Source organism: Neoarius graeffei, chromosome 8 (genome assembly GCF_027579695.1).
Source record: "Neoarius graeffei isolate fNeoGra1 chromosome 8, fNeoGra1.pri, whole genome shotgun sequence".
Lineage (NCBI taxonomy): Eukaryota > Metazoa > Chordata > Actinopteri > Siluriformes > Ariidae > Neoarius > Neoarius graeffei.
The window spans coordinates 67,605,544-67,677,632 of NC_083576.1; the positions used below are offsets into that span (position 1 = coordinate 67,605,544).

General features: G+C 42.0%; 3 protein-coding genes across 3 annotated transcripts; 1 reads left to right on the forward strand and 2 right to left on the reverse strand.

Moving 5' to 3' along the window:
- The first annotated feature begins 4,023 nt into the window (after window positions 1-4,023).
- si:dkey-160o24.3 (N-acetyllactosaminide beta-1,3-N-acetylglucosaminyltransferase 2) lies at window positions 4,024-5,382 on the forward strand. Its single transcript, XM_060926734.1, has one exon. It carries the CDS (start codon window positions 4,024-4,026, stop codon window positions 5,380-5,382), a length of 1,359 nt encoding a protein of 452 aa, XP_060782717.1.
- A 729-nt stretch (window positions 5,383-6,111) lies between these two features.
- Window positions 6,112-22,372, reverse strand: eif1ad (eukaryotic translation initiation factor 1A domain containing). The gene is made up of 5 exons (XM_060928069.1): window positions 22,254-22,372; window positions 14,935-15,049; window positions 7,998-8,106; window positions 7,803-7,911; window positions 6,112-6,651 (listed from the first exon to the last, which is right to left on the reverse strand). The coding sequence occupies exons 2-5, from the start codon at window positions 15,019-15,021 to the stop codon at window positions 6,417-6,419; spliced, it is 540 nt and encodes a 179-aa protein (XP_060784052.1). The 5' UTR covers window positions 15,022-15,049; window positions 22,254-22,372; the 3' UTR covers window positions 6,112-6,416.
- A 3,011-nt stretch (window positions 22,373-25,383) lies between these two features.
- On the reverse strand, window positions 25,384-58,345 carry ctsf (cathepsin F). Its single transcript, XM_060928068.1, has 14 exons — window positions 57,991-58,345; window positions 53,850-53,969; window positions 52,041-52,122; window positions 48,111-48,169; window positions 47,253-47,325; window positions 46,902-47,015; window positions 45,547-45,695; window positions 45,195-45,291; window positions 40,199-40,279; window positions 39,915-40,034; window positions 36,291-36,355; window positions 32,502-32,592; window positions 28,134-28,192; window positions 25,384-26,246 (listed from the first exon to the last, which is right to left on the reverse strand). Exons 1-14 carry the CDS (start codon window positions 58,225-58,227, stop codon window positions 26,172-26,174), a joined length of 1,422 nt encoding a protein of 473 aa, XP_060784051.1. The 5' UTR covers window positions 58,228-58,345; the 3' UTR covers window positions 25,384-26,171.
- Between the last annotated feature and the right edge of the window lie 13,744 nt (window positions 58,346-72,089).

Genomic DNA, 72,089 nt, shown 5'->3' on the forward strand with positions numbered 1-72,089 from the left:
AGGGCTTATCTAATCTCATTATCTGTAGCCGCTTTATCCTGTTCTACAGGGTCGCAGGGAAGCTGGAGCCTATCCCAGCTGACTACAGGCGAAAGGCGGGGTACACCCTGGACAAGTCGCCAGGTCATCACAGGGCTGACACATAGACACAGACAACCATTCACACTCACATTCACACCTACGCTCAATTTAGAGTCACCAGTTAACCTAACCTGCATGTCTTTGGACTGTGGGGGAAACCGGAGCACCCGGAGGAAACCCACGCGGACACGGGGAGAACATGCAAACTCCACACAGAAAGGCCCTCGCCGGCCACGGGGCTCGAACCCGGACCTTCTTGCTGTGAGGCGACAGCGCTAAACACTACACCACCGTGCCACCCCGCCCACAGGGCTATTTTACTGTATTTTTATTCTTTACTCTTTACTGGTTGATGGTGTCAAATGCATTAAGAAGGCAAGAAGTTCCATTTTTGACAAGACACACCTGTTAATTGAGAAGCATTCCAGGTGACTACCTCATGAAGCTGGTTCAGATGATGCCAATAGTGTGCAAAGCTGTTATCAAGGTAAATAGTGATGACTTTGAAGAATCTAAAAGATGAAACATGTTGTTTTTTAACACTTTTTTGTTTACCATATAATTCCATATGTTATTTCATAGTTTTGATGAGTTCAGTATTGTTCTACAATGTAGGGAAAAAAAAAAAACATCGAATTTGAAGGTGTTTCCAAACTTTTGACTGGTACTGTATATATATATATATATATATATATATATATATATATATATATATATGTATATGTGTGTGTGTGTGTGTGTGTTTAAATAATTTTATAGTTAAAGTTTTTAATTAAAGAGGGGTTTTAAAGCAATTTTTAAAGTGTTTTTTTTTTTTTTTTAATGAAGTTTTGATGTTTTATTGGTCTTCAGGGAAGCAGGTCCGGGTGTTTTACGACACTCAAAGCGTCTTTTCCGGTTTTAACTGGTCAGGATTTTCGGCCGCGCGCGTTTCATTCTTCACAGGTGTGCACACGGGAGGGTCGCGCGCTGATTGTTGACGTCATCATCATAAAGGGCGTATAAAATTCACTTGGGTATTATTTAATTTATTTTCATTATTTGTTTCATTTTCGAAATATAGTAATTTTTTTTAATAATTATTATTATTTAAATTTAATGACAATGCTGGCAAGGAATTTATAACCCGAGACGACGTGAGTTTTGCCAGAGGACTGTTTGTGGTGAAGCAGATTAACACTCGGTATGTATCTGTTTACTTACTAGTCAGCGTTTAGGGATTGTAATATTTTACTTGTAAATTTAAAGGAATTACAAAACATTGGGAGGAAAAAAAAAGTTTATCAGCCTATAATATTCATTGTGATTCTCAAACATTTTGGAGGCAGGGATCTCTAACTGTATAACTGCAATATGGCAAAGAAATTATTCAGTAAACATGACAAACGTGGGTTTTTTTCCCTACAAAAAATACAAATAAAAAAGCAAATTACTTACATGGTTTTAAGTTCTGTACTACATTAAATTTATATAAATATGTGGCTAAAATCCAAATTGTAGTATATTTTATACTTGGTTAAATTTAGTATTATTTTTGCAAATGCTCAAAAAAAAAAAAAAACCCACCCCAGAAACATTAGGTTCTGTTTGACATTGGTTGTTGACAGACCTGCTTGTTGAGTTGAGGTTTGGATTAAACCAATTCAGTTCATGTAATCAGTCACGGGTTAATTACTATAGCAACTCAATAATGTACACACACGCAGCAGCACAATCCATAATCAGAATCATATTTATTGGCCAAGTATGTTCACACACACAAGGAATTTGGTTCCAGCTCTTTGTGCTGATACAGCACAAGAGCTTCACTTAATGTTTCTATTGGACCATCAGAATTCAGATAACCTGTGCTGATCATCTGTGACATGGATGCACAAGTTAGTAGAATTTACACAGCATGATTTTTTAAAAACAGAAATCCAGTAAGTTGCAGTTCTGCCCTGTTGATGAGAGCAGACAGGAAGTCTACGGTAAATCCAACAACCGTGATGAGCCGAAAAGCCTCTCAGAATGCACAACACACACAAATGGGCACAGGATCTCCAAAATAGGGCAGTTGAAGATGGAGAAAACATTGCCTGGTCTTTTTCCTATAGCGACTGTTGTGTATGGAAATTCCAGGAGATCAGCATTTTCTGGAATACTCAAACCAACCCGTCTGGTACCAATAACCATGCCACAAAGTCGGCGAGATCAGAAATTTTCCCCATTCTGACGTTTGGTGTGAGCAATAACGGAATCTCTTGATTTGCATGATTTTATGCATTGTGCTGCTGCATAATTGGCTGTGATTGGATAATTGCATGAATCAGCAGGTCTACAAGTGTTCCTATTATTGTGAATGAGTGTATAATAACCTTGATAATGGTGACTTGTAGTTCCACTATTGGAACAACATGAAAAAGAATAACAGTCCGCCTGGCTATGCTTCATAGATCCCTGGGGGTTCACAGTCCCCGTTTTGAGAACTATTATGTTTCTGTTGATAGTGTGAGCTATGTTGTCTCCCAGGGGCGCCGCTAGAAATTTTGGGCCCTTTGAAAGAATATATTGTTATCCCTCCCTTTTATGTTTCTGGTAACCCGACTTCATGATGTTAATCTACTGATGGTTCACCATCAATTCTGCTTCTACTGTGCACAGCTAACATTAGTGCTGGATTGGAAAGCAACAAACCTAACACGGTGTCACGCTCTGGCTCTGCCTATGCAAGATTGTGCCATGAGAGGGGTGAAATATAAAGACTATGTATTCTAATAATTTTGCAGAAAATGGAAAACCAAATCAGAAGGTTGTTGTATTTGCGCATTCTAAGAGACAAAATTATACAAAATTTTTTAATTAATTTAACTTACACATGGGGGCGGCACGGTGGTGTAGTGGTTAGCGCTGTCGCCTCACAGCAAGGTCCTGGGTTCGAGCCCCGGGGCCAGCGAGGGCCTTTCTGTGTGGAGTTTGCATGTTCTCCCCGTGTCCGCGTGGGTTTCCTCCGGGTGCTCCGGTTTCCCCCACACTCCAAAGACATGCAGGTTAGGTTAACTGGTGACTCTAAATTGACCGTAGGTGTGAATGTGAATGGTTGTCTGTGTCTATGTGTCAGCCCTGCGATGACCTGGCGACTTGTCCAGGGTGTACCCCGCCTTTCGCCCGTAGTCAGCTGGGATAGGCTCCAGCTTGCCTGCGACCCTGTAGAAGGATAAAGCGGCTAGAGAGATAATGAACTTACACATGGTAATAATGTTAGTATTGTCCTCTGAGGACCCTCTGTCAATGCTGGGCCCTTAGAATTGTCCTAACTTCCCCTCCTCTAACAGCACCCCTGTTGTGTCCTCATGCTAGATTATTATGCCATGCTAGATTTAAATCTGTTTTCTGATTCTAATAAACAGAACCAAATCATTAATTTGCCCATATTTTGCCCACTTTCTCTGTGATGAGCTTTAACCTAGTGTTTCTACACATGGGCTCCCCAAGTAACCACACTTTGTTTTGGGGACACTGTGGTCTAAAGGTTAGAGAAGCAGCTTTGGGACTAAAAGATCACTGGTTCAATTCCCTGGACCAGCAGGAATGGCTGAAGTGCTCTTGAGCAAGGCACCTAACCCCCACTTGCTCCCTGGGTACTGTAGTATAGCTGCCCCCTGCTCTGGGTATGTGTGCGCGCTCACATGTTCATGTATTCACTGCTTCAGAGGAGTTAAATGCAAATGAGGAATTTCGCTGTGCTTGAGTGTACATGTGACAAAAATAAAGGCTTCCTCCTTCTTTTTTCCCAATCAAGAACAATGTTTTGGGGGCTGGGAGTGAGTGAAACTGTGAAGCAGCCTTGGCATTGTTTCCCAAACCAGTTCCTCGAGGACTGGTTTCAGAAACAATGCCTTAATCTTTACATTGAAAAGGAACAGTTTGTAATTATTTCTTTCTTTCATGTTGCTCAAGGCGATGGCCAGTTGTCTGTGGAGATATCGCCGCCGGATCCTACTGTGCATATGTACGCCATGTATACTCCTTGGATGCCTTTTCCTCTACATAACATTGGCTTTATGTTTAGCCATGGCTCCCACCTACCCATCTGATGGGCAAATTATCACCTCTAACCTGCTAGACAGACACTTTGTAGCCACAGGGACCACTAATTCCAGTATACTGGCCTCCTATCCAGCTCAGCCCTTTTGGAGACAGGACCTGAACAAAACAGCATTTTGGAATCTGATCCAACATGTCATGGACCGCCAGCATAACCCCATCCTTCAAGCCTCAGGAAACGGTTCCCGTAAAGATAACATCACATCACTGAACCAAAATGGATCTTTTCCAAACTATAAAAGGATGTGGAGAATGTCAGATTATGTCACTCTGCCAATTCATATACAGAGGTTTATCAATTCTATGCACTGTAGAGACTACCCACTGCTCATTGACCAGCCAGGATTGTGTGCCAAAATGGCAGAGGCTCCAAAGTTGCTGCTGGCTATTAAGTCACAGGTGCCTAACTTTAGGAACCGCCAAGCCATCAGGATGACATGGGGGTATTCAGGCCTGCTGAAGGGGCAGGTGGGGAAAGGAGGACGAGTGCACAGGGTTTTTCTCTTGGGCAAGATTGATGAAGCCCTTAGTAAAGATATTGAAAAAGAGAGTGAAATGTATAATGACATTATAATGTGGGACTTCATGGACACTTTCTTTAACCTGACGCTGAAGGACATACTGTTCTGGGATTGGTTCTCCAAGCACTGCCAGAATGCCCGCTTTGTGTTAAAGGGTGATGACGATGTCTTTGTGAGGACGCCCGCTCTCCTGGACTACTTGGAGAATCAGGAAAAGCTTCACTTAAAAAGACATGGGTATGCCAAGAAAATGGATGACTTTGTTATTGGGGACATTATCACCTCTGCGATCCCTCGGCGCTCAGAAACCAACAAGTATTTCATCCCTGAAAGTTTCTATGAGGGCATGTATCCAACATATCCAGGTGGAGGAGGGGTAGTCTACTCTGGTGCTCTGGTTCCCAGGCTTCTCCAGGTATCCAGGAGAGTTCATCTGTTTCCTATTGATGATGTTTACCTGGGGATGTGCCTTCAAAGGCTGGGGGTCACCCCCATTGACCACCCAGCCTTCCTTACTTTTGATTTTAAAGCTGCAGACGCAAAGGAGCCCTGTGCCCACCATACCATTCTGCTGGTCCACAAACGCAGTCCCAAAGAAATGTTAAACTTGTGGATGGAGACCTTGGTGCCAAGCGCCGAATGTCGAAACGCAACCCTTAGAGAGAAACGCAGTAAGAGATGGCTTTCTGAATGAACCTGCTTGTGTCAGACAAGAATAACCTGACTGACCTGGGAAAAGACCACTGACTGTTGGCGAAACCCTGCAAAGTCATTTGTGGTTTAACAGGTTTTGAAAAGAGAAATTTGTCCCATGCCTATGTTCCTGAGTGCTGCAAACACACCTCGCTACAAATATTAATGAATCTGTAGCACGAGCTTGAATATCAAGAAATCTGAACTCCAACTCCAGAAACTTAAAATAGTGTACACTCGAGTATAAGTATTCATAAAGTATAACAAGAACGCTTTTTCATACGTAATTGATATCAGTGCATAGTCAGTGACACCAAGACAATGCTCTGTAGAGAGGTCTAAAGACTGGGTGTGCATGTTATGAAGGGAAAACTATCTGATAATGACACTTATATTAACTTCCTTTGTGTATCTTTGTAAATGTCTCCATTTGACTGAATGCTTTTCATGTATACTTTGAAAAATGTTGGCTTAAATAAGCTATGTACTTTATTAGAATTCCATGATCAGAATTATACCTGTGGTCCCATTTATGTATTAAAAAAAAAAAGTATGTTTTTATAGCATTTCATTAAAATAAATAAATTGTGATTACTGTTAGTGTTCTGACAGCTTGCTTTCAAAGCCAGGACATTTTTTTTCCCAAATAAATACCTGAAGCAAATGCAAATTGGATTTTTATGCAAGAGGGAAACACAGGTTTAAAATAAGTTTATTGCCATATGTACATAAATTATGATACAAAAAAAACCACTGGATCATCTTGAAATATACAATCGTATGCATAGAAGGAAATCTTTTTTGTTTGTTTTTTACATGGATTACAAGTAAACCTCGTTCAAATTTCAAAATCAGCTGATGGTCTACGACTGATAATTTTTAATCTGCATCTAACATGTTTAATGCATTTCCATACCTTGTGGTTCAATTCATTATGGTAGTTCTATAGATACCAGTGACTTCAAAAACAGAAGAAGGAACTAAACTCTTGCAATTTCTGTAAAAGTCATCACAGGATCCGACATGCAGGCTTCACTAAAAGTTCTCTGCACCTTCCTCATCTTCGTTCTCCTCCTCTTCATCTGAGTCTTCATCACTCTCGCTGTACTGCACAGTGGCTCGGTTTGTGTTTACAAAAAGGTCCCTTTCATCCTCAGAGTCACTGTTGTCGCACTCGTCCTCTTCATCTTGTTCTTTACTTTTAGTATCATGTTTCTGTGCTTCTTCCTGCACCTGCTCTCTTACACCATCTGTCTCGAATCCTTTAGGCCTGTGTGAAAGTTCCCTATTGAATACATTGCTAAAACACTTTATGGCAAATAACGTATACATAAACCCCAATGTTAATTCTACAATCCCATTTATTTATAGATATACACTGATCAGCCATAACATTATGACCACTGACGGGTGATGTGAATAACATTGATTCTCATTACAATGGCACCTGTCAAGGGGTGGGATAGATTAGGCAGCAAGACAACAGTCAGTTCTTGAAGTTGTGTTGGAAGCAGGAAAAATGGGCGTAAGGATATGAGTGATTTTGACAAGGGCCAGATTGTGAGGGCTGGATGACTGGGTCTGAGCATCTCCAAAATGGTGTGTGTGTGTGGTTTGTTATATATAAATAAAATCAGGGCTTTCCCCGGGGGGGGGGGGGGGGGGGACCAAAGCGGTGCTACTGTTGCAGAGCCTGGCGTGGAGGCGGCATGTTCCCCAGAAAATTTTTGAAACTGGAGACTTCAAATCGTGCATTCTGGTGGCATCTAGGGCTGATTTAGGCACAATTCAACATTATTGCATTTGCTGTTTTTTTTTTTTTTTTTTTTACCTTGTCAAGTATGCAAGGGGCAAAATTAGATTTGAGATGAAAACACTGAAGTGTCAATTCAAAGAAATAATTTTATTGCACAACAAAAAATGCATAATATTGAATAAGACAGCAGCTGAAATTAGAATATTAGCAATATACCTGTCAACTACAGACCCACCAGGCAAAAGGGGCACACAGAAGCCTGCAGTATATTGCCAGAAACAGAATCAAGGTCAAATCATGCAACAATGCCACCTAGCGACCAGCGCCTAGAATGTGGTTTTATGTATGGTTATCAATAGGAGTCAGTGCACGCAGCAAAACCTGTACTGGGATAGTCTAGACCTATATATTACAATATCTTCCTATTTTCTATAGTTATTACTCATTTTCAGAGGGGAATAGGAGATATTTAAGTGCAGAAAACACTCAAATTGAACAATGCAATGGTATTGATTTTTCTTTTTTGGTGTGCAAGTGACCGCGTGGTGCCGATGTTGCACGGCAGTGCACTGCATATCCGCACTTTGGGGAAAGCCCTGTGTATTTTTATATACAATATAATAGTGTGTGTGTGTGTGTGTGTGTTTGTGTGTATTTGTTCTCACCAGATGCCAAGTTTCCTCAAGTAGTGAATATGGTCCCTATACAGAATGAAGCTGATCTCTCCTTTCACCTTGTCACCTTCATCAATAGGATCTATGATCACAAAATCACCTGCCAAAAAGCAAATAACAGTGGTGAAGTAACGATCGAGGGTATTCCAAATCTAGAAACCATTATAAAGCCAGGTTTAAGCAAACCTCTTTTGATCCAGATGTTCTTGCGGAACTTTCTGGGCATGCTGAGCAGAAATCTCTCCCCGTTCTCAGTCACGGCCTCATGGAGGTTATTGCCATTGGTTCCTATAATCTGGAAAATACAGAAACATTCACTAGTCCAGGATAACTCTCACCTTTACAGCGCGCCTGATATTATATGCCATTATAATACAAAATTCAAGCATCCAACTATAATGGAGCTGACAACAAAAGTATGGCATGATATATAGTTTATCCCATGGTGCTGCTGAATTTTTTTTAAAACTGATTGGTCAAAAGGTATTGATCAATTTCCTAAAACAGCAACTCTGACAGTAGTGGTGACTAATTTAAATAACAGGTTTATATTGATGTGCTCATTCTAATACGTCTTGTCTCAAAAGAAAACTCAACTCGATCTAAACCTTGTAATAAACTAATAATGTTTAAGCATTGTTATGCTGAAGCTTTGTGTAAGGAGACATTTATTGCAAATGTTATGAAAGGACTCTCCAGTGTTAATCCTTTGTCAAATTGTCAAAGGTTAAGCTGCTCCTTTATGTTGTCTATCATGCCAATGTCTATGGACTTCTGGGCAAAAAACTGGATTTTTATCTTTTTTTTTAAATAAGAACCGAAGTCAATTTTAAACTTGCTTTATTTCTTAATTAACGTGTTATTCAATTACGTTTTCGGTTTTAGTAACCTTATATTGTGACTCGTATTGGCAACTAATTGCAATTAAATATGATACTTATCGGCCTATTCGGTTTTTAGCCATGTTGAATTTAGTTCGTTTGGTCCACGGCAGGCATCGCTTATCCGCATGATCTTCACGAGACTTGTGCAAGACTTTCAAACATCAAGTGTCAGCGCCGCCATTTTGAAAACTGTTTTTCAAACGAAATATTGCACAAAAACGAGTTTAAATGACGATTACTGCCTACATTTTTCAAACTTTCCTGATTGCTGTCAAAACAAAACTTTTGGCTTGATTACATCAGCAATCAAAAGAGGGCTTGCGCGTCTTTTGACAACGTTCGCAGATGTTGGTCACTTTGATTGCCGCGGTACGTTTTACTTCCGTCTTACGATGTCTCGCACAGGTCTCAATGAATCTCGTTTACGGCCATTGCTTTGACATATGGACATATTACATAGCATATTTCAAAACATTCAAAACTTGCTAGAGCAGTGACAAAAATCGCTATCAAAAATGCATTCCTATATTTAATAAAATGAGAAATAGAATTTTGATAAATTTGCCTTCAGTTCCCCTTTAATATAAAAGCTTTCTTGCCAATGGGTGCAGGTGGTTATATAAGGGCAATTCTTCAGCAGAGAAGCCAAAATTATGAAATTATTAAGATGGCCTTAACTTGTCAGCTCTGCGATCTCACTAAAGTATGGAATCCAAGGCAAAATGTACCGAAAACCATCACCCCAATTATAGCGATTGTCGCTTCAGAGAAATCTTGGTTTGAATTTTAAGAAATAAAAGTTCAGTTTATTTCTGATATAATTCTGTTACTGAATTTTTACTAATCGTAAAAGATTTTACATTCAGAGTTAAACAGCCAATTTTTCTATGCTTTTTTTAGGGTCCAAAGATGCCCCATACAGTGTTAAATTTTTATTTAAATACCACTATCTTGAGGTACTGCAACTAAAAAAAGTTACTACATTTTGCTGTGAATGTAATTCCGCTACCGAAGAACGACCCATAAAGCTGCCGGACAAGAAAAAGCCACATTCATGAACATGGGAGAGCCTTGTATGCTGCAGGTTGCTTACAGTGGTGCTTGAAAGTTTGTGAACCCTTTAGAATTTTCTATATTTCTGCATAAATATGACCTGAAACATCAGATTTGCACACAAGTCCTAAAAGTAGATAAAGAGAACCCAGTTACACAAATGAAACAAAAATATTATACTTGGTAATTTATGTATTGAGGAAAATGATCCAATATTACATATCTGTGAGTGGCAAAAGTATGTGAACCTTTGCTTTCAGTATCTGGTGTGACCCCCTTGTGCAGCAATAACTGCAACTAAACGTTTGCGGTAACTGTTGATCAGTCCTGCACACCGGCTTGGAGGAATTTTAGCCCATTCCTCCGTACAGAACAGCTTCAACTCTGGGATGTTGGTGGGTTTCCTCACATGAACTGTTCGCTTCAGGTCCTTCCACATTATTTCCATTGGATTAAGGTCAGGACTTTGACTTGGCCATTCCAAAACATTAACTTTATTCTTCTTTAACCATTCTTTGGTAGAACCACTTGTGTGCTTAGGGTCGTTGTCTTGCTGCATGACCCACCTTCTCTTGAGATTCAGTTCATGGACAGATGTCCTGGCATTTTCCTTTAGAATTCGCTGGTATAATTCAGAATTCATTGTTCCATCAATGATGGCAAGCTGTCCTGGCCCAGATGCAGCAAAACAGGCCCAAACCATGACACTACCACCACCATGTTTCACAGATGGGATAAGGTTCTTATGCTGGAATGCAGTGTTTTCCTTTCTCCGAACATAACGCTTCTCATTTAAACCAAAAAGTTCTATATTGGTCTTATCTGTCCACAAAACATTTTTCCAATAGCCTTCTGGCTTGTCCATGTGATCTTTAGCAAACTGCAGATGAGCAACAATGTTCTTTTTGGAGAGCAGTGGCTTTCTCCTTGCAACCCTGCCATGCACACCATTGTTGTTCAGTGTTCTCCTGATGGTGGACTCATGAACATTAGCCAATGTGAGAGAGGCCTTCAGTTGCTTAGAAGTTACCCTGGGGTCCTTTGTGACCTCGCCGACTATTACACGCCTTGCTCTTGGAGTGATCTTTGTTGGTCGACCACTCCTGGGGAGGGTAACAATGGTCTTGAATTTCCTCCATTTGTACACAATCTGTCTGACTGTGGATTGGTGGAGTCCAAACTCTTTAGAGATGGTTTTGTAACCTTTTCCAGCCTGATGAGCATCAACAACGCTTTTTCTGAGGTCCTCAGAAATCTCCTTTGTTTGTGCCATGATACACTTCCACAAACATGTGTTGTGAAGATCAGACTTTGATAGATCCCTGTTCTTTAAATAAAACAGGGTGCCCACTCACACCTGATTGAAAACATCTGACTCTAATTTCACCTTCAAATTAACTGCTAATCCTCGAGGTTCACATACTTTTGCCACTCATACATATGTAATATTGGATCTCATTCTCATCTCTAGCCACTTTATCCTTCTACAGGGTCGCAGGCAAGCTGGAGCCTATCCCAGCTGACTACGGGCGAAAGGCGGGGTACACCCTGGACAAGTCGCCAGGTCATCACAGGGCTGACACATAGACACAGACAACCATTCACACTCACATTCACACCTACGGTCAATTTAGAGTCACCAGTTAACCTAACCTGCATGTCTTTGGACTGTGGGGGAAATCGGAGCACCCGGAGGAAACACATGCGGACACGGGGAGAACATGCAAACTCCGCACAGAAAGGCCCTCGCCGGCCACGGGGCTCGAACCCGGACCTTCTTGCTGTGAGGCAACAGCGCTAACCACTACACCACCGTGCCGCCTTAATATTGGATCATTTCCTCAATAAATAAATGACCAAGTATAATATTTTTGTCTCATTTGTTTAACTGGGTTCTCTTTATCTACTTTTAGGACTTGTGTGACAATCTGATGTTTTAGGTCATATTTATGCAGAAATATAGAAAACTCTAAAGGGTTCACAAACATTCAAGCACCACTGTATGTTGTGCTAAACAACCTGTTTATTCATTTTAAGATACTATTTTTTATTGCCTTTGCACAGGCAATTCAATTTAGTAATACATTCTATAGTACAAAAAAGTGTGTAAGTATAGTCTTATTGGAGTGGTATGAGAATGAGGTAGTGCAATTATAGTGATGTCTGTAATACAGTACTGATATCTGTAATACTGTATTTGCATGTTGTGTACAATGCAAGTGTGTAGGAGGATGTGTCAGTACAAATTAACAGCATCCCATAGAGTACACTGTGCAAGATGATGGATTAATGCAAATACTGTTGTGCACAAGATGCTACATCACTGTCAAATGTCGTGTGAAGTAAAGAATGAGAATGGGACCAGGGTATCAGGTTCTCCGAGTCCTACTGCATGGATGATTAGCAGTATTTTTCAGGGGGGGGGTTGGTGTGACAGCAGAACCAGATAAACCTGTCTGGTGATTGAGATTTTTTTTTTTGCTCTTGACTACCTGTTACCAGGCTTGTAGTACTCAACTCCAAGACTCACACTCGAGTCCGACTCGTGCATTAACAGCATCTGGATTCGTAAATTGGAGACAAGGACTCGGATTTTTTCTTTATTTTTTGTAACATGCCATAATAATTTGGAATAAGATATTTACATCCACATTAATTTTTATACTAATTTCGTGCAAGAGAATGCACGTTCACCTGTTCATACGTCATGTTCAGGAACAAACTAACGTTAATGGTGCTGAAATGCCTGGAGAGAACGTCCCTAGGATTGTCCGTTTTGCTTATACAGACTTCTCGTGCAGTGGGGAAAAAAATGCCCTGCTGTGTGTTCCATATGTAGAAGAACTATCGAGGAGACAACAGGGACAAACTTGAACTTCAATCGTCATTTGGCAAGACTCCATCCAGAGAAATAAGGGACAGGCTATGTTCATTGCTCTGTTGAAAGTGGGGCTTGCTGAGCGATGAACAAGCTTTTTATCTGTAGCCTATTAACTAAAATGGGGCAGTCAAGCAGTAACGTTCGTCCAACACAGCAGCAGAGACGGTTTCACATAAAGGTAGCAACAGCCACCGTCAAATGGTGCGGTTGGAGTCTTGGTTGTGGACTCGACTCGAAATTTTCTTTTATGACTTGGACTTGAACACTGGGGACTCGAGGTTTAGGTGGGGTTTACATTAGACCGTATCAGCGGATCATCAGATTAACGTTTTTAAAACGATTAGTGTGCACACAGCAACGCCAATACACGATTCGCGTGCACACAGCAACACCAATACACGGATACGCTCGGCTCCGCAGGCATCTTGCGCTCCAAATCACTCCGCCCTGAACAGCGAGTGCCCTCTGGAGGGTGCGCACTCCGGCCCTGCGCAGCTCACAGAGCACACGAGTGAAGTGCACGAGCAGTGATTTGGGACTGAGCCGCTGTGTGTGTGATCTCAGTGCATGTCGGGCATGCGCGTCACTTACCACTTGCAAGTGGAAGGATGGCAAGCCTAAAGACAATCATAACTACACAATGGGCAGTATTTGCATCAGTATTTACAGTATTTTCATACTTTTATACTCTTTAATGAAAGGTGATACAAGGCGGAAGTCCGCGCCGTTTTTCAGCAGTCGCGTCACATGACCAACGCCAGCGAATCAGGAAGGTGGATGTCACAGTGACGTTGTCCAGTGACGACGCCAGCTAGAGCTCAGCACAGCGTATCTGCGTATTCTCAATGTTTACACAGCACCGGACCAGACACGATCTGGATTGAATACGTGGACCCTGGCGGATTCCCGTTTCCCGGCGTTTCCAGGTGTTTTAATGTAAACGGACAGTGCATCCGCGAAGAAAACGAGACAGATACGGTCTAATGTAAACTTGGCCTTAGTGACTCGACTACAACACGGCCTGTTACTGTTCTCTCTAGTCAGCAGCTAGCAAACCATACATATATTGATCCTGTAGAAAACGAGCAGGAGATGCTGTGTTTGTAGCCTTGTTGAGCCTCCTTTACAACGTGAGCAGTGTTTAGATACCAGGAAAAGTCTGGCCGCTCTCTCCACCTCTCTTGTTTATATAGCGTAGTGCCCTGCACTCCCGCGGGAGTCCCGTGGGACCCACGGGACCCAACACAAAGCAGTGCGGCGCGGGACAAATTTTGAAAGCTCATTGCGAGCGGGAGGGGGAGTGTACAATGCGGGAGCGGGCAGGAGAGGTGATAAGCTGCAGTCCCGCTAACTAAAAATGTGTTAAATTAATAATTTATAAATTTTATTTTAATGTCTATCATATATAATTTGTGCTGGATATTTTATTTGGCATTAATAAAAACATTTTAAGATGCCTAAATTTGCGGATGTGGTCTAATCTCGCGTACGTTTCCGATTCCTTTCTGCTCTTCCGTGTTTGAGATCTCCGATCATGGCAGAAGAGCAGAGCTCCTCTAGTGAAGCTCACAGTGCTTCAGAAGTAAGTGCTGCTTTAAAAAGAGGTACATTTACCGTTAAAAAGTCAAGAGTCCTGAAATCAGACATTTGGAAGTCGTTCTCACGACTTTGCGGGCGGGAGCGGGACTGAAAATCATAATTCTTGGCGGGAGCGGGACTGCACAATGCGGGAGCGGGACTGAAAATCATAATTCTTGGCGGGAGCGGGACTGCACAATGCAGGAGCGGGACTGAAAATTCTGTCCTGTGCAGACCTCTAATAATAGCGGGCAAGGTGTTTTGTGCTTCAGGTTAAAAAATGTTTAATTTGTTCATATTTTGGGAAGCAGACCCAACTAATTTCATTACAAATAATGCACTTGAATAATAAAAACAATAACTGCAGGATTGGGAGGGACTGGTCAAATCTCTTTTGGGAGCAAGCTGGAGTGGGATTAAAAACCACTCCTGTAAACACCAAACCTGAATGAACAGTTACACAATGCTAGCAGGGTAAAGTCATTCACCATCTACTGTTCAGTGTTCTTAACACACTCTTCAAACCTAAAATTAAACTGCTATATTAAATTCATCTAGCTTGGTAGATGTTATACATATAGTTGTGTGTCAGCAGTAAAATAATGGACGACTATGTTTTATAAATGACAGCATATATAAGGAAAAATGCTCTTGGCCTAGAACAGAGCCAACGTATGATTACTATTGCTAACACTATACAGTTATAACTGAACTGCACTGAACTCACCCTCATAATCCGCTGTTTCTCATTAGGTGTGATGTAGTCCTCCATGACTTCCTTGAAAACATGCTTACACTTGGTTGCTTTGGACATCGTTGGTGATATCTGAAATCCTCCTTATCTATAAATATAGTATGGATTAGACAAAAATGTTGCATCTTTCTAGCAAATCTATCAGAATTTACTGCCAAGTACATTCTCACATACAAGAAATTAGCTTTGGTGATTGGTGCTTGTTTATATAAATACAAAAAAAATACAACCCCAATCCCCAAAAAATGCTGGGACACGGTGTAAAACACAAAAACAGAATGTGAAGATTTGCAAAACATGGAAACCCTGTATTTCACTGAAAATGGTACAAAGACAGCATATCAAATGTTGAAGCTGAGAATTTATCTATTTATTTTTTAAATATTTGCTCTTTTTGAATTTGATGTCAGCAACACATTTCAGAAAAGCTGGAATGGGGCAACAAAAGACTGAAAAAGTTGTGTAATGGGGGGACTAATTTGGTTAATTAGCAACAGGTCAGTAACATGATTAAATATAAAAAGAGCATCCCAGAGAGGTGGAGTCTGTCAGAAGTAAAAATGGGGAGGGGTTCACCGCTCTGTGAAAGACTGTGGGAAAACAGTGCAGCAATTTTAAGAATGACGTTCCTCAATGTAAAATTGCAAAGAATTTGGGGATCACATCATCTATGGTACATAATATCATTAAAAGATTCAGAGAATCTGGAGAAATCTCTGTATGCCAGAGACAAGGCTGAAAACTGACATTGGATGCCTGTGATCTTCAGTCCCTCAGGAGACACTGCATTAAAAGCAGACACGTGTCTGTAGTGGAAATCACTGTATGGGCTCAGGAACACTTCAGAAAACCATCGTCTGTGAAAACAGTTCATTACTGCATCCACAAATGCAAGTTAAAACCAGATAGAAACAATATCCAGAAACACCGCCACCTTCTCAGGGCCCGAGCTCATTTACGATGGACTGAGGCGAAATGGAAAATTGTCCCAAGGTCTGACGAATCTAAAGTAGAATTCTTTTTAGAAATCATGGACACCACGTCCTCCAAGCTAAAGAGGAGAAGGACCATCCGGCTTGTTATCAGTGCACAGTTCAAAAGCCAGCATCTGTGATGGTATGAGGTTGCATTAGTGCACATGACATGGGTAACTTGTACATCTGGGAATGCAGCATTAATGTTGAATGATATATGAGGGTAAGTCAAAAAGTTCTAAGATAAATGGGAAAAAATCTTTATTTCTGGAAACAACAAAGCTATTTCTCTACATATCCTCCATTTAAGTCTAAACGCTTCTGCAAGCGATGTTTCCATCACAGAATTCCTTCTTTGTATTCCTTTTTTGAATTTATAACATCTGTCTTAGAACTTTTTGTCTTACCCTCGTATACATGTTTCAGAGCAATATGCTGCCATCCAGACAAAATCTTTTTCAGGGAAGGCCTTCCTTCTTTCAGCAAGACAATTGTTTTCAGAACATATGAAAACTGCATGGCTCTGTAGTAAGAGTCTGGGTGCTAAACTGGCCTGCCTGCAGTCCAGACCCGTCTCCCATTTAAAACATTTAGCACGTTATGAAGCACAAAATATGACAAAGGAGACCCCAGACTGTTGAACTGTATCATTATCATTGGCCCATATCATTGTTCCGACGGTGGGCTGCAGTGTCCACGATTTGCTTCCAAGCTGTTCTATTTTTCGTCGCTCTATATGCATCTGGCGCCGACAGCGCTGTCCACGTGACGATGTCATCCATCCATCTTCTTCTTGGTCTTCCTCTTTTTCCATTGAGAAGGCCGAATAGAATGTCCTTCTCTAATGACTCCGACTGTCTCGAGACATGACCGTAGTAACTTAGTTTCCTTCTTTTAACCATTTCCAGCAGTTGACTATCAACTTTAGCCTCTTGTAAAACATTTTCGTTTGTTTTCTTTGCTGTCCATGGTAGTCTCATCATTCTTCTCAGGCACCTCATTTCGAACGCATCGATTCTCTTCTCTTCATTCTTCCTGATTACCCAAGCTTCATAACCATATGTTGCCACCGGCCAGACAAGTGCCTTTACCAATCTGCATTTTGTTGCTATGCTAATCCCTCTATTCTTCCATATGGTATTTAACTTTGACATTACTGCTGCTCCAAATCCCAAACGTGCCGTTACTTCTTTGCCTGTATATCAGGCAAAAATGGGACAACGTTTCTCTTTCAAAACTACAGCAATTGATCATCTCAGTTCCCAAATGTTTACAGAGCATGGTTTTCCCCAAAGCGTTTTAGCATATTGGGCCAGATACGCTTGCTCTGCCTGCCGATACGCTTAGTCGCTTTAGTTAAAATCCGATACGCTTAGATTTATACAGATACGTTAAATTTTCTACCCACAAGTAACTACATACATAGGAGAGCAAATAACAGATCCATTTACATATCGATTGATATTTGTGTTAAACAAGCAGTCTTTTTTCCAATGTTTGTGTTGATTCTGTCAAAGTAATATGTCCGCATGGTATGATGTAAACAAACAAATCTGTTGGCTATGTCAAGATCATGTGTTCAAACCATCCAATAAAAATAGCAAAACATCCCGGAAGTTTCCGATTCATGATAAGCGATCTCATTGTCTGCTGCTGATGTCCCCCACCAGACGGACAAAGCTGACTGATTTTAATCACAAAAGTTTGACCTAGTCTATTATCATTCATGAATGTGTTTATAAGTACATAATCTTTCTGCAAACTTAAATGTATGAATTAAGTTTTCTTTTCCTTTAAATATGTTTTAATCTTAATCTAGTCCATTTAATAAAGTACCAAAATTTAAACTTTATAATATGCAGTTGCCTTACTTTTCTTTTCAGTGTATCTTTAGTTATACATAATTATGGTAATTGCATCAGAAACATTCTAAATCATTACACTTATAGTAATACAGCAACTTATTTTAAGATGGCAGTTCTTAGGTTCAGATCCCTTTGTGATCAACAGGAGGTCATGATGATTGATTCTCTTCATTGGCTTGCATAAGATGGGGCAAACCACTGTTCATATTTTCATGCACATTTTTGTTACAACACTACTCGATCATAGATAATTAAGGAATCCCTGTAGATTTTCAATCTATAACAAAACAGTTCAACTTGCATGTTGAACTGTTAAGTGCATATTCTGGACCAATTTCATGGGGTTTTTTTTATGTGAAAGTATGTCCCTTTACACACTCATCCAGAAGAGTAATTTTGCACAAGGCCATCTGTCTACAGCAGAAAAAAATAAAAAACGCATCTGGAAAAATCCCAAGGGAGTCTGGAGCCAGATTTGTGACGTCACCTGCGGAAGCGCCAGCAGGCTGCGCAAGCTTTGCACGGTTTCAGTGCACAGCCTGTGTAGACCAAGCGCTCCCATTTCTCTCTCATTGTCCGGTCTTTTGGAAAACGATGAGTACTAATCCCATCATGATTGGTGTTGCTACACCCTCCTACGATACATCTGTTAATCATTTTAATAATTATGTGATAATGTTGAAGAAATTTGCAGAAAACCACCAGGTCGTTTTCTTATAAACAAAGCAGTGCTGACGCAGGATTCAGAAGGAGGCGTCCCGCACGCAACGTCAGGAAAATCAATGTTTGCCGGGAAATTCAAATGCCAAGTTTTTTCAGAGGCGGACCAATTCGCCTCAAATGGCTTGATTTCAACTGAATTTTTCTGGTATTGCGCAAGGTAAAAAAATTGCACAAAATGTGACAGATATTTGACCAAAGTTTCATATAAAATAGAATTACATTGATCTTGCTCCTGAATTTACCCGTGATATGCACTTTAAGATGAAATTTCAAATGTGTATACATTAATCCTATTTAGGTCAGAAATCATTGAAACACTGGTAAAATCTATCCTATAATCATGTATCTAAAACCTCTCAGAGACCCTGAAAATGCACCTGAGAGCATCTATTTTCAAAACATTTTCCAGTGGATCATGCCCCCAGACCCCCCTAGTTTTGCTTAACGCCACTGGCGCTCAATTGTCTGTGCATTATCATGCCAGAATTTAGGGCTTTAATTTTTTTCTGGGGAAAACACTGCAGAGTGTTGTTAAAAGTAAAGGTGATGCAACACAGTGGTAAACATGCTGCTGTCCCAACTTTTCTGAAACGTCTTGCTGACACCAAATTCAAAAATGAACATTATATTTATTTAAAAAAAAAAGAAAAATCAAACGTTGACTCTAATCCAAGGGCGGCACGGTGGTGTAGTGGTTAGCGCTGTCGCCTCACAGCAAGAAGGTCCGGGTTCGAGCCCCGTGGCCGGCGAGAGCCTTTCTGTGCGGAGTTTGCATGTTCTCCCCATGTCCGCGTGGGTTTCCTCCGGGTGCTCCGGTTTCCCCCACAGTCCAAAGACATGCAGGTTAGGTTAACTGGTGACTCTAAATTGACCGTAGGTGTGAATGTGAATGGTTGTCTGTGTCTGTGTCAGCCCTGTGATGACCTGGCGACTTGTCCAGGGTGTACCCCGCCTTTCGCCCGTAGTCAGCTGGGATAGACTCCAGCTTGCCTGCGACCCTGTAGAACAGGATAAAGCGGCTAGAGATAATGAGATGAGATGAGAATCTAATCCAAAGTGAAAGGTAAGATGTATAAGACAGTAGTGAGACCAGCTATGATGTACGGTATGGATTGGAGACCGTACCCTTAACGAAGAGACAGGAGGCAAAGTTGGAGGTGGCGGAGTTGAGGATGTTAAGGTTTGCGATGGGAGGTTGGACAGGATAAGGAACGAGCACATCAGAGGGACAGCACATGTGGAGAGCTTGGGAATTAAGCAAATTCCCAATGGGCACATCCTGAGAAGAGATGCAGAGCATGTTGGAAGGAGAATGTTGAGGATGGAGCTGCCAGGCACATGAAAACGAGGAAGGCCAAAGAGGAGATACATGGATGTGGTGAGAGAGGATATGAAAGTGGTAGAGAAGGATGCGGAAGACAGGGAGCAATGGAGACGAAAGATCGGGAGCAACCAAAAGATGATGATGATCTGTTATGTTGCCTTTGTACTATTTTGAATTAAATGCACATGATCACATTGTTCTTATTTAGGACTCCCTAAAGTGAATGACGCATGAAATGGAATGACGAATGACAGGTAGTAAATTTGAACAATAAATGGTCCCTTGTCATTCAGATTCTTACAAATGGAATACCGATTGAAATCTTTAGTTTTAGACCTCCCTAGGATAAGATAAGTGGGTGCTTGGTGGGATATCAGCTTTTACAAATGGAATGACCGGGTTTCTATATGTATTGACTTACTTTGAGCTAATGTTGTCAGTGATATCACCTTTTACAAATGGAATGATAAGGTTTCTAGGTGGAATGACATACTTTGAGGCAATGTTATCAGTGATATCAAATTAACAAATGGAATGACATTGTTTCTAGGGTTAGGGTTAGGTTATAGGTGATATCACTGATAACATTGCCTCAAAGTATGTCATTCCACAGGCGGCACGGTGGTGTAGTGGTTAGCGCTGTCGCCTCACAGCAAGAAGGTCCGGGTTCGAGCCCCGTGGCCGGCGAGAGCCTTTCTGTGCGGAGTTTGCATGTTCTCCCCGTGTCCGTGTGGGTTTCCTCCGGGTGCTCCGGTTTCCCCCACAGTCCAAAGACATGCAGGTTAGGTTAACTGGTGACTCTAAATTGACCGTAGGTGTGAATGTGAGTGTGAATGGTTGTCTGTGTCTATGTGTCAGCCCTGTGATGACCTGGCGACTTGTCCAGGGTGTACCCCGCCTCTCGCCCGTAGTCAGCTGGGATAGGCTCCAGCTTGCCTGTGACCCTGTAGAAGGATAAAGTGGCTAGAGATAATGAGATGAGACGTCATTCCACCTGGAAACGCTGTCATTCCATTTGTAAAAGGTGATATCACTGATAACACAACCTAAAAGTATGTCATTCCACTTATGCCGCTTTTCCACTACAAACGCGGCTGAGCCGTGTCGGGCTGAGCGGGGCTCTTGGAGTTGCATTTCGACTACAATCGCGCTGAACCGTGCTGGCTGGAAGTGGGTGGACACATTGGGTGGAGTTAGCGAAAGTGGGTGGACGTCACGTGATGTCGTTAAGCAGCGCAAACAGTGACATCAGTGAGCTTTTAAGCGGTAGTCTCACGCCCCGGATAGTAAACAATAAACATGGAGGACATGGAGTCGTTAGTGTTGCTGGTCTTGGTGCTGTGGCTTGTTGTCACCGACAACGCCAACAGATACTGGCAAGAGCGTATAGATGAGGCGAGGCGCATAAGGCTTCATAATTCTCGTAATTCGTAATTCTTCTTCTTCCGGGTTTGCGGTGTTTACAGATCCCAGCGTGCTCGCGGGGCGTGTGTGGGCATGTGAGGACACTCCTCCTCACCAATCAGTGCACAGGGGAGTGTCTGCTCACGCCCCCAGCCTCACTCGGCACGGTTTGGCTCGCTTCAGCCCCACTCCAAAACGGTGCAAGTTTTAGGGGCTAAGCAGGGCTGAAGCGAGCTGAGTCGTGCTGGTTTTTGGTAGTCGAAACGTGAGCCGTGTCGGGCTGAAGTGAGCTGAAGCGAGCTGAAAAAGGGTAGTGGAAAAGGGCCATTAGAAACAATGTCATTCCATTTCATGAGCTGAAAGCATGTCATTCCACCTACATTTCAATCGTTATTCCATTTATAAGAATCTGAATGACAAGGGACCATTTATTGTTCAAATCACTAGCTGTCATTCCATTTCATGCGTCATTCACTTTAGGGAGTCCCTTTTATTTACAGTTTACAGTGTGTCCCAACTTTTTTGGAATTGGGGTTGTAAGAAGAATTAAAGTTATACAAACTTAAAAAAACAAACACACCACCACCACATATTTAAGAGGTATGTATGTGCATGGGTTGTTTAAGTCCAAGCTGTACAGTGTCCCAGAATAAGCAAAAAACTGGTCACAGGATGAAGATGAAGACTCATGAGATGAATGTGTGAGAAGAAGACGAGAACATGTTAGATAGATAAATAAATAAATAACCAAGCTGTACAGTGTGAGCCTGAATGTGCAATAAAAGTTCACAGAATGAAGCTGTATTAATGATGAAGAATGAGAGTTTAGAGTCAGCAGGGGTCTCTGGCCTGACTGATGAACACTGCTGTGTGCAGGACAGTAATCAGCTTTGCTACAGAGTCGAGCTGTTCTGTTAGCCGGTTAGCTGCTAACAAGCCTAAAATAGCCGTTTTTCACACACAATAACAATGTAAAAGTCGCCATTTGTTAAAGGTACATACCTAGAAAATCTTCATAAAAACCTGAATTTATTCTGTGTGTTGCTTTCTGGTACATGGAAATAAATTCCCACACGCTGTGAAACTGCTGAACGCTTTCGGCGAACGTGGAACTCACTTCCTGTGGCTTCCGCTTGGAACACGTGCGGCATTGTGGGTAATGTAGTCATACTGTCGAAAACAGTCACTGCAGTCGTGTACAGGTTGTTAAGGGCCCCATACACGTTCAAAAAAGTCGTCAAAATTTTGATATCAAAATTTTGATACAAAGTTTGATCGTGTGTAGGGTGTTTTGATGTCAAAAATTTGATGTCAAAATTTTGAACCCAAATTTTGACATATCAAATCACTTTGATATTTTTTGAAGAGTCGTCAAATTATTGATGCGTGCGTGGGGGGCTTGATGGACAAGCGTTCACTTGGTGGTATAGATGAACGCATCACAGTGTCTTCTTTCAATATCAATGGCTTGACAAGGTCCAATAATTCATCGAAGGATGGGGCATCCATCCTAAGGAAATTACGGAAGTCCTCTGGTTCTTTGAGACGAAGTTCTCTGAGGAGGTTGACGTGACCGTACGTTCGCCGTTTCAAAAACCAGTCTTTCGACCATTTCCGTCGATGCCGAGGTGGTTCATTGTCCAAAGCGAACACAAGTGCTATGGCCACTGCTGCGTCCATGTCAAAGTTTTTGACAATACTGAATTTTTGATAGAAAAAACATTGAATCGTGTGTGGACATCTCATCTCATCTCATTATCTCTAGCCGCTTCATCCTTCTACAGGGTCGCAGGCAAGCTGGAGCCTATCCCAGCTGACTACGGGCGAAAGGCGGGGTACACCCTGGACAAGTCGCCAGGGCATCACAGGGCTGACACATAGACACAGACAACCATTCACACTCACATTCACAGTCACCAGTCAACCTAACCTGCATGTCTTTGGACTGTGGGGGAAAACGGAGCACCCGGAGGAAACCCACGCGGACACGGGGAGAACATGCAAACTCCACACAGAAAGGCCCTCGCCGGCCCCGGGGCTCGAACCCAGGACCTTCTTGCTGTGAGGCGACAGCGCTAACCACTACACCACCGTGCCGCCCGTGTGTGGACATTTTACATCAAAATTTTGATACAAAATTTTGACGACTTTTTTGAACGTGTATGGGGCCCTTTAGGCTTGTGTTTGCCAGAGGTGGACCAAGTACCCAAGTTCATTACTTGAGTCAAAGTACATATCCCACTGGTCAAATGCTACTCTGATACAAGTGAAAGTTGTCCAGTCAAATTTTTACTTAAGTATTAAAAGTACTGGTGTAGTGGTTAGCGCTGTCGCCTCACAGCAAGAAGGTCCGGGTTCGAGCCCTGTGGCCGGCGATGGCCTTTCTGTGTGGAGTTTGCATGTTCTCCCCGTGTCCGCGTGGGTTTCCTCCGGGTGCTCCGGTTTCCCCCACAGTCCAAAGACATGCAGGTTAGGTTAACTGGTGACTCTAAATTGACCGTAGGTGTGAATGTGAGTGTGAATGGTTGTCTGTGTCTATGTGTCAGTCCTGTGATGACCTGGTGACTTGTCCAGGGTGTACCCCGCCTTTCGCCCGTAGTCAGCTGGGATAGGCTCCAGCTTGCCTGCGACCCTGTAGAACAGGATAAATTAAGAAATTAATATTGCTGGGTGGCACAGTGGTGTAGCGGTTAGCACGGTCGCCTCACAGCAAGAAGGTTCCGGGTTCGAACCCAGCGGCCGGCGAGGGTCTTTCTGTGTGGAGTTTGCATGTTCTCCCCGTGTCTGCGTGGGTTTCCTCCGGGTGCTCCGGATTCCCCCACAATCCAAAGATATGCAGTTAGGTTGACGTGGGGCAGCCTTGGGCTGAGGTGCCCTTGAGCAAGGTACCTGACCCCTGACTGCTCCCCGGGCACTCTGGTGGGGCTGCCCACTGCTCTGATTGTGTGTGTTCACTGCTTCAGATGGGTTAAATACAGAGGATGAATTTCACTGTGCTTGAATTTGAATAATCTCATCTCATCTCATTATCTCTAGCCGCTTTATCCTTCTACAGGGTCGCAGGCAAGCTGGAGCCTATCCCAGCTGACTACGGGCGAAAGGCGGGGTACACCCTGGACAAGTCGCCAGGTCATCACAGGGCTGAATTTGAATAATACTGCACAGATTAAAGAGAGATGGGAAATTGAAATTAACTCCAACATATCGCATGATATGTAGGAAGAAATATGTACTGAAGTACATTTGGTCACTAATTCGAATGTATGGAGGGAATTTAAATGGAAGGTAATCACGAGGTTCTTTCGGACACCTGAAATTCGGACTACGCGCTCAAATAAATGCTGGAGAAACTGTGGCCCACACATTGGCAATCAGATCCACATACCGTACTTTGGTTATGCCCAAAACTGGAAACGTTCTGGGAGGAAGTGTTTGAAACACTTAATTTGGTGGAAATATTACAATGGACCCAATGGTGGCTCTACTAGGTCTATTACCAAGAAGCATCGATGGAAGAGGCAAAAAATATCTTTTACAGATACTGCTAGCAACAGCAATTAAATGCATTACAGTAAGGTGGTTGAAGTCTGACCCTCCAACATACAATATGTGGACGGAAAAAATAAAGGAAATATATCAAATGGAACAAATAACATATTCCCTGAGACTTCAAAAAGATATATTCACTAGAAGGTGGAGCCCTGCCATGGGTATACTGTTATACTGTAGTGTGGAACCCATACAATATGAATCCAATCTATATTATTAATCTGATTTTTTAAAATTCTATTTCTTTTATCTTTTGTTTTATTCTATTTTGCTTTATATTTTCCCTTTTGTCATTATAGTCTCCGTCTCCCTTGTTGTATCATAGCTGTTACCAGGTGTTTTGAAAAAATTGAAAAACAGCAGTTATGATGAAATATGATTCTGTGCATGGACGTCGTTAGGTCCATTTTAGGGCGTGACTGAATTCGGAGTTGCAGTGCAGAAGATTCCAGGGTAGATGATGTTATTCTGTGCCACCTTTGTGGTCATGCCCCTGCAATGAATATTCGATCTGCATTCAACATATCGAAAAGAATACCACAGAGATTCATTACGGCAGTGAACACAAATACAAACACAAGTGTGAGAATTTAATGACTTTATTCAACAGATTGGCCAAGATGAAGAACAAGGAAACCATGCAAGAAGCAGAAATTATCTCAAAAGATTAACAGATTAGTATTGCGCCACACTTTCAGTGGCATCATGAACAATAAACTTGAATAGACTCGATGCAGTATGTTATGCACACTTCAATCTGAGAGAAATAATTTCTGTTTCTTGGGAGCATAGTTATCTAAATTTAAATCAAAATTACAATGAAAACTCAAACAGCAATCAGTGTTATTAAATAACTTCAACAAAATTCAGAATTAGTCATCGTTATGGTTAGCAACTTCCAAAATCAGTAGAACTATAGCCCAAGTAGGACCCCCCCCCCATATCACCATGATAAACATGAAATCAATAAGCAAATATTAATTAACATTAACGTCAAAACAGCACTTCTAAAACTAAGTGTTTAAATTATAATGCAAACACGATAAAACACTAATGTAAAGGTTTAACGTAATGATCTGAAGCTTCATGTCACAGTAACAAGCCCAGAGATGTTGCACATTAGGTTTGTAACAGAAATGGAGGTTATATGAGGTACAGACACTTCATCCCTCCATGCCATTTCGGATCTGTGGTGTTTTATTCTAAACTGAAGAGTGGTAGTAATAAATGACACAGAGTTAATACTTGAAAAGTTCACACATCACAGCTTGAACAGGTTCGAACACTGCAAATCTTTTTTTGTGCATGGTTTTGTTTCTCCAAAATGAATGATACACTTGTTCATGCATGTGTGTGTGCTTGTATATGATCCTAATTAACCACCGCGGTTGAACACATCTTGTTAATTCCACACAGATTGGATCCTCTGTACAGGTAGTAGTAACCCTGAGTGGACACAAGAAAAACACTGGTTTATCTCATCTCATGATCTCTAGCCACTTTATCCTGTTCTACAGGGTCGCAGGCAAGCTGGAGCCTATCCCAGCTGACTACGGGCGAAAGGCGGGGTACACCCTGGACAAGTCGCCAGGTCATCACAGGGCTGACACATAGACACAGACAACCATTCACACTCACATTCACACCTACGCTCAATTTAGAGTCACCAGTTAACCTAACCTGCATGTCTTTGGACTGTGGGGGAAGCCGGAGCACCCGGAGGAAACCCACGCGGACACGGGTAGAACATGCAAACTCCGCACAGAAAGGCCCTCGCCGGCCACGGGGCTCGAACCCAGACCTTCTTACTGTGAGGCGACAGCGCTAACCACTACACCACCGTGCCGCCCACACTGGTTTATATATACATTATATACACTTATATAACGTTTAGCAAATGAATACAAACATCGAGCACGTCAAAGGCTTTGAACATCCTATATTTTAGCATTTTTTAAAAAGGTTCTGACTGCAAAGTTGAATTCTGGGCAAATTGTTCTATTTTTATTGCTGCTGGAGTTACAAGCTGTTTCGCTGCTGCACACGCTGTGTATCCTATGTGTAAATGTTTTGCCGAGATACAACGTGTCCCGTGTTTTACGATTCCGGACATTGCCGAAGCAAGTGAGCAACAATATCACATGATTACCATGGGGCGTATTTGACCTACTTTTAACCAAAACAAGTCAGCATGGGCAAGCATAGCGGACTCGGCTCTCCCGCCAGCTAAAAGCCAGCGGAAAAGAAAAGGAAAGCCTGCCGAGTGAGCGCAACTGCAAGATAGAGCAAGGTTAGATGACGGATCATTTTTCTGGACAGATAACAATCATTCTAGCTAGCGCTTAGCTATCTTAGCCTGGGAATGCATGGGCTTGACTCCACAGTAGCGAGTATGGAGTTATACACCTAATATTTTGATCTTACGGAGAAAGAAACGATAACGCAAAAGCAGTAACAGAAAAAAAAAAGATATATATTTGTCTTTTGTTTCATGGATCTATTTGCGAATGTCAACCACAAATTACAGACCTGCAACTCAAAACTCTCCGAGGTCGACGCAGAGTCACGATGTTTTCCGCGTGTCGCCATTTTGGTGTGACACAGTTCCATAGTTATGCTAATTAATTAATAATTATAATTAAGCAAATCTGGGTAGAAGTTATATGCACCCTAGGTACCCCTACCTTCATGCCAGAAAGAATCAAAATAAGAATTGAGGGAGAAGAAGCGACTTGTGTGGAAACTGCTTGTTAGGGCTTAATTACTCCATATCTTCATTATTAATTGCAATTATGCAAATTTGGGTAGAAGCTATATGCACCCCAGGGAGACCTACCTTCCTGCCAAAAAGAATAAAAATCAGTGAAGAATTGAGAGAAGTGATTTTCGTGAAACGTGGATGATTCCGGATGGACAACGCACGATGTCATAAACTCATCACCTGTTGGCCGGATGAGCTAATAATTTATAGTCATGTTTAATGTAGTGGAACGCCCATAAGACAAGTTATTTCCTGTTCTTCCTGTTGGCACTTATCTTATAGGAGCTGTAAACAGTTGTTCCCTCACCAGCTTCTGTTTTCCCTCTCTTTAAGTAAATAAATGGGATAAACTACTGTATAAAACATATTAACATTTGACCAGGAGTGTGTGTATATACTCCGTTACCAAACATTACAGCTATAACAAGAACAGGATCTCAATTAATAATGTTCAGCTAAAAAAACTTAACATGTTTATACACTGATTAATCAAGCACTGTGTTTCATTCAACTTAGTTATAGGGCTAGATATTTCCAAAGGAACACAGGTCTAGCACCGACGTGTCTCTCACCTGCTCACCGTAGTCTTCTCCCCAACTGTTCTTAATGGCCCAGAATGGAACGCCGTTACCTGTGCATAAAAAGCCAACGATTTATTCTTAGCAAAAATGACCAATGTCAAAACAAAAGCTTTGCAGAACGACATTTATGGCTACAAACTAAAAAGAGAACCATGTAAAACAGGTCTTACAGTGGTGCTTGAAAGTTTGTGAACCCTTTAGAATTGTCTATATTTCTGCATGAATATGACCGAAAACATCATGAGATTTTCACACAAGTCCTAAAAGTAGATAAAGAGAACCCAGTTAAACAAATGAGACAAAAAATATTATACTTGGTCATTTATTTATTGAGGAAAATGATCCAATATTACATATCTGTCCGTGGCAAAAGTATGTGAACCTCTAGGATTAGCAGATAATTTGAAGGTGAAATTAGAGTCAGGTGTTTTCAATCAATGGGATGACAATCAGGTGTGAGTGGGCACCCTGTTTTATTTAAAGAACAGGGATCTATCAAAGTCTGATCTTCACAACACATGTTTGTGGAAGTGTATCATGGCACGAACAAAGGAGATTTCTGAGGACCTCAGAAAAAGCGTTGTTGATGCTCATCAGGCTGGAAAAGGTTACAAAACCATCTCTAAAGAGTTTGGACTCCATCAATCCACAGTCACAGATTGTGTACAAATGGAGGAAATTCAAGACCATTGTTACCCTCCCCAGGAGTGGTCGACCAACAAAGATCACTCCAAGAGCAAGGCGTGTAATAGTCAGCGAGGTCACAAAGGACCCCAGGGTAACTTCTAAGCAACTGAAGGCCTCTCTCACATTGGCTAATGTTAATGTTCATGAGTCCACCAGCAGGAGAACACTGAACAACAGTGGTGTGCATGGCAGGGTTGCAAGGAGAAAGCCACTGCTCTCCAAAAAGAACATTGCTGCTCATCTGCAGTTTGCTAAAGATCACGTGGACAAACCAGAAGGCTATTGGAAAAATGTTTTGTGGACGGATGAGACCAAAATAAAACTTTTTGGTTTAAATGAGAAGCGTTATTTTTGGAGAAAGGGAAACACTGTATTCCAGCATAAGAACCTTATCCCATTTGTGAAACATGGTGGTGGTAGTATCATGATTTGGGCCTGTTTTGCTGCATCTGGGCCAGAACAGCTTGCCATCATTGATGGAACAACGAATTCTGAATTATACCAGCGAATTCTAAAGGAAAATGTCAGGACATCTGTCCATGAACTGAATCTCAAGAGAAGGTGGGTCATGCAGCAAGACAACGACCCTAAGCACACAAGTTGTTCTAAAGTTAATGTTTTGGAATGGCCAAGTCAAAGTTCTGACCTTAATCCAATCGAAATGTTGTGGAAGGACCTGAAGCGAGCAGTTCATGTGAGGAAATCCACCAACATCCCAGAGTTGAAGCTGTTCTGTACGGAGGAATGGGCTAAAATTCCTCCAAGCCGGTGTGCAGGACTGATCAACAGTTACTGCAAACGTTTAGTTGCAGTTATTGCTGCACAAGGGGGTCACACTAGATACCGAAAGCAAAGGTTCGCATACTTTTGCCACTCACAGATATGTAACATTTGGATCATTTTCCTCAATAAATAAATGACCAAGTATAATATTTTTGTCTCATTTGTTTAACTGGGTTCTCTTTATCTACTTTTAGGACTTGTGTGAAAATCTGATGTTGTTTTAGGTCATATTTATGCAGAAATATAGAAAATTCTAAAGGGTTCACAAACTTTCAAGCACCACTGTAGGTCCTGAAGCTGAGGCTGTTATTAAGACAGGGTACATTTATCTTTATCTTTCTAAAAAGCAACAGTTTGAGAAACTACAATTATGATTCCAATACATGGCATGTTTGCAAAACAGTAGTCTGTCATTTGTTTAACTGCTGCTCGATGTACACTCAGTGGCCACTTTAAGAGGAACTTGTTCTTGATTCTAAGATTCCTGTTCTTGGCTGCAGGAGTGGAACCCAATGTGGTCTTCCGCTGTTGCATGCTGAGATGCTTTTCTGCTCACCACGGTTTTAAAGAGTTGCTATGAATTGCTATATCCTTCCTGGGAGCTCGAACCAATCTGGCCATTTTCGTCAACAAGATGTTTCCACCCACAGAACTGTCGCTCACTCAGTGTTTTTTGTTTTTCGCACCATTCTCCAGAGACTGTTGTGTGTGTAAAAACCCCAGGAGATCAGCAGTTTCTGAAATACTCAAACCAGTCCATCCAGCTCAAACCAACACCCATGTCACAGTGAAAGTCACACTGTGAGATCACAATTTCTCATTCTGGTGTTTGAAGTGAACATTAACTGAAGCTCTTGATTTGTATCTGCATGATTGTATGCACTGTACTGCTGTCAAGGGATTGGCTGATTAGAGAACTGCATAAAAAAAGGTGTATGGCCTAGGTCACAACCGGACGTCCGATTTTTTGGCCGTGCGATTTTTGGCATTTCCCAAATCACTGCGGTTTTTTTTTTGTTCGTGGAGAAAGACGCACATTGGCTGTAAGTTTGTCTTGCAACCTGAAAAAAACGTAAGCGCCCGTAGAGTTTGTTTGACATGACAAAGAACCTCTGCGGCCAGTCTACGGCTCGAAAATCAGCACGTCACACGCGCGCCCTCCATGCGTTTCTTGTACGTAGACTGGCCGTAGGAGCACGTACGGCCGGTTGTGACCTAGGCTTAAGAGGGATTTGTCATGGGGTATTTTTGCAATTGCAGTTCACTTTACAGACAACAGAGGCAGCATAGAGCTTCTTTGCTTTATACAAAAAGAGAGAAACATCAGTAAGAATGAAGACGAAAGATGATGTTTGTGTGGGAAACATTTTTCGAACAAAGACAACAAGAAACACTCATTTTACTTAATGGGTGCTATTAATTAATATGAGTCACAAAACCTGAACTGCTGTCAATAGTAATTTTGACTGACATAGCACTGATCTGAAGTTCAACTTCTTAAGTTTAAACTGCTCGGTAAGAGATATTAACAAAAAATCATTTTTTTTTTTCTCCATCTGATCATTGTGCCAGAAGGCACTCATTTTCTGTGGTCAAACAAATGGGTGGAAAAGCAGTCACGTGACAGTCCAACAAAAAAAACCCACTTATTTATAATAAACACTCTATCCACATTCACTAGATATGAGCAATCGTGTGCTCTGATTGGCTACTCTACTACTAGGCTATCAGTTTATGTACTGTGAGTAGAGAAAAACAAAATGGCGGCACGTGTTGCTGAACCAACCAAGGACGAAATAAAAACTCTAGTCGAAAACAAAACCCCAAAAAATACAAAAAGCAAAAAAAAAAAAAAAAAAAGGAATAAAAAGTATTTGATACGTTCTTACTATCTTTTTTTATTTTTCAATAATTATCATCACGGGCGGCATGGTGGTGTAGTGGTTAGCGCTGTCGCCTCACAGCAAGAAGGTCCGGGTTCGAGCCCCGTGGCCGGCGAGGGCCTTTCTGTGTGGAGTTTGCATGTTCTCCCCGTGTCCGCGTGGGTTTCCTCCGGGTGCTCCGGTTTCCCCCACAGTCCAAAGACATGCAGGTTAGGTTAACTGGTGACTCTAAATTGACCGTAGGTGTGAATGGTTGTCTGTGTCTATGTGTCAGCCCTGTGATGACCTGGCGACTTGTCCAGGGTGTACCCCGCCTTTCGCCCGTAGTCAGCTGGGATAGGCTCCAGCTTGCCTGCGACCCTGTAGAACAGGATAAAGCAGCTAGAGATAATGAGATATGAGATCACATTTTTCACAAATTGCTACTGTCATTTCGCTGGTTTGTTTACATTCTAAGCGGAAATGATTTTGTCTGACGTTTTGTATAAAGTTTTTATTTATCGAATTTGCAAAAAAAAAAAAAATGCTCCGTTTCTCAAAATCCAGTGAATGTGGATAGAATAAAACAGTTATTCCACTCAATCTCGTCATACATGGCTTATAGGCAACTCGGTGCTATGCGCCTCGTCAGCTATCAGCTCATGTACGACTAGAGTTCATGGAATAACTTAAATATTTGACAAGGCTTTCCAGTATTTGTAAAACTGTTTCTCCCAGGCCTCTCCCTTCACATTTTTGCTCTTGAAAAAGCTCGCAACACACTAGAAGCAGGGATGCAGTGTTGCTTTGTATAGGATGAACTGAGAGCAAAAAATGCAAACCATATGAGCAAATCTGTTCGAGTGAACCAGGTGATGTTTTAAACACATTTAAATTAAAATCACAAAGCAGCATCACGTGGATATTGACTCTTCACTGTGCTTATTTTTACAGTGTTCCAAACCACATGCTTATGAACATGCACTAAAGTTTATTGATTTGTGTAAATGATGGGGAAATAGCTCACGTTCTCCATATCCGACCAGCAGAACTGCGTGATCGATCATCCAGGGGTTGCAAAAAATCTTCAGAGGGTGAGACACTCCCTTTCTGTAGAACTACACACACAAACAAACAGAGTCGAAAGAGTGTTACTAAAAACTCGACTGTTTCATATCCTGCCCAAAGGGTGAAAAGTTTCCTATCAAGTGTAAAAACGTTGAGTTGTTTTTTTACACAGAACATTTAGAATTGTAAAACAATTAAAATGGGATTCATCAAATGTACAACCCCGATTCCAAAAAAGTTGGGACAAAGTACAAATTGTAAATAAAAACGGAATGTAATAATTTACAAATCTCAAAAACTGATATTGTATTCACAATAGAACATAGACAACATATCAAATGTCGAAAGTGAGACATTTTGAAATTTCATGCCAAATATTGGCTCATTTGAAATTTCATGACAGTAACACATCTCAAAAAAGTTGGGACGGGGCAATAAGAGGCTGGAAAAGTTAAAGGTACAAAAAAGGAACAGCTGGAGGACCAAATTGCAGCTCATTAGGTCAGTTGGCAATAGGTCATTAACATGACTGGGTATAAAAAGAGCATCTTGGAGTGGCAGCGGCTCTCAGAAGTAAAGATGGGAAGAGGATCACCAATCCCCCTAATTCTGCACCGACAAATAGTGGAGCAATATCAGAAAGGAGTTTGACAGTGTAAAATTGCAAAGAGTTTGAACATATCATCATCTACAGTGCATAATATCATCAATAGATTCAGAGAATCTGGAAGAATCTCTGTGCGTAAGGGTCAAGGCCGGAAAACCACACTGGGTGCCCGTGATCTTCGGGCCCTTAGACGGCACTGCATCACATACAGGCATGCTTCTGTATTGGAAATCACAAAATGGGCTCAGGAATATTTCCAGAGAACATTTTCTGTGAACACAATTCACCGTGCCATCCGCCGTTGCCAGCTAAAACTCTATAGTTCCAAGAAGAAGCCATATCTAAACATGATCCAGAAGCACAGACGTCTTCTCTGGGCCAAGGCTCATTTAAAATGGACTGTGGCAAAGTGGAAAACTGTTCTGTGGTCAGACGAATCAGAATTTGAAGTTCTTTATGGAAATCAGGGACGCTGTGTCATTCGGACTAAAGTTGTTATCAGCGCTCAGTTCAGAAGCCTGCATCTCTGATGGTATGGGGTTGCATTAGTGCGTGTGGCATGGGCAGCTTACACATCTGGAAAGATCATCAGTGCTGAAAGGTATATCCAGGTTCTAGAGCAACATATGCTCCCATCCAGACGACGTCTCTTTCAGGGAAGACCTTGCATTCTCCAACATGACAATGCCAAACCACATACTGCATCAATTACAGCATCATGGCTGCGTAGAAGAAGGGTCCGGGTACTGAACTGGCCAGTCCAGATCTTTCACCCATAGAAAACATTTGACGCATCATAAAACGGAAGATACGACAAAAAAGACCTAAGACAGTTGAGCAACTAAAATCCTACATTAGACAAGAATGGGTTAACATTTCTATCCCTAAACTTGAGCAACTTGTCTCCTCAGTCCCCAGACGTTTACAGACTGTTGTAAAGAGAAAAGGGGATGTCTCACAGTGGTAAACATGGCCTTGTCCCAACTTTTTTGAGATGTGTTTTGTCATGAAATTTAAAATCACCTAATTTTTCTCTTTAAATGATACATTTTCTCAGTTTAAACATTTGATATGTCATCTATGTTCTATTCTGAATAAAATATGGAATTTTGAAACTTCCACATCATTGCATTCCGTTTTTATTTACAATTTGTTCTTTGTCCCAATTTTTTTGGAATCGGGGTTGTAAGAAGGAAGGCTATACACATAAGTGTATGCAATGAAGATTAGTTCAGTTCAGTGCATTTGCTGTATGTGTGCGCATCAAAACTGCATGTAAATACACTCACAACCATTTATGGTGTTTAGAATTTGCATCACATGGTATCACAAAAGGATTGATATTTTGTTCAACAAAGCAACCTTTCCTGAGTTTGATTTATAAAAAGACTTTATTTTCAGAAGGTTAATAAACCAGTTTAGCTCACGCTAATTTCACACTGGGCCATCAAATCTATCTTGGCTTGGGACCAGCACTGAGTATGCACTGTCTTTTACCTAATCTGCATGTCTTTGAACTGTGGGGGAAACCAAAGGACCCAGAGGAAATCCACACAGACATGGGGAGAACATGCAAACTCCACACAGAAAGGCCCCTGTTGGCTGTGAGATTTGAACCCGGAACCTTCTTGCTGTGAGGTGACAGTGCTAACCACTATACCACCGTGACACCCCAAATTTTGATTAATTGTAAGCTGTACTGTTTAATATTTGTCTATTTGTTATTTTTAATGTCCTACACTTAAAGGGGCCAGTTTACCCTTCCCAAAAGCCTCTACACTAAGTAGCAAGTCACCGTCAATATTCCGCTATGTTACGTTTGAAAGACAATCCACAACAATGCAGCTATAACCTCGGCCACTGATCATAAACGGTATCTTTAAAGTGCATATCACGGGTAAATTCAGGAGCAAGATCAATGTAATTCTCCTATTTTATATGAAACTTTGGTCAAATATCTGTCACATTTTGTGAAATTTTTTTTTCCCTTGCGCAATACCAGAAAAATTCAGTTGAAATCAAGCCATTTGAGGCGAACTGGTCCACCTCTGAAAAAACTTGGCATTTGGATTTCCCGGCAAACATTGATTTTCATGACGTCACGTGCGGGACGCCTCCCTCCGAATCCTACGTCAGCGCTGGTTTGTTTATGAGAAAACGACCTGGTGGTTTTCTGCAAATTTCTTCAACGTTATCACGCAATTATTAAAATGGTTAACAGATGTATCATAGGAGGGTGTAGCAACACCAATCTTGATGTTGATTAGTACTCATCGTTTCCCAAAAGACCGGACAATGAGAGAGAAATGGGAGCGCTTGGTCTACACAGGCTGTGCACTGAAACCGCACAAAGCTCGCGCAGCCTGCTGGCGCTTCCGCAGGTGACGTCACGAATCTGGCTCCAGACTCCCTTGGGATTTTTCCAGACGCGTTTTGTTATTTTATTTTTTTCTGCTGTAGATAGATGGCCTTGTGCAAAATTACCCTTCTGGATGAGTGTGTAAAGGGACATACTTTCATATTAAAAAAAAAACCCACAAAATTGGTCCAGAACATGCACTTTAAACTGATTGACTCTGGAAAGGTTGAGCCGATCCTTTTAATGTTGGTCCTTCCTGTGCCAGCGTCTGGTATTCCCAGGCAGTCTCGCATCGAAGTACTAACCAGGGTTGGGTTTCCCGATAACGTTGCACTTTAGGGCTAACGAAAGAGTTTAAAGACTCTTTTAAATAATGAATGTTGTCTCTGTGTGTGGCTTTCCTGAACACACTCGTAAGAAGGAGTCTTAAGAGCAACTTTGCTAAGAGTATCTTTGCAGTGCACATCCTCGCTAAAGGCATTAGTAGTTGACGGTTTAGTTTAATTCCCATTTCCAGCCTTTAACAGCAACTTTTAAATAACCATATGTGCCCTGTGCAGAGAGGATGTAGTAGGTGTTCCCAGGTGCAGTTTGCGTGATGACCTTGCTTCGTAAAATGAACATTAAGGCTGGGTGTTTCACAAGTGCATTTTTCAACTACAAAAATTCTAATTTTGCAATCACCTGGCCGCATAGGTCATAGAGATCATTGCGACAGTTTTACTACTACTGGTGCTTGTGCTTCTGGAATGTCATGATGGAATTTTCAAAGAGTGTATTACCTGCATGGCAAAAGCATTGAGGGCAGCAGAGACGGGGCCATTCTCAGCCAGCCAAGCAGCAATATCTGAACACACAACACACACACACTTTAGATTTTGTATTGTTATTGTGTTTATATATAAACTAATTATGCAATCATTATTCTGATTCAAGTGGTCAGTTAAAAAAATGCAATACATTATTGTACATACAGGACACTTTTTCAGTAGAATAAAAAAAAAACATGTATTCTATTCCCTTCTGGCAGGTTTCATTCATTTGGTTTGATAGCATGTAATATTGTTAGCATATCGCTTATCCTATGTGTATTTCGTCGCTCTACCCAATGGAGAATGAGCATTGAATATGGTTTACGATATTGCATGGTTGTCAAGACAACATGCCGTCACACGTCAGAGCTGATGCAAATATCCAATGAGAGTTTTCTGCTGCGCATGCGCAGGACCATTTCTTTGTTTGCCAGGAAAAAGAAAGACGTGTTGACCACCCAAAAGGCTACCAAAACTTCATTAGATATTCTTCACACATATTTACAAGAGAAAAACATACCAACGGACATCGAAAAACTGGAAAATGGACACGTCGGAGATGTAAAACTTCCACACTAGTCAGCGACTGTGACAATTTGTAAACAAACATAGCCACCAGGTTTGCTTCGTTAAATACAGAAGATTTTGAGAGAATTTCGAAAGAGAAAGACGCGTTGAACACCCGAAAGGAAGGTGTATGTATAATAATATTGGCTAGCTTCTTTTCGTGGTACATCAGATATATTCCATTCAGCTAGCATGATACTGAACTCATCTTTGACTCATTGAATATCATGCTAGCTAAATGAAATATATCTGATATACCATGAAAAAAAGCCAGCCAATATTATTTAAATATCTTACACTGGATTAAAACCATCTGTGTACTGTAAATCTGATCATTTCACTTTTCTTAATGCGTGCGTGTGTGCATCACCATATAAGAGACAAGCAGTAGTTACATAAGTCCCAAAGAAAGGCAACATTTTATGCAGTTTACAATTTTAAAAAACCCTCACAAATATTTAAAGGAGATATGCAGAACCATGGCCTCACTTGTTGTTTATAAATGCTTTGAGACCTCAAGAATGGCATAGGAATAGTTTTAAGCATTAACAATAAATCTAATACAGTAATTTTTATGATTAAAATTATTTTATATAGGTAGCGGTCTGAGTGAATGACCTTGACATCTGTGACGTCACCGCAGGAAGGCTATTGGTCATCGCCATTTTCGCTATACTAAAACACAGAGCTGACTGCAACTTCGAGCTTCCATTTTGTGCTAATTTATCACCATGCCATGTAGATGTGTTGCTGGCGGGTGCAGCAACACGACAGAAGGTGGATTTATGTTGCATTCATGGCCCAAGAATGTTCAAACTGCAAAGATTTGGACGCGGTTTGCGAGAAACTCATGGGCACGTTTTACTGATGACTCATACGAAACCTCTGATCTGTTGAGGAGCGTTGGTTATAAGCCCGTATTGAAAGAGGGTGCAGTACCAACAACTAAAGCAGGGGTGTCAAACCTGATCCATAAAGGGCCGTGTGGCTGCAGGTTTTCATTCCAGCCATGCAGCAGGACACCTGACTTGGCTCATTCAATCAACTGAACTGTCTTCACACAGTCAAATACTTGCAGCCACACCCACCCTTGATTAAAGGGTGGGTGTGTCAGTTGATTGAATAAGCCAAATCAGGGTGCTGCTGCATGGCTGGAATGAAAACCTGCAGCCACATGGCCCTTTATGGATCAGGTTTGACACCCCTGAACTAAAGGAAAAGAAAACTACAAGAAAAGGAAAGTAAGTTAAGTTGCACCAGTTCTCCCAGAGTGTGAGCCGAGCAGTAATGGCGGAGTACTCGGTATGGAGAAAATGGAGAATGAGTGGCCCAGTCGTCAGATATCTCTGCTGGATATGCTTGCCTCAGCAGCAATATCTTGCCCTTACGTGGAAGAAGCGAATGAACGAAGAACCGAAAGTCAGATTGTTTTGAAACAATCAGCCACAAGCTCGGCCTTCAAGAAGCGAGAACACAGACGGGTAAGCTGCGACTCTCATTTGGTTACATAACAACAACAACACTGGTTATTTACCTGCATTTAGATAAATACATGTAACTTGTATTGTGTGTTTAAGTTACCGGTATAAGATTGTTTAATTTGCTTCAGAATGTGACTGTCTCAGTTCATCTGATTATTTAATTAGCCTTTTATGTTTTATCAGTGAAAATGCATGCATGTACATATATGTTGCATAAGTTATAACACCTATCCTGTTTTAACGAGAGTCACATGAGACTGTCAGTTCAATTCCATCCAGTTCTCTAGACGGCTTTGTTCTCTGGCTTTATTTCGTAAGGTGGGGGCCTCTGTGGCCGACGTGTTACTATCGGATTCACTTTCCGATGGTTTGAACTGATACGGTTCTACGTGTATAGCAGTAGCATGTACACACACTCCAATTTCAGGACTATCACAGTCAGATGTATTACTATCTGAGGAATCCACAGAATCTCCAATAAATCCAAACGAAGAGGCCATTGCAACCACTCTCGCCTGCCGAGTCTGGCTTTGGTCTATAGCTGTCAAAGACCTTGGCCTTAAAACCGGTTACCGCTGTGACGTCACGCACTCAGGGCTGGCTGGCTCAGTGGGGCAGCTCGAATGCAAACTTTGCAGTCGATTTTAACTGTCAAAAATATATTTTTTTTTATTTCCATTTATGCAGCATACAAGAGTCAAGGATGGAGATACTATCCATTCAGAAATGTATTTAAAAATAAAAGGTTCTGCATATCTCCTTTAACAATTAAGAAACTCTCATATAATACTCTGATATGAGTACAGAAATACTCATGCCCATCTATAATAATAATAATAATATTGTACATTTTAATTTCAAAATCTCTATAAACCTATACAATTATAAACTCATGAAAAATTACAAGGCATGTGTCATGCATTTTGAAATATAAATCAATTATTGAACCAGAGTTGTACAGTTATATAGTGAATGCTGATCAAATCATTACCAGATTTCTCAGATTTTGTAAATGTACTATCCTAAAACAAAAAAACATTTATTTTTCATCTCATCTCATTATCTCTAGCCGCTTTATCCTGTTCTACAGGGTCGCAGGCAAGCTGGAGCCTATCCCAGCTGACTACGGGCGAAAGGCGGGGTACACCCTGGACAAGTCGCCAGGTCATCACAGGGCTGACACATAGACACAGACAACCATTCACACTCACATCTACGGTCAATTTAGAGTCACCAGTTAACCTAACCTGCATGTCTTTGGACTGTGGGGGAAACCGGAGCACCCGGAGGAAACCCACGCGGACACGGGGAGAACATGCAAACTCCACACAGAAAGGCCCTCGCCGGCCACGGGGCTCGAACCCAGAGCCTTCTTATTGTGAGGCGACAGCGCTAACCACTACACCACCGTGCCGCCCTACATTTATTTTTATCATAAGTAAAATATTTTTATTACAGTTCATAAATATAAGGTATACATGTTTGTCATGCACAAACTGAATATTTGGATACACAGTGAGTTATAATACCCTCTGCCTTTTCTCACCGTTTTCATCCTTGGGCAGTTCTATAGAGCTGTTGATGTAGGCCACCACTTTCCCAGAGGAGAACTCGCACCTCTGCTTGTGTCCCGTGTAGCTGTAATCCGTCTCTGTCTCAAGACCTCCTGCAAAGGGATCACCATATGTTAGATAACAGTCACGTAAGGATTTTGGCACCATAAATGGAATAACACGGGGTATAAAAGCAAATACATTATCCATCACTGGGTATACTGTTATAAATTATTCTTTGCTTTTTGCTTCCTTGGCTTTCTTTGCCGCTTCTTACCAAGGTTTTCAATAGCTTCATATGCATTGGATGGAAGCCCACCACCGCATGCTTGATCCAGCTTATCACAATCCACCAACTCTGAAACACACACGCAAACCAGAGATGTTCTATACAGGGGGAAAAGTGTTTCATTGAATTCTATCCCACAGCTCTGTTCAATTCTTGGACCTGATGGGTCAGACGGTGTTGATTAATTTTATAATATAAAAGTAGCTCTGATAATAGTGCTGGATTTTATTCAAATCACAAGTTATTATTAATGCACTCGCTCAAATATGCTATCATTTCTATAATACCAGCTCACACCCGGAAACTTGCCTGGTGGACACTCCACATAATCTGAGACAACAACATGTCAGTTAACAAAGTAAAAGGGATTACTGATATGGTGAAGCTTTCTGTAAGGAAACCATAGGTGCTAAAGAAGGCAACTGGACTGGCTTGAAATTCTTAAAGACGTTTCACTTCTCATCCGAAAGGCTTCTTCAATTCTGTCTGACTAGTGAGGAGTTCCAGGTATTTATCCTCTAGTGGACCAAAAGCAACCCTAAGGAGAGTCGTTGAGGTCACGTGGGTCGCTGACCCTCTCAGCCATCATCTCAGTGTCAGCCTACTGTACCCATTAGTAATCTTTCCACCATGGGAAAGTGTTCAGCACAAACATGTTTGTGCTTCCTGGTTATTCATCGTATGACACGTTGCGTTTTTGTATTATTAACTTCAAGAGTGAGGGGGAAAAACGCTGACGAGGGAATGGGTGTTTATAGCTGCTATAACGTAAGTGAACATTAACTATAAGAGCAAACTGATATAAAATATGACAAGTCCTTCATTAATAAATTAAAAATCATTGGCAATCACTGGGGCGGCATGGTGGTGTAGTGGTTAGCACTGTCGCCTCACAGCAAGAAGGTTCTGGGTTTGAGCCCAGCGGCCAATGGGGCCTTTCTGCGTGGAGTTTACATGTTCTCCCCGTGTCTGTGTGGGTTTCCTCTGGGTGCTCCGGTTTCCCCCACAGTCCAAAGACATGCAGGTTAGGTTAATTGGTGGCTCTAAATTGACCGTAGGTGTGAATGCGAGTGTGAATGGTTGTTTGTGTCTCTATGGCCAAGTTTACATTAGACCGTATCTGTCTCGTTTTCTTCACGGATGCACTGTCCGTTTACATTAAAACGCCGGGAAACAGGAATCCGCCAGGGTCCACGTATTCAATCCAGATCGTGTCTGGTCCGGTGCTGTGTAAACATTGAGAATACACGGATACGCTGTGCTGAGCTCTAGCTGGCGTCGTCATTGGACAACGTCACTGTGACATCCACCTTCCTGATTCGCTGGCGTTGGTCATGTGACGCGACTGCTGAAAAACGGCACGGACTTCCGCCTTGTATCACCTTTCATTAAAGAGTATAAAAGTATGAAAATACTGCAAATACTGATGCAAATACTGCCCATTGTGTAGTTATGATGGTCTTTAGGCTTGCCATCCTTCCACTTGCAAGTGGTAAGTGATATGCGCTGGGATCACACACACAGCGGCTCAGTCCCGAATCACTGTTCGTGCGCTATACTCGCGCGCTCTGTGAGCTGCGCAGGGCCGGAGTGCGCACCCTCCAGAGGGCACTCGCTGTTCAGGGCGGAGTGATTTGGAGCGCAGGATGCCTGCGGAGCCGAGCGTATCCGTGTATTGGTGTTGCTGTGTGCACGCGAATCGTGTATTGGTGTTGCTGTGCGCACGCTAATCGTTTTAAAAACGTTAATCTGATGATCCGCTGATACGGTCTAATGTAAACCCCACCTATGTGTCAGCCCTGCGATGATTTGGCAACTTGTCCAGGGTGTACCCCGCCTCTTGCCCATAGTCAGCTGGGATAGGCTTCAGTTTGCCCGCGACCCTGTACAGGATAAGCGGCTACAGATAATGGATGGATGACAATCATTGACCAATTGCTGCGTTATAAGATAAAACACTCCATGACTTGCTGTTATTGGAAAATGATCAACTTTTGGGTGGGAACAGTAACTCCCTTTTGTATCAGGCCGCATCCGAATACTTTCTTTCTTATTACTTTAACAACATGCCCCATAGTGTTTTATTCCTCATGTAATTAAAAATATAATTTTTAAATTACAGTTTCATTTATAGCAGTGCAAAGGTCCATACTTAAGAGAATATGGTCATACATCGACCTGATTTCTGATCCCTTTTGCGACCTGTCAGAGGTGCAGGCACTTACAGTATGGATGCAGCTGCAAGGGAGAGTGGGTGCATCGCAAACTGGCAAATGAATCCGAATCATGAAACTAATATCAAAGTCATTGTTGGGCAAGAGGTCGGTCGATGTCCAAACAACATGTCAAAGGTCAGGCGAAAGTTCAGAGTCTGATATCAGCAGAAAACTGGGTCAAAGTCACTGAGATTCAAAACACTAGGAATAAAAGCTCGGTACGATCAGGTAAGGACACGCTGAGCGATACTTCACACTGACTGTTTGTAACTGAGGTCTTTACCGTATGTACTGATGGCTATTGATTCTGTAATAATGAAGACGTGAGGTGGTTATTAGAAGTCTGGAGAGGGAAGGTGCTGATGTGCTTGGGAGTTGTAGTCTGTGGCGTCCATGTTTGGAGGCTGCCACGAACTCTGATTGCTCGTAATGTCAGTGACACGACCATACAACGTATGTGTACCACTACAGGGAACCCGGTCATAAGTGCAAGGCAACATATCTTAAATACCAGACAATGAAATTTGTATCTTTATTTACAAAAGACAGATGGATTTTTATCCAGCACTTATTTTTAATTTGCTTTTTAAAAATAACGTGGGATTATTTACTAGGGCGGCACGGTGGTGTAGTGGTTAGCGCTGTCGCCTCACAGCAAGAAGGTCCTGGGTTCGAGCCCCGGGGCCGGCGAGGGCCTTTCTGTGCGGAGTTTGCATGTTCTCCCCGTGTCCGCGTGGGTTTCCTCCGGGTGCTCCGGTTTCCCCCACAGTCCAAAGACATGCAGGTTAGGTTAACTGGTGACTCTAAATTGACCGTAGGTGTGAATGTGAGTGTGAATGGTTGTCTGTGTCTATGTGTCAGCCCTGTGATGACCTGGCGACTTGTCCAGGGTGTACCCCGCCTTTCGCCCGTAGTCAGCTGGGATAGGCTCCAGCTTGCCTGCGACCCTGTAGAAGGATAAAGCGGCTAGAGATAATGAGATGAGATTATTTACTAACACACAAATATTCATCAAACTAGTTAACAGTTTTATGAGTCGACTAGCTTGTTGGACAGTTGACAGCTGTAACCAGACAACTGTTTGACATGTTAAGTTTGAAATATCAAGATTGCAGCTCTAACTCTCCGAGCTCATAAGTTGCATTTGGTCGAGGAGTTTCAGTTTCCCAGTATGTTTTTATCCTACTTGTTTTATGGGGGGGGGTTCATAGTGGGCAACATATCTTAGCATTGTATGCTTTCTTTTTTTACCTGAACAATTTCTCACTCTGCACACTCGTGTACACGTAATTATTGTATAGCTCAATAGCAACTGTGAGCATTTTTCATCTAAAACTATTGCGGATCAATATCGATTCGTCCTTATGTCCAATAATATTGGTTACAGTAATGATGTAAAGTGAAAGCGCTGGTTCACTGCTGTCCACCAGGCACCCAGCAGAGTCACACCATAATAAATGTCAGTGTTGTTTCTGGTGCATAGCATGCTGTATCGAAGAAAGGAATAAATATGTATTCATAACTGCGATGCATACACTACCGTTCAAAAGTTTGGGGTCACTTTGAAATGTCCTTATTTTTGAAAGAAAAGCACTGTTCTTTTCAATGAAGATCACTTTAAACTAATCAGAAATCCACTCTATACATTGCTAATGTGGTAAATGACTATTCTAGCTGCAAATGTCTGGTTTTTGGTGCAATATCTCCATAGGTGTATAGAGGCCCATTTCCAGCAACTCTCACTCCAGTGTTCTAATGGTACAATGTGTTTGTTCATTGCCTCAGAAGGCTAATGGATGATTAGAAAACCCTTGTACAATCATGTTAGCACAGCTGAAAACAGTTGAGCTCTTTAGAGAAGCTATAAAACTGACCTTCCTTTGAGCAGATTGAGTTTCTGGAGCATCACATTTGTGGGGTCGATTAAATGCTCAAAATGGCCAGAAAAATGTCTTGACTATATTTTCTATTCGTTTTACAACTTATGGTGGTAAATAAAAGTGTGACTTTTCATGGAAAACACAAAATTGTCTGGGTGACCCCAAACTTTTGAACGGTAGTGTATCTCAGTATTGGTATCACTGTCACAAGACAATGCAGGAATTTACTGACATGAAACGTTATTCTATTGAGGTTGATTTTGTGCCCTTGCAAATATTTTGCTCAAGCATTCATTAGCAGCTCCGCTTTTAGACACTGCCTAAATATTATATAGTGTGTGTGTGTGTGTGTGTGTGTGTGTGTGTGTGTGTGTATTTAACAAGTATTGCCAGGCAAAACAAACCTGGCCTGATAGCAATTATGATGAATATCGCGAAAAAATGATTTTGACCTCTTTGGTGACCTCGACCTTGATTTTGACCTTGTGTGTGAGCATATTTGGCCAATAAACATGGTTCTGATTCTCTGCTGCTCTCAGCCAATCGGAACACACTGTACTGTTTACTGCTCTCAGCCAATCAGGACACACCGTACTGCTCTCACACTGTGCTGCGCGATTGTTACACTCTTACATTCTTACAGCAGGATGACATCGTGGCTACCGCCTCTACATGAGGTAGTAGCCACAAAAACCTTGACCGGATAACCCCCAAAATGTTGGAGGTTCTATTTGAGACCAATGCCCATCTATCCTGAAACTTAAATGAAGATTGGTCCAGCCATTTTCCCGTAACATCATTAACAAAAAAACAAACAAAGAAACCCAACCGAAAACAATACCTCGCCCCCTGGTGGACTCCATTCCGGGCAAGGTAATACATTCTCACCTTGCTCTGAGAGGGATAGCAGTTGTCCAGTTTTCTTGAACCATTGTCCTTCAATGTTCCCAGTGACAGAGAAAGCCCAGCAAGAACCACAAAAGCCCTGAACCAAACACAGCATTCATCAAGCATCACAAATCACTATTATCTTCAAAGTATTTTAATTAATTATAGTTTTGAAGTGCGTTTTCACTGCTGGAGTCACCAGCACTGATTGGTTTCAGATTTGGAACAGTTCATACATGGCTGTGAAGTTATTTGTTTAAAACAGATGCATTATGATTCATGATTCAAACATATATCTTGACTGGTTAACACAGTGCAAATGCTTTCCGTGAGTTGGTTCATTCTCTCTGACCTGGTTCTTGACACTACTGACGGCTCCGTGTTCTCTCCAGTCCCAGCTGTCTGGAGCCACCTTACTCACAGGAGCTGCTTGCTTCATCTGTTTCTGCAGGTTCCACTGACTCAACATGGGGTTCAGGTACATCATTCTGAACTCATCCTCTACATCAGAGACGGAGAGAGAAGGAAACAGACAGGGAATGCTCATTTTCAATTCTATACTCTCAACAACTCTTTTAGAAGAGCAGAAGGAGAGCAGTTTATCACTCTGTAACAGTGTGTGGGACAAGAAAGAACGAACGCACACGATATACTGTGCAACGATAAATCAAGATATACAAATATATGATGATTCAAATCGATGAAAAAATAAATCAATTGTGATTATTATCAGGCTGCCATATCTGAGTTTTTCCTAGCTGTAATTGTGGTGTTTAGACAGCAGAGGGCATACAATAGTGGGAATGCACATGACTTCACTGTCGGTGTAAGTAACACAGCTCTAATGCTGTGGAAAAACAACAACAAAAACTAATCTAAAATGGGAAACAGCTGTTGTGTGATTGACTGCACAAATAGATTCCACAAGAAATAGGAGCTCTCTTTATACAGACTGCTGAAAGCTAAAAGAAGAAAATGGAGGAAATGTTTATAAAAGTTTATTTTAATAGAAAAGGTCTATTTTATTGTTAACTTTTTTCTTTATTTATAATAAGAAGAATCAGAAAAGACTTTAACAATCCCGAGGGGAAATTGAGTACATCTGCAGTTGCTCACACTCAAGTACAGAAAAGAAATTACAAAATTAAACAGATATGTAAAACATATGAAATATGTAAAAATATATAAAATAACATGATATATAAGTAAAATGTAAACCATACTATCCGTGTAGAAGGAAAAATAGCCAAAATAAAATTATTTTTTATTTTATTTTAAATAATACAAATTTTAATTTAAAAAAAAATTTTAAATAATATTTTTTTAATTTTTAATTTTAACTAATTTTTATGCAAACAAAATATATTTTAATTAATAGGCTATTATATTTTACTCCAACCATTTCAAATGTGGGTAAATAATTATTGTTGGTTATTAAGAAAATGAAACAAAAGTTGTTTTTATTTAACAAAAGAAATATTTAAGTTGATAAACAATCAGAAAATAAATGTTGCATATTTTGGTAATAAAATTTTCTTAATTTCATTTTTTTTTTTTAATATTGTGGGAAAAACAAAGCACAAACCCAAAATCGTGAATCGAATTGAATCATTAAATGCCTAATAAGAAATGCCAGGTCTTTTACTAGCAATGTATACTGAGTATATAATAACGCATGGAACAACAAACACACACACACACACACACCTGTCAGGTCGCTGAATTTGGTAACACCATACTCCGCTGTTCCCTGATCCAGAGTCTGCAGTGTCTGCGCGGTCTTCAGATTCTGCTGGAAAATACGCAGACGCTTCTCGACCTCTGCAGGAGTTGAGAGGGTCATTTAAAGATTTCCTTAAAGCCCAGCTTTCTTTGTAAATGATGTATTTGTATCAACATGTCAGCTATAGTATCACATAGTACCAGTAGATTACTGTATAAGGACAGAATATTGTGCGATTTTCAAGAGGAATAATGCTTATCCAATAGGGAGTGTTTTTGAATGATGAGTTCATACTGTATAATCAGAACTAGAATAAATATAATGTGGATAATTACCTTCCTGAGAGGTGTATGTACGGTTGTACTTGACAATGAAGTCTTTGAACTGCATCAGAAGGTCTACAGTTTCCTGAAGATGATCAAGGTAATATATCATGCTTTATTCTGTCCACATTCACTGGATATGAGCAATCGTGCGCTCTGATTGACTACTCTACTACTAGGATATCAGCTCATACACTGTGAGTAGAGAAAAGCAAAATGGCGGAGCAAATCAAGTCAGATATATCACTTTATCAAGTATTTAAAAGAAACAGAAATAGCTAAATTAAAGAATATTTTAATATCCCCCCCCCAATATCTCCTGTTCCACACTTCAGCCCAGTCGGTGGCGGTAGTGCATCTTTAAGTTGGTTTGCCAACTGCCAAAAAAAGAAAATGGTGGAGTGTGTTACTGAACCAACCGAGGACGAAATAAAAACTCTACTCGAAAACAAAATCCCAAAAAATGTAAAAAAAAATAAAAAAGCAACAAAATAGAAGTATTTGATGGTAAGAACGTATCTTTTTCTATTTTTCAAGAATGATTATTATAGCGTTTTTCACAAATTGCTGTCATTTTGCCAGTTTGTTTACATTCTAAGTGTAAATGATTTTGTCAGAAGTTTTGTATAAAGTTTTTTTTTTTTGTCGAATTTGCAAAAAATAAAAATGCTCTGTTTCTCAAAATCCAGTGAATGCAGATAGAATAAAACAGTTATTCCACTCAATCTCATCGTCCATGGCTTATAGCCAACTTGGTGCTATGCACCTCATCAGCGATCAGCTCATGTACGGCTCGATTGAGTGGAATAACTGTTAAATATAGAGAATCACACATGAACGTGCATTTAATGTGCATTTTCTTCACTTTACCTGAGTGGGCTTGTCATGAGAGAGATGGACACGCACAACCTTTTTCGTCTCAGCTGGACCTGAAAAATGAGGCAGATGTCAGTGAAGTGGTATGAATTATTTATAATTATATTATTCATAACCAGGAGAATATTTCTGATTCTGCTTAGATTATTTATTATGAATCTCTTGAAAGCCTGCATTCCAATGTGGTATAGTGTGATGTAGTAAACTACATTATTGTTCACAGGTGGAGCTTTGATCATACTAGTGCATCTCAAAAAATTAGAATATTTTGAAAAAGTTCAATATTTTCCATCAGTTATTTAAGAAAGTGAAAATGTTATATATTATAGACTCATTCAGTATGGCATACAGTACAAAAACAAAAAAAACATCTCAAAATATTAGAATATTTCATTTCGAGTTTGAGTAAAACAGTATGAACACAGTGTATCTCTCGGTCTAGTTCAGTACACACAACCACAATCATGGGGAAGAGTGCTGTCTTGACTGTTGTCCAGAAGATGATCACTGATGCCCTCCACAAGGAGGGTAAGCCACAAAAGGTCATTGCTGAAAAGGGTGGCTGGAAAAGGTGCACAAGCAACAGGGATGGCCGCAGTCTTGAGAGGATTGTCAAGAAAAGTTGATTCAAGAACTTGGGAGAGCTTCACAAGGAGTGGACTGAGGCTGGTGTCAGTGTATCAAGACCCATCACGAACAGACATCTTCAAGAAAGGGGTACAACTTTTGCATTCCTAATATCAAGCTACTCCTGAGCCAGAGACAATGTCAGAAGTGTCTTATCTGGGCTAAGGAGAGAAAGAAATGGACTGTTGCTCAGTGGTCCAAAGTCATCTTTTCAGATGAAAGTACATTTTGCATTTAATTTGGAAATCATGGTTCTAGAGTCTGGAGGAAGAGTGGAGAGCCACAGAATCCAAGGTGTTTGAAGCCCAGTGTGAAGTTTCCACAGTCTGTGATGATTTGGGGTGCCATGTCATCTGCTGGTGTTGGTCCACTGTATTTTATCAAGTCCAAAGTCAACACAGCCATCTACCAGGAGATTTTAGAGCACTTCATGCTTCCATCTGCTGACGAGCTTTTTGGAGATGCTGATTTCCTTTTCCAGCAGGACTTAGCACCTACCCACAGTGCCAAAACTACTACCAAATGGTTTGCTGACCATGATATTACTGTGTTTGATTGGCCAGCCAACTTGCCTGACCTGAACCCCATAGAGAACCTATGGGGTATTGTCAAGAGGAAGATGAGAAACACCCGACCCAAAAATACAGATACGCTGAAGGCCACTATCAAAGCAACCTGGGCTTCAGTAACACCTCAGTAGTGCCACAGACTGATCGCCTCCATGCCACACCGCATTGATACAGTAATTCATGGTAAAGGAGCCCCAACCAAGTATTGAGTGTATAAATGAATATACTTTTCAGAAGTTGGACATTTCTGTATTGTAAATCCTTTTTTTGATTGATCTTAGGGAATATTCTAATAATTTGAGATACTGGATTTCTGATTTTCATGAGCTATAAGCCATAATCATCAAAATTAAAACAAAAAAGGCTTTAAATATTTCACTTTACATGTAATGAATATAGAATATATAAAAGTTTACCTTTTTGAATAAAATTATGAAAAAAAGGAACTTTTTCATGGTATTCTAATTTTTTGAGATGCACTAGTATAGCAGGCAATTTGATCTGATTTCTTAAATCTGATTTCTAGGGTCTTGTGTTGGTCGTTAAAGTGATGACAGAAGTGTGCATATGATTAGCTCTCTGTGAATTAGGTTTAACAGAAGGGCATTCAGTACAAGATCTTATGGCCCTTTTCCACTACCCTTTTTCAGCTCACTTCAGCCCGACACGGCTCGCGTTTCGACTACCTCAGAACAGCACGACTCAGCTCACTTCAGCCTTACTCAGCACCCAAAACTCACACAGTTTTGGAGTGGGGCTGAAGCGAGCCCAACCGAGCCGAGTGGGGCTAGGGGCGTGAGGAGACACTCCCCTGTGCACTGATTGGTGAGGAGGAGTGTCCTCACACGCCCACACACGCCCCGCGAGCACGCTGGGATCTGTAAACACCGTAAACCCGGAAGAAGAAGAATTACGAATTACGAGAATTTCTGAAGGCTTATGCGCCTCGCCTCATCTATACGCTCTTGCCAGTATCTGTTGGCGTTGTCGGTGACAACAAGCCACAGCACCAAGACCAGCAACACTAACGACTCCATGTCCTCCATGTTTATTGTTTACTATCCGGGTCGTGAGACGACCGCTTAAAAGGTCACTGATGTCACTGTTTGCACCGCCTAACAACATCGCATGACGTCCACCCACTTTCGCTAACTCCACCCAATGTGTCCACCCACTTCCAGCCAGCACGGTTCAGCGCGGTTGTAGTCGAAATGCAACTCCAACAGCCCCACTCAGCTCGACTCAGCACTGCACGGCTCGGCCCAACTCAGCCACGTTGGTAATGGAAAAGCGGCATTAGTGAAGGAGATTCTTTTCTTCTTCCTTGTCCAGCGCTATTGCCAGGTCAGGGTCCGTGTGAACTCCATTGATCCATGCCATATTAATTGGAGCATAGTTTTATGCTGGCTGTCCTTCCTGCTGCACTCCTTCCATTTCTGTGCTTGGGAAACAACCATTCTGACTATTAAACATTCGTTTTGCTTCAGGAAGCACTTTATCCTCGACTTGGCTACAATAAATCCAGAACCTATCCCACAAACACTGGACACAAGGTAGGAATCCAACGCCAGGCGCCAGGCACCATGTACACACACATTCACACCTAGGGCCAATTTAGCATAACCAGTTTACCTACTGCAATGTTTTTGGGAGGTGGGAAGAAATCAGAGAATCCTGAGGAAGCTCACGTGGACACAGGGAGAAGAATGCTAAATGTGAAACGCCACACTTTGGTTTAGGACCAACACAACAGTCGTGAGACAGCAACACGACCCACTGCACCACCATGAAGCCTTGTTGTAACACGGTTTAATAGAAAATGTGACTTGAAAAGAAGTATTTTCGCTACGTTCACACTGCAAGGCTTAATGCTCAATTCCGATTTTTTTGTGAAATCTGATTTTTTTGAGGTCGTTCACATTAACAAATATATGCGACTCGTATGTGATCCTCAGTATGAACGAAAAGCGACCTAAAAGTGTTCCGCATGCGCATTGCAGGATACGACGACGTCACACGCAGTGAGCATGGCCAGTGTTTACGGAAGTAAAACCGTCCGGTTGCAGTATGACCCATCCAATCTAGCTTGAATAGCTGTATCCCCCCAAATGGAAATCAGCTCCCTAACCTCTGCGTCCTTCCATTGAGAAGATTCAGAACCTTCACAGCCCGAAGCGTCCCTCGCATTGATGTCATGCGCTATGTTGTTGTAACTTTTTTTGAGAGACCCGCCGCCTACTTCAGCGCAGAATAGTGACGTTTGTGGCTTGTTGATGACGTGTAAGTCGGATGAATGCGACCTGGCGGTTCAGACTGAAGTCGCATATGAAAAGAGCGGATTGGAATCGGAATTAGGACCACATATCCAAACGGCCTGGGTCGGATTTGAAAAAATCGGATCTGTGTCGTTCATATTGTCAATAAAAGATCGGATACAGGTCACATATGGGCGAAAAGATCGGATTTGAGTCACTTCAGCCTGCAGTGTGAACGTAGCCTTTGCGTATTTTTGTTGTTCAAATTGCAGAAAATTTTGTGCGCTCAAATGCCGACAGGAAATCTGTAGCTGTCAGTGCAGAGTGGTGTGGTGCCATTTTACTGCTGTGTGTGTGTGTGTGTGTGTGTGTGTGTGTGTGTGTGTGTGTGTGTGTGTGTGTGTGAGAGAGAGAGAGAGAGAGAGAGAGAGAGAGAGAGAGAGAGAGAGAGAGGGGAAAAAAAAAAAACTGACCTGCAGGCTGGCATTTCTGTTTGAGCAGAGTGAACTTGTTCTCCCAGGGAATGTTCCACACTTCAAACAAACACACCTCTGTCTGAGAGAGAAAGAGAGAGAGACCCACCAATCCACTTTTAATAAGAAATTATTACAAAGAGATTGCTTAATTGGTTTCATAAAAAGTGTGACAAGAACTTTAACCATGCAGACACATGATCTGGAAAAGTTATTCATCACAGGATCCTTAAGCACATGATCTGAGCCTGAGGTGAAGAAAAACAGGATGAAAAGCAAAAAGTTCCAGTTGTCAGTGTGCTCACTATGAACAATGTTCACAACTGCACACTACTGAGTAATGCTTTTTTGATTACAGGTTTGACTAGTTGCATAAACACTGTGTGAGTCATTCTGGGGGGCAGGGGGGAGCCCACAGGGGACGCATCTCCCCTTATTAAATACTGAACACAAAACTGTTTCTGACAGCTCATTTTTTGCATCATGAGATGAAAATTGTGATTCAGTTCTATTATAAAAGTATTATACAGTATGTATTCATGCACATTTCTTCCATATACCAGATTGTCTCAGGAAGGGCTTACTTGTCCGATACATATATTTGTATTGATTTGGGATATTTCTTTCTTTCATTTGTTGTTAAGCATATTGAGAGTTTATTGGTGACTTCTATTCTATTGCAACGGGTTGCACAATTAACCACATTTTAATTGTGATCATTTAGGGCTTCTCAATTAATTAAGGATAATTGACAGGGATATTGGTAATGATAAATATACATTTTTTATTGGCACAAGACTGCTATATAATATTTTGCTGATGAATATTTGTAATAGCATGAACATAATTACTAATGTTTGTATGATCTCTCATCTCATTATCTCTAGCCGCTTTATCCTTCTACAGGGTCGCAGGCAAGCTGGAGCCTATCCCAGCTGACTACGGGCGAAAGGCGGGGTACACCCTGGACAAGTCGCCAGGTCATCACAGGGCTGACACAGAGACACAGACAACCATTCACACTCACATTCACACCTACGGTCAATTTAGAGTCGCCAGTTAACCTAACCTGCATGTCTTTGGACTGTGGGGGAAACCGGAGCACCCGGAGGAAACCCACGCGGACACGGGGAGAACATGCAAACTCCACACAGAAAGGCCCTCGCCGGCCCCGGGGCTCGAACCCAGGACCTTCTTGCTGTGAGGCGACAGCGCTAACCACTACACCACCGTGCCGCCCCTGTTTGTATGATGATGATGTTATTATTATTCAGTAACTGCTTTGTCCTGGGTGGCACGGTGGTGTAGTGGTTAGCACTGTTGCCTCACAGCAAGAAGGTTTGGGGTTCAAGCCCAGCAGCTGGCGAGGGCCTTTCTGTATGGAGTTTGCATGTTCTCCCTGTTTCTGTGTGGGTTTCCTCCGGGTGCTCCGGTTTCCATCACAGTCCAAAGACATGCAGGTTAGGTTAACTGGTGACTCTAAATTGACCGTAGGTGTGAATGTGAGTGTGAATGGTTGTCTGTGTCTATGTGTCAGCCCTGTGATGACCTGGCGACTTGTCCAGGGTGTACCCCGCCTTTCGCCCGTAGTCAGCTGGGATAGGCTCCAGCTTGCCCGCGACCTTGCACAGGATAAGCGGTTACGGATAATGGATGGATGGATGCTTTGTCCTGGTGAGGGTGCCAGTAAATATGGAGTGTATCCCAGAAACACTGGGAATGAGGTGGGAATACAGCGTGAACAGGAGGTCAGTCTTTGCAGGGCTATTTATTTATTTACCACTCCCTCTTACAGCCAGGTTTGCTCACCTTCTGTTTGTGTGACTCTTGGAAAAATTCACAATCCTCAGTAACATGCAGGGCTGCAGACTTCTTACACTGAGTTTGTCCGATCTCTACGTTGATGCTGTATCTCACTCCCTTAACAAGCTGTTCAAAATAGAGAGAGAGAGAGAGAGATTATTCCCAGACCTGCTACTTATGTTAAACATATGCTAGAGACACCATAATTGTCTTTATAACTGTGTAATATTTAACAATTATTCCACGAAATCGAGTCATACACAAGTAGGACTCCCTAAAGTGAATGACGCATGAAATGGAATGACAGGTAGTAAATTTGAACAATAAATGGTCCCTTGTCATTCAGATTCTTACAAATGGAATACCGATTGAAATCTTTAGTTTTAGACCTCCCTAGGATAAGATAAGTGGGTGCTTGGTGGGATATCAGCTTTTACAAATGGAATGACAGGGTTTCTATATGTATTGACTTACTTTGAGCTAATGTTGTCAGTGATATCACCTTTTACAAATGGAATGATAAGGTTTCTAGGTGGAATGACATACTTTGAGGCGATGTTATCAGTGATATCAAATTAACAAATGGAATGACATTGTTTCTAGGGTTAGGGTTAGGTTATAGGTGATATCACTGATAACATTGCCTCAAAGTATGTCATTCCACCTAAAAACACCGTCATTCCATTTGTAAAAGGGGATATCACTGATAACATTAACTTAAAGTATGTCATTCCACCTGGAAACGCTGTCATTCCATTTGTAAAAGGTGATATCACTGATAACACAACCTAAAAGTATGTCATTCCACTTAGAAACAATGTCATTCCATTTCATGAGCTGAAAGCATGTCATTCCACCTACATTTCAATCGTTATTCCATTCATAAGAATCTGAATGACAAGGGACCATTTATTGTTCAAATCACTAGCTGTCATTCCATTTCATGCGTCATTCACTTTAGGGAGTCTCTACACAAGTTGATAGCCGATGAGGTGCGTAGCGCCGAGTTGGCTATAAGCCATGTACGACGAGATTGAGCAGAATAATCATTTTTATTCTATCCACATTTCACTGGATTTTGAGAAAAAAAAGCATTTTTTTTATTTTTTGCAAATTTGATAAATAAAAACCGTCCGACAAAATAATTTCCTCTTAGGCAGACTTCTTAAAAACCTATCGGTGGCTGCACAAACTGACTTTAGTGTTGTTTTTTGTCGAAAGTGTCGTCTTCCTGTCGTGCCAAGGTAAAAAATAGCTTTAGATATTTATTTAATTCTTCCTCGGACATTTAATTTATGTAATTTTCAAACAACTTTGAGCTTTTGAGCCAGTCTTAAAAAAAAAAATAAAAAGACAAGTTTTTGTGCTTAAAGGTGAAGAATGTAAACAAACTGGTGAAATGGTGAAACGGCAGTAGCAATTTGTGAAAAATGCTATAATAATTCCTGAAAAATAAAAAAGATATGTTCTTACCATCAAATACTGTTATTCCATATTTTGTTGCTTTTTTTTTTTTTTGTATTTTTTGGGGTTTTGTGTTCAGGTAGAGTTTTTATTTCATCCTTGGTTGGTTCAACAAAATGCTCTGCCATTTTGTTTTTCTGTACTCACGGTATATGAGCTGATATCCTAGTAGTAGAGTACAGAGGTGGACAGAAACGAAGTACATTTACTTGAGTACTGTACTTAAGTACACTTTGAGTATCTGTGCTTTACTTGAGTATTATTTTTGTTGGAAACTTATGACTTTAACTTCACTACATTTGAAAGACAAATATTGTACTTTTTACTCCACTACATTTCTATCAAGGTCCTCGTTACTTGTTACTATGAAGTGGCTTTGAAAGTGGATGGCTTTTTTTTCTTTTCTTTTCTTTTCTAAAAGATGATTGGTTTTATCGCAGGTGACACTGAGACAGCCTATCAGTAATCACTCAGGTCACATCACATCCACAGACTGTACAGTATAAAATCAAGTTCAGTGATTTTCTCAGCAGCATTATTTAACATGATCAGTTGATGGCAGAATGGAAGGAGGCGGTACTTCTGGGGAATGCACGCACTCATGACCATACCTAGAACCCATGTTTCAGTTTTCTGAAAGGATTAAAGATTTGTTTTAAATGTTTGCTGAAAACGAACCACGTCCAACCTGCAGAAGCATATCGAGGTATATAACCGTTTTATTCCAAGAGAAAGCTTGCAGTGAAGTTGTCTGTGCTTTTAGAGCTAGCGATAACGTTGCAATAGCGATGCAGTCTGATTAGTCAAATGACTTTCTATGGATTTGCCCGCCAAGTTGCCGTAGCCTTGTCCACAGCTAACGTTTACATATAGCTAGTGAACTTGGACACCGTTAGTTAGCATGTAAAAACAGAGTTACGCTAACATGAATAACGTGCCAAATACACAATGTAGAAATCTTTCTTTTCAAGTAGCGTCAGCTACCCAATATGATTTTGAGTTTGAAAGAGTTTGCTAGCATGTCAGGTGGAGTTTCACTAACTAACTACCATGATAGCACAGCATGCGTTCATTTTGTGAATTCACATTTCTGTCTTTGGTAACGGCATTAGGTTTCATAAGCATTGTGGCAATAATACAATGTTGTGTTGACAGAAAATGTACTTAAGTATTTTTAAAAGCAAGTACTTCAGGACTTTAAGTTAAAGTGCCATTCCACCATTGGATGTATTCTTTGGCATAAAATACAATATATTTTATGACAACATGACTAGACAGAGAAATCTTTTAGCTTCAAAATGATATATCAAACATAATTTTTTGACAACGACAAGTATATTAATTTTGCGACCAAAGTCACCTACCCTTTTAATTTCCGCGCGGTAGTAAAACGTGATGTCATCGGCAGGTTCCCCTTCTTGTGTACCACGTCACGTGTGACGTGGCACAGATTATCAGCAATGGCGGATAGAACGCGATTTCCACTTGTCGATTGCTGTGCCGATATTCACCATCGACCGTCACCTTTGGGCATCACTTGCTATTTTCCTTCGCTTCTTTTCCGAAGCTGACAATCGCGTTCTATCCGCCATTGCTGATAATCTGTGCCACGTCACACCTGCCGATGACATCACGTTTCACTACCGCGCGGAAATTAAAAGGGTAGGTGACTTTGGTCGCAAAATGAATATACTTCTCATCTCATTATCTCAAGCCGCTTTATCCTGTTCTACAGGGTCGCAGGCAAGCTGGAGCCTATCCCAGCTGACTACGGGCGAAAGGCGGGGTACACCCTGGACAAGTCGCCAGGTCATCACAGGGCTGACACATAGACACAGACAACTATTCACACTCACATTCACACCTACGGTCAATTTAGAGTCACCAGTTAACCTAACCTGCATGTCTTTGGACTGTGGGGGAAACCGGAGCACCCGGAGGAAACCCACGCGGACACGGGGAGAACATGCAAACTCCACACAGAAAGGCCCTCGCCGGCCCCGGGGCTCGAACCCAGGACCTTCTTGCTGTGAGGCGACAGCGCTAACCACTACACCACCGCGCCGCCCATGAATATACTTGTCGTTGTCAAAAAATTATGTTTGATATATCATTTTGAAGCTAAAAGATTTCTCTGTCTAGTCATGTTGTCATAAAATATATTGTATTTTATGCCAAAAAAATACATCCAATGGTGGAATGGCACTTTAAGTAAAAATTTGACTGGACAACTTTCACTTGTATCGGAGTAGCATTTGACTAGTAGGATCTGTACTTTGGTCAGATTTCATCTGTGCTGTATGTCGAGCATGTATAGCATATTTGACAAAGTTGACTTGATGTCTTACAACACAGTGGTTGAACCACTGCGTCTGCGCAAAGGATGTTGCGCAAACTGAGCGCAAGGTGGATGCACATGAACAATGTTGCGCAAACTGAGCGCAAGGTGGATGCACATGAACATGTTACGGCTGTGCGGCTTAAATGATTACTGTAATGCGCAAATTATTACCTTGATGATTATAATATAACAAAACCGCAGAGAAAACAAGCTACTGTCCTTTAAATTACATGCAGAAAAACGGACTGATGTCCCCCTATGTGATTTATCTGTGTAAATAAGTACAAACCATGTATAAACATGATTCCGTGAATAAAATATGAAAAACACGCAGTGTGTCACCTGTCTGGTAGCAGATATGATCTTGCTGACTCTGTGGATGTGGAGCCCATTAGACAGCATGTTGTAGCGCTCCTCTGCGAATCTGAGCGCTTTCAGGAGTCCCGGGTCCGAGTCGGGCAAATCCACCGGGGCCCCAGGGGCCCCAGCAGTGTGTCCACCATCATCATGAGCTCCTCTCACAACCGCACACACGCACACAGCCAGGATGAGGCAGTGGCTCAGGCTCAGCTCCTTCATGTCTAGCTCTAAAGTACAGACAGGGAGTGAGCTGAGAGCAGTGCTTGTTTTTCCAGTTAAAGATCCATATCAGCTGACGCAGCTTCAGGAGATCACGCGAACCTGCCCCAAACAAACATGGCGCCTGAAGCCGCTGTGACGTAGAAAGCTTTAACGCGACGCTGCTAGTTCATTCATCATCACGATCAGAACCAGAATCAGAACCATGTTTACTGACCATGTACAGTGGTGCTTGAAAGTTTGTGAACCCTTTAGAATTTTCTAAATTTCTGCATAAATATGACCGAAAACATCATCAGATTTTCACACAAGTCAGAAAAGTAGATAAAGAGAACCCAGTTAAACAAATGAAACAAAAATATTATACTTGGTCATTTATTTATTTATTGAGGAAAATGATCCAATATTACACATCTGTGAGTGGCAAAAGTATGTGAACCTCTAGAATTAGCAGTTAATTTGAAGGTGAAATTAGAGTCAGGTGTTTTCAATCAATGGGATGACAATCAGGTGTGAGTGGGCAATCTGTTTTATTTAAAGAACAGGGATCTATCAAAGTCTGAGCTTCACAACACATGTTTATGGAAGTGTATCATGGCACGAACAAAGGAGATTTCTGAGGACCTCAGAAAAAGCGTTGTTGATGCTCATCAGGCTGGAAAAGGTTACAAAACCATCTGTAAAGAGTTTGGACTCCACCAATCCACAGTCAGACAGATTGTGTACAAATGGAGGAAATTCAAGACCATTGTTACCCTCCCCAGGAGTGGTCGACGACAACCTCTAGGATTAGCAATTAATTTGAAGGTGAAATTAGAGTCAGGTGTTTTCAGTCAGTGTGATGACAATCAGGTGTGAGTGGGCACCCTGTTTTATTTAAAGAACAGGGATCTATTAGTCTAGTAAACTAGACCCACCCGCCTAGCGGCCAAAAATATTTTTGCCTACGAGTGGGTCTAGCCTCAGACCATATCAACAACACACCCCGGGCATCAAATCGTGCCTGCCAATCACAACGCAAGGTTTTTGTTTGGATTCTTTGGGCGGGCTTTTGCAGGAGTGACGACAAGGCTGTGTGACGCTGGAGAAAGCACAACAGGAAAGATGGCTACGGCTATTGAACAGCGCTCGTTTGACTCCGCTTTGGAATCAGTTTTAGAAGAATTAGACTTGGAGTTTTCGTTGAAACATGAGCAGGAAGAGGCTCTCCGCTCATTCCTTTTCGCTGAATCTTCACCAAAACACTCGATGCTCCAATGGTGTCCCTCTCCACTAGTGGTGTGTCGTTCACGAACGAACCGTTCTTTTTGAACGAGTCTTCGAAGTGAACGACTAGAACTAGTTCGCGCTGCCTCTCGTTCTCGGTCGTTCGCGAATCAGCAGTCTCTGCTCGCTGGCAGCAGGGCGGTCGCTGAATCTCAGTCGTTGGCGAATCAGCAGGATCTGTTCAGTAGCAGAAGGGCATCCAACTTGCATTTTGATCTGTGCAGAGCAGCGCCACTTTACTTCTTTAAGGGCTATCAGAGCGTTGACACATGCCAAGTCTTTAGTTTACAATTTAGAGCTCTCACTCAGCAATACATTTCAGTTCACAGCGAACGAGCTCAGCAGTTTGCGAACGAACGAACAGCCAGCAGCCAGCCTGCCTGCTGTTCGCTGAATACGATGACTTGTAAAGTTGTTTATTCTCTGAAATGAGTGTTGCTGTTAAATAAGCAATTTTTTTTTTTGCTTAATGGGTTTGAGAGAACAACTGCATAGCCGGCAGACCATGGCTCTACTAAAATAAATATAATAAATATAAAAACAGCTTTATTCTCATCTACATTTAATTAACTTTCAGAGCTTTGTTTATGTAGTCTTTTTCAGATAATGCTAGGATAATGTTTTTCTTCCATCTTTTTCTCAAGCACATTGTAATGTATGAAAATCTATTGTGGATGGCACCTCTGCCGCCTCTCGTTCACTCAAGATGAACTAAACTTCGGACGACAGCCATTGTTGTGCCGCTTTGGTGTGACGTCATCAAAATGAACGAGTGAACGAACTGAACGAACGAATTTCTTTGCTGAACTGACCGACATGAACGAACTGGCGGAAATGAATCGCCGTGTCCCACCAATACTCTCCACATGCTGTTTGTTTACCCTCCCCCACTGCTTTCTGTCACTCTGACTACGTCACAGTCACTGTTGCGCTGATTGGTCAGAGCGTTGGCCTATACGCACAGAGACAGTTTGAAAGACAACGGGTTGTTCCTACCCACACCCTTCGGAAATGTCTACGACCGAGACCAGACTACATTTAGTCTGGCTTGCCAGGCTAGGGATCCATCAAAGTCTGATCTTCACAACACATGTTTGTGGAAGTGTATCATGGTACAAACAAAGGAGATTTCTGAGGACCTCAGAAAAAGCGTTGTTGATGCTCATCAGGCTGGAAAAGGTCACAAAACCATCTCTAAAGAGTTTGGACTCCACCAATCCACAGTCAGACAGATTGTGTACAAATGGAGGAAATTCAAGACCATTGTTACCCTCCCCAGGAGTGGTCGACCAACAAAGATCACTCCAAGAGCAAGGCATGTAATAGTCGGCGAGGTCACAAAGAACCCCAGGGAAACTTCTAAGCAGCTGAAGGCTTCTCTCACATTGGCTAATGTTAATGTTCATGAGTCCACCATCAGCAGAACACTGAACAACAACGGTGTGCATGACAGGGTTGCAAGGAGAAAGCCACTGCTCTCCAAAAAGAACATTGCTGCTCGTCTGCAGTTTGCTAAAGATCACATGGACAAGCCAGAAGGCTATTGGAAAAATGCTTTGTGGATGGATGAGACCAAAATAGAACTTTTGGTTTAAATGAGAAGCGTTATGTTTGGAGAAAGGAAAACACTGCATTCCAGCATAAGAACCTAATCCCATCTGCAAAACATGGTGGTGATAGTATCATGGTTTGGGCCTGTTTTGCTGCATCTGGACCAGGACAGCTTGTCATCTTTGATGGAACAATGAATTCTGAATTATACCAGTGAATTCTAAAGTAAAATGCCAGGACATCTGTTCATGAACTGAATCTCAGGAGAAGGTGGGTCATGCAGCAAGACAACGGTCCTAAGCACACAAGTCGTTCTACCAAAGAATGGTTAAAGAAGAATAAAGTTAATGTTTTGGAATGGCCAAGTCAAAGTCCTGACCTTAATCCAATCAAAATGTTGTGGAAGGACCTGAAGCGAGCAGTTCATGTGAGGAAACCCACCAACATCCCAGAGTTGAAGCTGTTCTGTACGGAGGAATGGGCTAAAATTCCTTCAAGCTGGTGTGCAGGACTGATCAACAGTTACCGGAAACGTTTAGTTGCAGTTATTGCTGCACAAGGGGGTCACGCCAGATACTGAAGGCAAAGGTTCACATACTTTTGCCACTCACAGATATGTAATATTGGATCATTTTTCCTCAATAAATAAATGACCAAGTATCACATTTTTGTCTCATTTGTTTAACTGGGTTCTCTTTATCTACTTTTAGGACTTGTGTGAAAATCTGATGATGTTTTAGGTCATATTTATGCAGAAATATAGAAAATTCTAAAGGGTTCACAACTTTCAAGCACCACTGTATATTGACACACACAAGGAATTTGGTTCCAGCAGTTGGTGTCTCTCTAGTGATACAGGGGAGGGGAAAAAAAGTGTGACTATATGTACAGTGGGGCAAAAAAGTATTTAGTCAGTCACCAATTGTGCAAGTTCTCCCACTTAAAAAGATGAGAGAGGCCTGTAATTTTCATCATAGGTACACTTCAACTATGAGAGACAAAATGAGAAAAAAAATCCAGAAAATCTCATTGTCTGATTTTTAAAGAATTTATTTGCAAATTATGGTGGAAAAATCAGTATTTGGTCAATAACAAAAGTTCATCTCAATACTTTGTTATATACCCTTTGTTGGCAATGACAGAGGTCAAACATTTTCTGTAAGTCTTCACAAGGTTTTCACACACTGTTGCTGGTATTTTGGCCCATTCCTCCATGCAGATCTCCTCTAGAGCAGTGATGTTTTGGGGCTGTCGCTGGGCAATACGGACTTTCAACTCCCTCCAAAGATTTTCTATGGGGTTGAGATCTGGAGACTGGCTAGGCCACTCCAGGACCTTGAAATGCTTCTTACAAAGCCACTCCTTCGTTGCCAGGGCGGTGTGTTTGGGATCATTGTCATGCTGAAAGGCCCAGCCACGTTTCATCTTCAATGCCCTTGCTGATGGAAGGAGGTTTTCACTCAAAATCTCAGGATACATGGCCCCATTCATTCTTTCCTTTACACGGATCAGTCGTCCTGGTCTGGTCCCTTTGCAGAAAAACAGCCCTAAAGCATGATGTTTCCACCCTCATGCTTCACAGTAGGTATGGTGTTCTTTGGATGCAACTCAGCATTCTTTCTCCTCCAAACACAACAAGTTGAGTTTTTACCAAAAAGTTCTATTTTGGTTTCATCTGACCATACGACTTTCTCCCAATCCTCTTCTGGATCATCCAAATGCTCTCTAGCAAACTTCAGACGGGCCTGGACATGTACTGGCTTCAGCAGGGGGACACGTCTGGCACTGCAGGATTTGCGTCCCTGGCAGCGTAGTGCGTTACTGATGGTAGCCTTTGTTACTTTGGTCCCAGCTCTCTGCAGGTCATTCACTAGGTCCCCCCGTGTGGTTCTGGGATTTTTGCTCACCATTCTTGTGATCATTTTGACCCCACGGGGTGAGATCTTGCATGGAGCCCCAGATCGAGGGTGATTATCAGTGGTCTTGTATGTCTTCCATTTTCTAATAATTGCTCCCACAGTTGATTTCTTCACACCAAGCTGCTTACCTATTGCAGATTCAGTCTTCCCAGCCTGGTGCAGGTCTACAATTTTGTTTCTGGTGTCCTTTGACAGCTCTTTGGTCTTGGCCATAGTGGAGTTTGGAGTGTGACTGTTTGATGTTGTGGACAGGTGTCTTTTATACTGATAACGAGTTCAAACAGGTGCCATTAATACAGGTAACGAGTGGAGGACAGAGGAGCCTCTTAAAGAAGTTGCAGGTCTGTGAGAGCCAGAAATCTTGCTTGTTTGTAGGTGACCAAATACTTATTTTACCGAGGAATTTACCAATTAATTCATTAAAAATCCTACAATGTGATTTCCTGGATTCTTTCCCCCCATTCTGTCTCTCATAGTTGAGGTATACCTATGATGAAAATTACAGGCCTCTCTCATCTTTTTAAGTGGGAGAACTTGCACATGGTGGCTGACTAAATACTTTTTTGCCCCACTGTATATGCAATATAAGAATAATGTATATGTGTATATATAATGGTCGGCACAGTGGTGTAGTGGTTAGCACTGTCGCCTCACAGCAAGAAGGTCCTGGGTTCAAGGCTGGCGAGGGCCTTTCTGCGTGGAGTTTGCATGTTCTCCCCGTGTCTGCGTGGGTTTCCTCCGGGTGCTCTAGTTTCCCCCACAGTCCAAAGACATGCAGGTTAGGTTAATTGGTGGCTCTAAATTGACCATAGGTGTGAATGTAAGTGTGAATGGTTGTTTGTCAGCACTGCGATGACCTGGCGACTTGTCCAGGGTGTACCCCGCCTCATGCCCATAGTCAGTTGGGATAGGCTCCAGCTTGCCTGCGACCCTGTAGAACAGGATAAGTGGCTACAGATAATGGATGGATGGATATATAATGCACAATATGGACAATATAAACATTATACAATATAATAATATGCAATCTACAATAACTAATATAACTATATACAATATGCATAATATACAATGGGTGGCATGGTGGTGTAGTGGTTAGCACTGTCGCTTCATAGCAAGAAGGTCCAGGTTTGAGCCTCGTGGCTGGCGAGGGCCTTTCTGTGTGGAGTTTGCATGTTCTCCCCGTGTCTACGTGGGTTTCCTCCGGGTGCTCCGGTTTCCCCCACAGTCCAAAGACATGCAGGTTAGGCTAATTGGTGGCTCTAAATTGAACTTGAGTGTGAATGGTTGTTTGTCTCTATGTGTCAGCCCTGTGATGATTTAGCGGCTTGTCCAGAGTGTAGTCAGTCACCCTTAGTCAGCTGGGATAAGCTCCAGCTTGCCAGCGACCCTGCACAGATTAAGCGGTTATGAATAATGGATGGATAATATACAATAGCTACCGTATATTATTCACAATATGTCTAAAAATGTGTATTATACAATATCTATCAGTAATCTAAATATCTCTCTATATATATCGATAATAAACATGATCTATAATATACACAATGTCTAAAATATCTGTATTATACAATGTTGATCTATAATCTAAATATCTAAATATATATATTTATAATAAACACTATTATATACAATATCTATATTATGCATAAACATATCTATAATATCAATAATAGCCTATATAATATCTAATATACAGTATACATTATAAATATGTATGCTGTCAACAATATAAACGGGACACCATATAGACAATATGCAGGATATTTACAGACAATACATCATATACTAAAAATATTCACAACAGTCGGAGTACACAGAGTGCAGTGAGGTTGTGCGAACAGGAGTATATACATCAATACATCATACATAAACATGGCTGTATCTATGGAAGCCCATTTCCACCATCATAATAATGAGGTTTCTCATAATTATGACTTACTGTACTATCATAATAATGAGATATTCGGTCATAATTTTGAGAAAATGTTCATTATTATTAAATATTAAGTCATTATTATGACATAAGTCATACTTATGACATAGTATCTCCAAATTATGAGATACAAAATCAGAATTATGAGATACCTTCTCATTATTATGACATAGGTTACTAAATGACTGTTGTTGTTTTTTTCTCAATCCTCAGTCGAAACAGGCTTCCCTATACATATGGACCAGAAAATAAATGAGAAAAGATATTCAGTTAATCTTGGTCCTAAGGTGACGGTGAAGTTGTGAACTGCATCAACTGTATAACTGTGTAAATAATTGTACAATAGTTGTACATACATAATGGTTGTTTGTACATACGTTTGAAAAATGCCTCTTTTATTGAATGGAAAGTTGAAAAGTTTCTTTGCCTTCTGTATAAGCTATCAGTATTGTGTTTAGGATAATCCCTTCCTTTATTATAATAATAATAATAATAATAATAATAATAATAATAATAATAATTTCATCGAATAACCCAATAATAATTGAATAACCCAATGATAATTGAATAACCCAATGGCTTTATCAATTAATTACCCATAAGCATAGTCAACAGTAATATGTTAAATGCCCTTCTTTATTGACCCACAAGCTCTCTATATACACTCATAAATCCCCCCCAAAAAAATAAGCTGTATAACTGAAATAATGAAACAAAATAACTGATGTTTCTTGACACCATTATCATGAGCCACTTTTATTATTCTTATTAAACTCAAATCATGTTAGGGCTGTCCTGAAATAATGGGGAAAATGAATTACAGTTCATTTTCAACTCATCATTGAGAGATTTTCCTGATATTTTTCAGTTCATTGCTCACCTTTCCATTTGTTTTCAATTTTGTCTTGACACATAGTTGCTAGCTGAACAGACCTGGATGAAGGTATATACAGTACCATTTAATTTCTGCCTTACAGGGTATGGGGCGGCACGGTGGTGTAGTGGTTAGCACTGTCGCCTCACAGCAAGAACATTCTGGGTTCAAGCCCAGCAGCCGGCGAGGGCCTTTCTGTGTGGAGTTTGCATGCTCTCCCCGTGTCAGCATGGGTTTCCTTTGGGTGCTCCGGTTTCCCCCACAGTCCAAAGACATGCAGTTAGGTTAACGTGAGGCAGCCTTGGGCTGAAGTGCCCTTGAGCAAGGTACTTAACCCCTGACTGCTCCCCGGGCACTGGAGTGTAGCTGTCCACTGCTCTGGGTGTGTGTGTGTGTGTGTGTGTGTGTGTGTGTGTGTGTGTGTGTGTGTGTTCACTGCTTTAGATAGGTTAAATGCAGAGGATGAATCTCACTGTGCTTAAAGTATGCATGTGACAAATAAAGGTTTCTTCTAAATCAATTTTAATTATGGTTTTAGTTACCCTACCCATACAAAACACTTGCCACAAGTGAGGCGAGAGTCACCATGGAACATGATGTTTGCGGATGATATTGTGATATGTGGTGAAAGTAGAAAGGAGGTTGAGTTGGGTTTGGAGAGATGGAGGTATGCATTGGAACGAAGAGGAATGAAGGTGAGCAGTAGCAAAACAGAATACATGTGCATCAATGAGAATGGGGATGAGAGTGTAGTGAAGATGCAAGGAGTAGACGGAAAGAAAGTTGGTGAATTCAAGTACCTAGGGTCAACTGTGCAGGAAAATGGGGGCTGCAATAATGAGGTGAGAAAGAGAGTGCAGGCAGGGTGGAGCAGTTGGAGAAGGATTTCAGGAGTCATTTGTGATAGGAAAGTCCCAGCAAAAGTGAAAGGTAAGATGTATAAGACAGTAGTGAGACCAGCTGTGATGTATGGATTGGAGACCGTACCCTTAACGAAGAGACAGGAGGCAAAGTTGGAGGTGGCGGAGTTGAGGATGGTAAGGTTTGTGATGGGAGGTTGGACAGGATAAGGAACGAGCACATCAGAGGGACAGCACATGTGGAGAGCTTGGGAATTAAGCTAAGAGAGATGAGACTGACATGGTATCCTCATCATCCTCGGTTGCCAGGTCTGTGAAACAAAGCCAGAAAGCAACTCAAGCCCAAAAAAACAAGAAACACCTTCTCTGAGAAGAGATGCAGAGCATGTTGGAAGGAGAATGTTGAGGATGGAGCTGCCAGGCAAACGAAAATGAGGAAGACCAAAGAGGAGATACATAGATGTGGTGAGAGAGGACATGAAAGTGGCAGGTGTGGTAGAGAAGGATGCGGAAGACAGGGAGCAATGGAGACGAAAGATCCGTTGTGGCGACCCCTAATCGGGAGCAGCCAAAAGAAGAAGAAGAAGATCCATACAAAACACTGATTAATTGTTGGACTATAGCCCTCTGATTTTCACTCCCAGTCTAATACAAAACTATATGAAAGAAGAGGCCATTTGAGATTCAGTAATTAGTTATTGAGATTATTGCAATGTTATAACTTAATAATAATGTTGTCTGAAGGTGTTTCTGCATCGATATCCCATAACCTCCACTCCTTGCTTTTACACTCAATTTGTATGCAATATTGTACGCAATACAGCTAAAGATTATAGTGTTCAAGGTTTTGTTGTGTTGCAGTCATATCTGCAGTGTATTTCCACTTTGGTCCGCTAGATGGAGCCATTGACCGCCATACTCATAAATAAACGTGTATTCATGTTGACGTCACTGTCCACTGTATACATACTTTACATTGCATTGTTGCCTGTTGTCAAAGGTTAATAATAATAATAATAATAATAATAATAATAATAATAAGAGATGCACCGATACCACATTTGTGAAAACCGATACGAGTATGAGTACTATCATTTCAGTACTTGCCGATACCGAGTACTACCGATACCGATACTGTTGATGTTATTAAAATATAATTTTTCAAATATTGCAGCATTTGAATATTTAATAGGCCTACTTTATCTATTTCCCGTGAATGTTGTTTTCTAACTGGAGTGATCACGCACACGGGTTCACATTGACAATCTCTGCTGCTCCAGAAGCGCAGAGTAGCCTTGAGTCCACGTCACACAGCCAGACAGCGCCTCTTCACGGTAGCATTGTTACAATAATGTTGCAAAACCTAAGCGCTGCTGCGCTAGGCCTACATAACATCACATCACATCACATTATCTCTAGCCGCTTTATCCTTCTACAGGGTCGCAGGCAAGCTGGAGCCTATCCCAGCTGACTACGGGCGAAAGGCGGGGTACACCCTGGACAAGTCGCCAGGTCATCACAGGGCTGACACATAGACACAGACAACCATTCACACTCACATTCACACCTACGGTCAATTTAGAGTCACCAGTTAACCTAACCTGCATGTCTTTGGACTGTGGGGGAAACCGGAGCACCCGGAGGAAACCCATGCGGACATGGGGAGAACATGCAAACTCCGCACAGAAAGGCCCTCGCCGGCCCCGGGGCTCGAACCCAGGACCTTCTTGCTGTGAGGCGATAGCGCTAACCACTACACCACCGTGCCGCGCCTACATAACAATGTTGCAAAAGAAGCGCTACCGTGAAATGAAGAGGCGCTGTCTGCTGGCAGTGTAACGTGGACTACAAGGCTATCTGCGCTTCCGTGTGCAACCTCTCTCGATTGTCGCGCAATATTCACTCCCAGAAAACTACACTCATTGCAAATAGCCTACACAAAGAATTAAATATTTAGCTGCTGCAATTTCTGAAAAAGGCTGCTATTTATTTGGATTAGATTACAACGTCCAACTTTCGAGGTCAAGAAAGACTTGCACTCTTGCAACATGTAAGACCGATTGTTGATGAAGGGAGGAGAGAGCAGGGAGTTACCACATGCAGCGTGATCATTTCACTCCGCTGGTCACTTACCCCCCTATCATCGGCCTTGCGCAACATTGCGGTCTTGGTTGACTTATGGCCCTTTTCCACTACCCTTTTTCAGCTCACTTCAGCTCGCTTCAGCTCACTTCAGCCCGACACGGCTCGCGTTTCGACTACCAAAAACCAGCACGACTCAGCTCGTTTCAGCCCTGCTTAGCCCCTAATGCCGCTTTTCCACTACAAATGCGGCTGAGTCGGGCTGAGCCGTGCCGTGCTGAGTCGGGCTGAGCGGGGCTGTTGGAGTTGCATTTCGACTACAACCGCGCTGAACCGTGCTGGTTGGAAGTGGGTGGACACATTGGGTGGAGTTAGCGAAAGTGGGTGGACGTCACGTGATGTCGTTAAGCAGCGCAAACAGTGACATCAGTGACAGTGGCGGAACAAGTCAGAGCCGGGCCGGGGGCGGGGCAAATGACCGGGCCCTTTATTAAAGCTTATCATAACATCATTTTAGGCTACAAAATGTCCGCAACTGCGGTGTTTACCAATTTCAACACTACCGGGTGCAACTATGTTATTTAGTACATCAAGTCCTTCAAACGAACATGTAACTCAGAAACAAAAAACATTAGGATACTGTACATGGCTCATAATAAAACATCAATAGCCTATACTGCGCACATTATTTGAAGGGCATACGAATGAGCGCTCAGAGGTTGCAACGGTGACAGGAAGAGTCAGAAATAAAAGGAGGGCAGTGCAAACCTCACTGAATGCACTGTGTTTACCAATTTCAACACTACGGGGTGCAACTATGTTATTTTGTACATTAAGTCCTTCAAACGAACATGTAACTCAGAAACAAAAAAACATTAGGCGACATACTGTACATGGCTCATAATAAAACATCAATAGCCTACTGCGCGCATTATTTGAAGGGCATACGACGAGCCTTGGCGGCACGGTGGTGTAGTGGTTAGCGCTGTCGCCTCACAGCAAGAAGGTCCTGGGTTCGAGCCCCGGGGCCGGCGAGGGCCTTTCTGTGCGGAGTTTGCATGTTCTCCCCGTGTCCGCGTGGGTTTCCTCCGGGTGCTCCGGTTTCCCCCACAGTCCAAAGACATGCAGGTTAGGTTAACTGGTGACTCTAAATTGACCGTAGGTGTGAATGTGAGTGTGAATGGTTGTCTGTGTCTATGTGTCAGCCCTGTGATGACCTGGCGACTTGTCCAGGGTGAACCCCGCCTTTCGCCCGTAGTCAGCTGGGATAGGCTCCAGCTTGCCTGCGACCCTGTAGAAGGATAAAGCGGCTAGAGATAATGTGATGTGATGTGACGACGAGCCTTGCGCTCCGCGAACTCGTCCACGATGCTCTGTATGTCACTGATTCAGTGATCTTTTAAGCGGTAGTCTCACGACCCGAATAGTAAACAATAAACATGGAGGACATGGAGTCGTTAGTGTTGCTGGCCTTGGTGCTGTGGCTTGTTGTCACCGACAACGCGGACAGATACTGGCAAGAGCGTATAGATGAGGCGAGGCGCATAAGGCTTCAGAAATTCTCGTAATTCGTAATTATTCTCCTTCCGGGTTTGCGGTGTTTACAGATCCCAGCGTGCTCGCGGGGCGTGTGTGGGCATGTGAGGACACGCCTCCTAACCAATCAGTGCACAGGGGAGTGTCTGCTCACGCCCCCAACCTCAGTCGGCACGGTTTGGCTCGCTTCAGCCCCACTCCAAAACGGTGCGAGTTTTAGGGGCTAAGCAGGGCTGAAGCGAGCTGAGTCGTGCTGGTTTTTGGTAGTCGAAACGCGGGCCGTGTCGGGCTGAAGTGAGCTGAAAAAGGGTAGTGGAAAAGGGCCATAAACACCGCAAACCCGGAAGAAGAATAATTACGAATTATGAGAATTTCTGAAGCCTTATGCGCCTCGCCTCATCTATACGCTCTTGCCAGTATCTGTCCGCGTTGTCGGTGACAACAAGCCACAGCACCAAGACCAGCAACACTAACGACTCCATGTCCTCCATGTTTATTGTTTACTATTCGGGTCGTGAGACTACCGCTTAAAAGCTCACTGATGTCACTGTTTGCGCTGCTTAATGACATCACGTGACGTCCACCCACTTTCGCTAACTCCACCCAATGTGTCCACCCACTTCCAGCCAGCACGGTTCAGCGCGGTTGTAGTCGAAATGCAACTCCAACAGCCCCGCTCAGCTCGACTCAGCCGCGTTTGGAGTGGAAAAGCGGCATTAAGGGTTGTTCTGGTGGTGCGCTTAAACTACTCCAATTACATTTAGCAACAAGACAAGGGCGTGAAAGGGAGGAGCAGTGACCATCGCAACATCACAGAGAGCGCACAAGATAACGGTGGCGGCCGGCGACGATGTATTATTTAATTTCCATCGCCAGTAATGCAGACTAAAATATGCCCCCCCCCTCCTCTCATGTGCATGTGCGCACATCCTGCTGTGTGCTGCAGGAGAGTTGAATGCCTCGAGCACGCTCTTGTTCAGTCGCAGAACTTGTTAGGCAGACGCTGTTGCTGTCCATTCGCAACATCACGTCCCGTGCTCGTGGAGCTCCATACCTGGAGATGGGATGTCAATTTCCTTGGTCTTAGCGTTGCCCTCAACTGAAACAAGTTGGAAAACTCAATCAGCCATTTCTTAAAGCTCTCTCTCTCACTCTTCACTCTTAAACTCTCCCGGTTGGACTCGTACTTAAAAACTCTGCCGGTTGGATTCACCTATACAAAAATCCGATTTTCATTTGTTTGTTAGTGAGTAGCCTGTCCTACAAAACCCTTACCTAGGCGAATAGCCAACATTAAAAAAGGACAGCGTTGGGGATCTTAGCGTAGGCCTATCTGCGTATGGCAGCGAAAGGGAGTGGAGTGTGGAGAGATGTTTAAAATGACAGTGTTGGGGAAAGATGTTGTGACGGCACTGTTTCATGACTACGCAAACACATCTTCGTCGTGGAAAAATGGGTTGTTGTCGAACAATTTTTTTGTCTTTTGACGAAATTAGCCTACGCTCAATGCTTGAGATTTACAATTTTTTTTCCTGGGAGAGGCTTTTTTTCCTCGAACGGACGCTGGCAAAAGGCGCTTCACGGAACACTATCAGCGCATGGTATAGCCTATCATATTATGCTCAAGCCTGAGCTCAACAATGCTTCAGTTTTTTTTTCTCTCTCGAATGGAACAAAAAGCGCTGCGGGGAACATTGGTATCGGCGCATGGGATCGGCACTGGTATCGGTTCATGGTATCGGCAACTGTTTGACAAGTACGAGTATGAGTATATTAGTGGAGTATCGGGGCCGATGCCGATGCCAGTATCGGTATCCGTGCATGCTTAAATAATA

Excerpts from the sequence above, each read along its gene's own strand:
- si:dkey-160o24.3 (XM_060926734.1), top strand. The coding sequence starts at position 4,024 with ATGGCCAGTTGTCTGTGGAGATATCGCCGCCGGATCCTACTGTGCATA.
- eif1ad (XM_060928069.1), bottom strand. The coding sequence starts at position 15,021 with ATGTCCAAAGCAACCAAGTGTAAGCATGTTTTCAAGGAAGTCATGGAG. Across the intron at positions 8,107-14,934 it reads AGAAACAGCGGATTATGAGG|ATTATAGGAACCAATGGCAA; the intron begins GTGAGTTCAGTG and ends TGTATTTTCCAG. Across the intron at positions 7,912-7,997 it reads GAACATCTGGATCAAAAGAG|GTGATTTTGTGATCATAGAT; the intron begins GTTTGCTTAAAC and ends GCTTTTTGGCAG.
- ctsf (XM_060928068.1), bottom strand. The coding sequence starts at position 58,227 with ATGAAGGAGCTGAGCCTGAGCCACTGCCTCATCCTGGCTGTGTGCGTG. Across the intron at positions 40,280-45,194 it reads GCTATCCCTCTCAGAGCAAG|AGTTGGTGGATTGTGATAAG; the intron begins GTGAGAATGTAT and ends TGTGTGTTTCAG. Across the intron at positions 36,356-39,914 it reads ACTGCCCAAGGATGAAAACG|ATATTGCTGCTTGGCTGGCT; the intron begins GTGAGAAAAGGC and ends TTGTGTGTTCAG.